The sequence below is a fragment of the Chanodichthys erythropterus genome, chromosome 8 (genome assembly GCF_024489055.1).
Source record: "Chanodichthys erythropterus isolate Z2021 chromosome 8, ASM2448905v1, whole genome shotgun sequence".
In the NCBI taxonomy this organism is placed as follows: Eukaryota; Metazoa; Chordata; class Actinopteri; order Cypriniformes; family Xenocyprididae; genus Chanodichthys; species Chanodichthys erythropterus.
The window spans coordinates 43,316,951-43,389,039 of record NC_090228.1 but is presented as its reverse complement, the minus strand read 5'-3'; the positions used below and the strand labels follow the sequence as shown (position 1 = coordinate 43,389,039).

At 40.3% G+C, this 72,089-nt stretch overlaps 2 pseudogenes; both read left to right on the top strand.

The window, feature by feature from the left end:
• The first annotated feature begins 28,187 nt into the window (after positions 1–28,187).
• On the top strand, positions 28,188–45,797 carry LOC137025284 (zinc finger protein 420-like; annotated as a pseudogene).
• A 22,618-nt stretch (positions 45,798–68,415) lies between these two features.
• LOC137025283 (piggyBac transposable element-derived protein 2-like) lies at positions 68,416–69,266 on the top strand (annotated as a pseudogene).
• Positions 69,267–72,089: the final 2,823 nt, after the last annotated feature.

The following is a 72,089-nucleotide window of genomic DNA, read 5'->3' as shown; positions in this document are numbered from 1 at the left end:
AACCGTTTTTTCTGCTTACATGGCAGATGCAAATGCACATATCCGATTGATATCAGATTCATTTCTACATACGAATGAGGTCTGAAACCAATCTGAAAGTATCAGAATCCATTTGCTTTTTTCCAGCTTACACATTCATGGGTCATATCTGATCTGTGGAAAGAAAGAAAAAAAGAAAAAAATCATAATTGGATCCCTTGAAGTGTAGTGTAAATGCGGCCTTATACTTTCACCTTGCTCCACAGTGTGAGTCTTTGCTGACTTCGCACGCACCCCCCAAAACGGATGAGGCGTTCATATTTGATGTGTTTGCTGTTGTATTTTTATTTGAAATGAAAGGGGGCGTCTCAGAGTAATTGTCCTCCAAACCATTAGATATCAGCGGTGAGGTAAGTAAGGTAAGGTACACATCAATGTTTGCTTTAATAGTTTGCAGTTTTGCTTTAAAGGTGCCCTAGAACGTTCTTTCACAAGATGTAATATAAGTCTAAGGTGTCCCCTGAATGTGTCTGTGAAGTTTCAGCTCAAAATACCCCATAGATTTTTTTAAATTAATTTTTTTAACTGCCTATTTTGGGGCATCATTAACTATACACCGATTCAGCGCGCGGCCCCTTTAAATCCTCGTGCTCCCCGCCCCCGTGCTCACGACTATAATACAGTGCATTAACAAAGTTCACACAGCTAATATAACCCTCAAATGGATCTTTACAAGATGTCCGTCATGCATACTGCATGCATGCATAGGATCATGTGAGTATAGTATTTGTTTGGATGTTTACATTTGATTCTGAATGAGTTTGATAGTGCGCCATGGCTAACGCTAACATTACACACTGTTGGAGAGATTTATAAAGAATGAAGTTGTGTTTATGAATTATACAGACTGCAAGTGTTTAAAAATGAAAATAGCGACGGCTCGTCTCCGTGAATACAGTAAGAAACGATGGAAACTTTAACCACATTTAACAGTACATTAGCAACATGCTAATGAAACATTTAGAAAGATAATTTACAAATATTACTAAAAATATCATGATATCATGGATCATGTCAGTTATTATTATTATCTGCCATTTTTTGCTATTGTCCTTGCTTGCTTACCTGGTCTGATGATTCAGCTGTGCACAGATCAAGACATTAATACTGGCTGCCCTTGTCTAATGCCTTTATCATGGGCTGGCATATACAAATATCGGGGGTGTACATATTAATGATCCCGACTGTTACGTAACAGTCAGTGTTATGTTGAGATTCGCCTGTTCTTCAGAGGTCTATTAAACAAATGAGATTTATAAAAGGAGGAAACAATGGAGTTTGAGACTCACTGTATGTCATTTCCATGTACTGACCTCTTGTTATTTAACTATGCCAAGGTAAATTAAATTTTCAGTTCTAGGGCACCTTTAATTTCAGAGCCATAAAAGAGAGTGAGTTGCGACAACAAACATTCAGGGTGCTTTATCGTCACGTGATCCATTTAAACTTCTGTGCTTTGGCGGGCAATTCAAACTGATAGATTTAGAGTGACAGAACTGTGATTTTTGGTAATTCAAAGTCAAAAAATGCATTGATTTTCAATAATTTTATAACACCAACATGTGTATGTAGCATGATTATGTAATTACAGTGATGTTGTTTTTAAAAGATAAAATCCGCTAATGTTTGAGGATTAGTGTATTCAATTACCATTACTCGCCTTGTTAACATATTTTAGGCTGATGTTATCTTGGATAAAGATGGGTTGTTGTTGTTTTTTTATGTTATGTTATGTCACGGCTAGTGAGGAGAGACAGGGACAGGTGACACTATCCAGCAGCAAGTCAGCCATCAGCAATTTAAAGAAAATGTTGTCAAAAGACCAAATTAAGGCATTAGGTTTACTAATCACAAAACAGATGAAGTGGAGCAATGACACAAGGCGGCATTATAAACTTGCTTTGCAGCTGGTCCAACAGGTTACAAGACCCTACAGGAACTGCAGATTCCCCTTAAAGCAATCAGAACCCATGCAAAGAAGGATGTGTTCAATTTGAGCCTGGTATGTTGACAGAGGTCTTTGATTTCTTAAAGCTGAAGGTAGGTGGATTGGCAGACCTTGAAAGGGAGTGTGTACTGTCCTTGGAGGAAATGGCAATCACTCCAAGTGTGGAGCTGCACATGCTCACAGGAAAACTCTATGGTGATGTCACTTTGCCAGGTCACACAGGAGTAGCAACACATGCTTGTGTGTTCATGTTGGCTGGAAACAAGTAGTGGCATATCATTACAGTGGCAATTCTACCAATGGAGCAGAGTACAGACCAATAATTACTGAAGTAATAAAAAGGGCAGCATCCATACAGCTACATGCGCTTGATGTTACCACCAATATGGGTAGCCATCTAAAATTGCTGGAGGTCTACATATTTGCTGTTACTTCCAGGAACTATTGAGAGGCTCCACAAGCCGCCATTGCTGTAAAAAATAAAATAAAAATGTTCTATTGGAGTGAATGGAGTTGTCTCTCTACATGGCTCTGAGTACACTTCACCAAAACGACACTACAGAAGAATTGTGTAAAACCAAAGACTTGAATGGGACTTTGATAAAACCCAGTCACCCTTGAGATTATTACTAGTGACAATAGAACAAAATAAATGGATATGAGAACATGTATACAACTACATTAAGCAATGATCTCTTAAATATTTTATAATTTCACTTAAGTTTTTCTTTTAATTTCATGAACAGTTTTTTATTAAACATGGACCTTTATTTTGATATTGGTGATGATGGCTTTTGATATCAAGTTTTGCTGGTTAGCTTAGTCCTTGACAGGGTACATACCTGCATTTCAAAAGAGGTGAAAAAAAGGTGACAAGTTAACAAGCAAAAATGTTGTAGGGGTGTCAGGGGGCATTGTCCCCCAGGATATTTTTTGTTGTTGTTGTGATTTTAACATGTAACAAACCATTCTGGTGCACTCTGGGCTGGACATTGACAAATTTCACAATTGAAGTTGATTTCGATTCAATATTGATTCATTTGGGGCCTATAAGGTACAGTACATAGCCAAGCGATATTTATAAGATACTTAAATATAATTTACACACAAAGAAATATTTATAATAATGTTATAATATATTTTTAATGACATAATTATATCTCTACTCGTTTATGTAAGCTTAAACATTTAAATGGTGGCTGTCATAAAATGGATTTATACATTCAATATTGAAGCACAAATACAATGAATACGCAATAGCCTAAAGTGCAAACTGCTTCTCTCTAAGTTCATTTTTGGACATTGAACGGTTTTTCTGAGGTAAATGTGACTATTTTACAAGCTGTTTTATTGACGCTTTTTTCCACGGTTGAAATGCTGATTGATCGATTACATGTGGCATGATACGAATTCAGTAAGTTGTACTGTATCTTTCAACATTCTTGTTTATTTCACGTTGTAACTAGTAAAGCAGAAGAGATGATCGGTTTACGTGTGCTCTGCTTGAACTGAAACACTACAGCCATCTGTCTCTCGAAACCTAGAGAGACGTCTATGGTCTCACCCAATGGGAAAGTAGCTCATTTTTGATTCTTGTGAGGTTTATTGTGCTTCAGCCCGACAATTCAATTTCAAAAGAAATTTTTATTTTTTTACACAGATTTACAAGTGGTTGAGAGATTGTGAATGGTAAATCATGTTCTGCAATGAACGTTGAAGGGGTGGATTCTGGAATCCACTGCCGCTTCAATATATATCTTTTAAGCTATTAATCAAAATTGATATGTCTGTTAAATTATTTGAATGACTTCTTCAATGTATGTTAAAGGATCTATTTTCCTCTGTACATCTCACTGAGAGAAAAGAACATGTTATCAGTATGTTTTGGGGAAAGTTTCCTGCTGAGAGCAGAGCTCAGATCAACTTCAGCCTTGAAGAAGCTGTGAATCATGTGTATCTGCGCTAAGTGTTTTGTGCAGGTCCCTTTGTACTGGACAACTGGCATTCTGCTTGAGACCAGCAGACGCCACATCATGACCCCAAAAGGACATCCGGTACCTAAATCTAGGGTCCCCCTCGTCATCACTGTGACGAAGGGAGATATTCTTCTTACTATCTGTTCACGTGTGGAAAATTTCTAATCTTGTCTATTTTCCTTAGCCAATCAGAATCATCCAACCTGAAGTAATTTTTTTTTTCCAAGTCACAAACACCGTCAGTCAATGTTGCTGGTAAGTCAGCTGTAGTTGTTGCTCTTGCTAATCATGGTAGTACTTTTTTTTACCGCTAGTTAGTTGCATACATTAGCTTTCTCAAGCACAACATGCAGAAGCAAGCACCTGCTGTTTTTAACTTCTTATGCCAGCAACCAAAAGGCTTGCTGTCTCTGCCTATTTCTTCTATCCACGCCCAGCGCCATTTATTTTTAAGCCCTTTATCAATAAGAACGTCTTCCCCTGGCTTCATAAACTTACTCTCCATCCTGCCGACTATGTTTGCTTGCTACTCTGCAACATGACATCTCCACTCTGTAACGTGACATCTCCGCTCCGGCATCTATGCTTAGTAGCACTCAGTTCCAGCTGGAAATCAACCACACATTTTCAAATACCCGCCCCATTCTACTTCTGATTGGCTTTGGTTGAGAGTGAAAGCTGTGTTGCTCTCATACCGTTGGTAGGCAAACTCATGAACTCAAGCTATGTTCAAAACCCATTCTGCACGCAGGGAAACCATTTTTTCCAAACACCCTCTTGACCTCCTGCTGCAATGTGGCAGATGTTCTATATTGTTTCTCAGCTGGCATTGAAGGGTTCAGGATGGGGATCACCAGGTAGGTGTGACGGGTATCCATTGTCACCTAGTAGGTGGCCCTGAAATGCATGGCTTTCAAGCTGATCAGAGGTGGCCATTATCAAAGATCCTGCTGTCATGTGTAGACCCTTGCCATCAAGCTACAATGTTTGGTGGATTTGGGCCTTCTCATCACACACAACGTGAACATTGATGAAACAGTATCCCTTCTTGTTGCAAAACAGCTCTCAATTTTCTCCACTTGGGTTTTGAATTGGAATGCAAGTTAGTGATGTGTCGTTCTTGAACGATTTGTTCATTTTGAACAAATCTTTAATGTGACTCGGGAAGAACGAGTCGTCTCGGGGGGTGATTCGTTCAGTCGCGCAGGTGCAATATTCTACAGGTTCTGTACTGCCAGTAGTAGTTCACCTGATGATTCAATTGATTAGTTCATTTCATGAGTCTTTCGGGTTTTGAGTCGTTCCTTAATCATGTGACAGACCCATACGCTATGCTGTGTGACCCAAGCACATTATATTTATTAGTAAATAACGTTAACTCTCCAGTTTTGTTTGAGTTTGTGTTACAACTGTTAAAGCTGTAGTTATCATAACCTTGATGTCTTAAACTAACATTAATAATTCAAATTCAAAATGTTATTTGCTTTTAATTTATGTCATTATGTCCTTTTTGAGCAATCTTCTTATACATATATTAGACCAATATGTCAAGTCTGCCTAGGAAAAGCAATTATCATAACACCAAACTCAAAATTGGAGTAAAAATGAACAAACTAGGCTATAAATACTTTGTATTGTAGGCTTGGATTATTATATTATTATATAGCCTAGTGTTTATTTACAGATAGACAGTCAAAAACATAAATTAATCTATATTTTATTTATAATAAAGATCCTCAAGAAACAGTAACAAAAACAGTGACAGAAATGTCAGAAATAGCGTATGTGTAACGATCACCGTCTGCTCCTGTCACTCCCCGGACTACACTTCCCACAATTCTCTCTGCCAATCACCTGCACTCACTCCACCAATCACTACACTAATCACCACACCCAGCTGCCATGCATTACCTGGACTATAAAAGACTCACACACTCATCACCTGATCGTGAAGTCTTGTTGTCACTTGTGTCACATTTCTGAGCATTTCCTTGTATCCTGTTTGCCTGTCTGTGATTGATTTTGCCTGATTCCTGTTTTACGACCCATTGCTGCCTGCCTCGATCCTTGCCTGTACCCTGACTACGACTCTGCCTGTTCCTTATTGCTCCTGTTTGTTCCTGTTTGACCCTGCCTGAACGACCACGCTCACTTCTAATTAAAACGCTGCACTTGGATCCCCTGCCTGAGTCTCCCATTCGTAACAGAAGACTTCGCCATACCCAGATCCAGCAGCTTCGGTGAGCATGTCCAGCCTCAGCATGGACCCAGCATGGTGTCTCGTCAGCCTGCGTCAAGGTAACAGTACCCTCGAGGTGCACATTCAGAACTTTTCGGATATAGCTTATTTATCTGATCTTCCGGACTGTGCCCTCATAGACTTCTTTGGTTACAGATTAAATGAACCATTGAGGACTTATCTACTTACCAATGGTCCCCGTGGATCGTTCATGGAATTCCTGGACTTTGCCCTGCTCGCAGTTGGTTCGACTTTCACTGTGGGTGTCGCGGAGGATTCCGACACCACGGTGAATCCCGTAATGGCTGCCATGCCCGAGAACACGCACAAAATGGCGGCCACAACCATAAGTCACGCATCCGCTGATCGCCCAGAGAAACGCCACGTCTCCGCTGATCGCCCAGAGTCACGTCTCGTCTCTAGATCAGCCAGGGAGCGGAGAGGATTGCGTTCCAGTGTGGCTGATCCGCCGCTGATTTCAGTCCGAGCAGCTGGCATCTCCAAGTCCTCGCCGGCCGCTTCGCTCTCAAGCCAGCCGGCCGCTTCGCTCTCAAGCCAGCCAGACGCTTCGCTCTCAAGCTAACCGGACGCTTCGCTCTCACGTTCGCCGGTTGCAACGCTCTCAAGTTCGCCGGTTGCAACGCTCTCAAGTGTCCCGGACGCAATGGACAAAGTGGCTGCCTTGCCAGTGCCCTCGGGCAAGATGGCCGCCCCTGCAATGAGTAAGGATGTAGGGGGCGTTTCAGCCAGTGAGTCCATTCCAGAGGCCGCTCCAGCCAGTGAGTCCACTCCAGAGCAGCCTGCTCTCCTGGTCAGTCCTGTCTTGGCCAAGAGGGCTGTTTTCACCTTTTATGTTTTGGCTGTCCTGCGTGCGTTGAGGATAAACTCGAGCTCTATGGACTTTGGAGCAGTCTGCCAGCCCGAGCAGCCCGCTGTCGTCCCAGAGCAGCCCGCTGTCGTCCCAGAGCAGCCCGAGCCTACTGCCGTCACAGAGCGGCTCGCTGCCGATCTAGAACAGCCTGTGCCCATCCCAGAGCTGCTAGCTCTCCCTGACACGGCCACGGAGGCCGTCACCGAGCTGCCCGCTCTCACTGACACGGCCACGGAGCACCCTTGGTCGGCCCTGCCACCACCGCTTAGGCCATCTGCCCTGCAGGCGCCACCCGAGCTCCTTGCCCATGAACCCGCCAATGACGATTTGATTTCCCCAAGAACTTTTTGGGGGGGGGGGGGCAGTAGACCTAGGGGTGGGGAGCTTGGCCGTTTATGGACCCTAACCTGCCGTGGTTACCCAAGCCACCTGACCTACTGTGGTTACCCAAACCATCTAACCTGCCATGGCTGCCTGACCCTCCTGACCTGCCGTGGTTGCCTGACCCATCTGACCGGCCGTGGTTGCCCGACCCATCTGACCGGCCGTGGTTGCCCGACCCATCTGACCGGCCGTGGTTGCCCGAGCCACCTGACCTGCCGTGGTTGCCCGAGCCACCTGACCCGCCGTGGTTGCCCGAGCCACCTGACCTGCCGTGGCTGCCCGAGCCACCTGACCCGCCGTGGTTGCCCGAGCCACCTGACCTGCCGTGGTTGCCCGAGCCACCTGACCCGCCGTGGAGTTATGGCACTCCTGACCTGCACTGGCTGCCGTAGCACCTGACCCGCCATGGTTACCCGTGGCGCCTGATCCACCATGGCTACCCTGGAGCCTGCATTGGAGACCATGGTCCCGCTATAGCTCCAATGTACCCACCCTCCCTCCTTATTTGTGCCTTTTACGTCGCGAGGACGCGCCTTCCGGAAGGGGGGCGTTATGTAACGATCACCGTCTGCTCCTGTCACTCCCCGGACTACACTTCCCACAATTCTATCTGCCAATCACCTGCACTCACTCCACCAATCACTACACTAATCACCACACCCAGCTGCCATGTATTACCTGGACTATAAAAGACTCACACACTCATCACCTGATCGCGAAGTCTTGTTGTCACTTGTGTCACATTTCTGAGCGTTTCCTTGTATCCTGTTTGCCTGTCTGTGATTGATTTTGCCTGATTCCTGTTTTACGACCCATTGCTGCCTGCCTCGATCCTTGCCTGTACCCTGACTACGACTCTGCCTGTTCCTTATTGCTCCTGTTTGTTCCTGTTTGACCCTGCCTGAACGACCACGCTCACTTCTAATTAAAACGCTGCACTTGGATCCCCTGCCTGAGTCTCCCATTCGTAACAGAATGGGTCTGTCACGTGTTTAAGGAACGACTCAAAAACCCGAAAGACTCATGAGATGAACTAATCAATTCTCTTACCAGCTCAGAATGCATTGGTTTAGCGTACAGGGCTGCCTGTCTCGTCATTAAGGAATGACTTAAACCCGAAGACTTGTCAGACAAGAGGTGAGGTGAGCTTAATTCAGCTTATCATAAACTGAAGACCCAGGTAATGAATTAATCATTTCTGAATCTTATAGCATTGTAGTTTTGTATTGTTTGTAGTGGGATCAACGTTTGCATAAGTAGTCGATGTGTTGGGGAAGTAACACGTAACATTTTAATTACATTTTGCTAAAATGAACGAAATGACTCAAAAAAAGATTTGTTCATTTTGTTGAACAAGACTCAAAAGTCTGAGTCGGTAAAATGATCCGAACTTCCCATCACTAATGCAAGTACAGTCAATTACTCCTATAACTCCAGCAAATCCAATAATGTTTCTTAGGATAAAAAATACTGTAATAATAACTGGCAGTTCTCTAGTAAAGCATGGGGCTAGCTGGAGCTATACTAAGCTAGTATACTTATTCTATGATATTTTCTAATATGAGCACTCATCCCAACACAAAACAGCAGGAGGCTGTACTGTTTTTTTCTCCTTTTTAATCTGAACATAGAATAAGAACTACACAGGAAAAGCCAGATCGCCAGTTCACTCCCATACACATCTCTCTCCATGACGGTGAGAGCGATACTTTTAATATAAGCAGGTGGTAAATGAACCTAACTAACTTGAACATAAACACACATAACTTTGCTAAAGCAAAAACCCAACCATCTTGCATATGCATAATGCGTTTGATCTTGAACTCAAACTCAAAATGAACTCAGACACAATTTCACAATCACTTTTCCTTTTTTATTTAATGATTTGTGTTCTTTTTTAATGGCATACATCATTATGAACTCATACACTGTTTTTTTTTTTATCACATTTGTCACTGTTTAATTTTAAAACAGGGATTTCTTAGTACATTTCTATGCAATTGTAATTTTAGACACCGGAGTGTGAAAGACTTGTATTTTACTGCGGTCAAGCCAGCCGCCACTCTGAAATGAGCGGTCAAACTAGCCGCCCCTATATTTCGCGGTCCGCGCATACATGTGATATTACGGTAATACTGTTTGTGTACCGATCTGAACGTGATTTCTTTTTTTACAGTCTATGGATTTCACATTCATTTATTTATTGTCAGTCAATCTGTATGAATAAATAAATATTGCTGAAAAAAAAAAATTCACAGCTCAATTTCACCTGAAAATGATAGTAAATCTCAAAGCCGGACATTGTGTGCTGCTGAATTCCAAAATTAAAGCCCCCCAACACTCATACGCTGTTTTGTTTCACCTCAGCTGGAGAGGGCAACTTCTCACAGTGTCACCTGCATTGTTTCAGGACATTCTGATGTTGTATTCCAAAATAAAAGCCCCCCAAAATTCATGTTTCTGCTGTTTTGCTCATATTTTCAGAAATTCATAAAAAATAAAATCCTAGTTTCCACAGACTCATTTCACCTCAGCTGGAGAGGACACCTTCTCCCAGTGTCAACTGTACAGTTTCAGGACATTATGATGTTGCATTCCAAAATAAGAGCCCCCCCCCAAAATTCATGTTTCTGCTGTTTTGCTCATATTTTCAGAAATTCATAAAAAATAAAATCCTAGTTTCCACAGACTCATTTCACCTCAGCTGGAGAGGACACCTTCTCCCAGTGTCAACTGTACAGTTTCAGGACATTATGATGTTGCATTCCAAAATAAGAGCCCCCCCCCCCAAAACTCATGTTTCTGCTGTTTTGCTCATATTTTCAGAAATTCATAAAAAATAAAATCCTAGTTTCCACAGACTCATTTCACCTCAGCTGGAGAGGACACCTTCTCCCAGTGTCAACTGCACCGTTTCAGGACATTCTGATGTTTCTGATGTTGTCTTCAAGTGTTTTCTGTTTGGTTGATGAATCATAAATGTTCCCTTTTTTTGTCATTACTTATAATAAACAAATACTTGCATCCTTGACCATGCCGCATGACTTTAAAGCCTCAAAACTACTCAATACAATTCTGTGACGCTGACCATGGTGCTGAAGTTGACAATGGATTTGCTATGTTAAGTTCTTTATTCTGCTTCTTGTGTTTCTCCCCGTCTGTTCAGTGTAGGTTAATAATGTCCAAGATTAATCAGCTTATGAAACACTGTTACGTCGTTGTATACATATATGCCAAATTAGACATGTGGCGACTGTTGTCCACAAGAGGGAGCCAAAGTAGGCTATAGTAAATCTTTCAGGACTTGAGGTCTAATGTCTGTTAAATTGGTTCAGTATTTTAGTTAGTAAAAAAATGTTAGAACTGTAACATTTCCCATAGGAAACTGTGAACTACAACAATAATGCAAAATTAATTAACTTAGATTACTGTTACATTACTTTTATATCATGAAAATAAGAGACTTGTATGTGTACTTGGACCTCGATGATCGCCGTTAGGCTATATTTAAAATTAATGGCTGTTATGTCTAAACTAACAAGTGTTTGGAATAAAATATTATTATGAAATATTCATGCGGAATACATTGTGCAACGTAGTGCAAAATTTTAAAATAACAAAGATTTTATACGTTTTAAACAGGCATTGTGCGAAGCCTTCACCGCCAAATGCAGTGAGATTAAAAGTACATGACAATTTGCTGATTCGTTGTAAACACCTAATCGTCACTTGCACCTACTGTGGACTGAAAAGATGTCGAAGAACGTGCAAGGGTGACTGCATGATCCCAATTTGCTTTTCACAGGTGGACTTTTTTGGACGTTTGAGTAACATTTCTTATAATGGCATTGACCTTGTTTGCCACACACATCATCCAAATTCATGTAAATCAATTAAGGCCCCGGTATAATTCAAACAATGTTCTTTTTCGTTCTTCGTTTATAAACGAAGTTCGACATGCGTGAGCTGCAATATAGCCTACTGTAAACGAACATCTGACGCCGCCTACACTGCCGAGAGCGACGGTTATATAAATATGTAAATATGTGCTGTGCACTTTCTTCTCAGTAACAAAATAAAAACGACCAAAATGAAAAAACAGCAAGTATTTTTGGTAGAAATCATAAGAAAAGCGTCTGATCAAAACCGCATGGGAATGTTTTGCTCTGCAAAGTAGCATTCCAGTCATGTCACGTCTTCATATAGCACTTTATTCAATAGATTGCTTAAAATCAAGCAGCTTTACAGTATCAAACATGAAAAACTGTGTAAGTGCAATGATATATAAACGAACTTCGTTTTGGCTTGTTTTTGTTCTAAATGACGTCACATCAGTTCGTTATTAAATTTTTTTAAATTATTTTTATTTTTTTATTCAAAGAACAATAAAATCGGCCTACAGTATGTCATGAAACAATATCAAAAGGAAGAAGAGAAAAAGGAAAAAGGAAAAGAACAAATTACAACAAATAAAACAGGGAGCCAGGGGGAAGTATAAAAGTTCAAAACAATACAAATCAAATAAATGTATTATAAAGTTCACAAGCTTTCAAAGTTCTTAACGTTTTCTTGTTTAAAGAGTCTCCAATAAAATCATAAAGTTTGGTTTCTTATTGGTAAATTTACACTTATGGATGTGAAATTTTGTTAACAATATAATTAGATTTATTAGGTAAAAGCACTGTTCTTCCTTATCAGAATAGTCAGTAAAGCCAAAGAGTACGTTTTCCCACAAAAGTGAAAGAGATTTTAAACATTTAATCTTTTCGTTAATAAATCTTTGAACCTTACTCCATAGTGTAACCGAGTATGTACAGTGCCATAATAAGTGCAAGGCAGTTTCCTCATGTTTGTTACAAAATATACAATTTACATTTATTCCTGTTTTAAATTTTTGTAAATAATGATTTGCTGGATAAAATTTGTGAATAAGCTTATAATAAACTTCTTTAATCTTATTTCTAAGATGATATTCCTGTGGTAATAACCACACTTTCCTCCAGCAAATCAATTTCCCATTTAATAAAGAAATCCAATGAGACAAAACATAAGGGACAGTAACAATTTCTCTTTGGAATTCGTTATTCAATTTCGTTTGAAGTATATAGGGGTTTTTATGTAACACCATAAAAACATTTAGGCATAGGCTATATGTTATTTCTGTGAGGTCTAATTTCATAAAAAAAATTTATTAAGTAGAGACAAAAGAGAACTGTAGTAGAACTGTAGAGAATGCAGTAGTTCACTATTATCTAATCAGTAACAACTTTTTTTTTTACGACTACTTAGAACCACAGGTTCATAATTCATGCGTGTAATGCTTAATTTATAATAATTATTAAGTGGTGCTAACCCACTAGTAATGACTGAAGTATTACCAAATTACTAATTATTTGGAACAGTATTTTAACCCTTAATCGGTCCTTGCTGACCCAGCTGACCCTGCTGCAAGTTTCCTTCGTTTTTCATCTCAAGGGCATGAAACTGTGTAACTTTTCCTAAATTATTTTAAAAATGCAAAAATAAAAAAAAATAAAAATAATAATAAAAAAAAAAATCGGCTTGATTTGGTTGTTCTAAAGATGTGTAAAAAAAAAAAAAAAAAAATTAGTTGCTTGGGGTCAGATTGAAAAACGAATGGGGAATTAAAAACTTTTTTTTTTTTTTTTTTATTTACTTCTTTTTTGTTAATAGTAGTTATTAGAATGTCAGAAGTGTGGTACTCATTTGCTCCTGTGTAAAGCATAAATGACGGAACAGTATTTTAAAGTGTTACTGCAATTTAAGTGCTGTCATCCTAATGTCTTCACCTTTTGATTTTATTCAGAGTGCACTTATTCAAGTTATTTGGGGTGAGTACTTTAACTATTAACTATCCATCTGTGATAGTACATTTAATGCAATAACAATGTACAACTATGTTATTTACATTAATGCAATATTTCCTCAATAGAACAAAATCAAAAGTATAGTAGACGAAGAAATTGTAGAGACAGTTGAACTCCTGAAAAAGAATCTCAAGAACTTTGATGATAATGTAACACATAAAGAGGGCTTCTGGGGACAAGTGTGCATTGCACTTGCCATTGCAAACACTAAAAACAATCGCTACAGACTGCAATCTGTATTTTACAAGGTGAGCAACACACACACACACACACACACACACACACACATAAGGTTGTTAGATTGTGTTTCTATGAATATATATATATATTAATATCATAGTCAAAACTAGGCCTATACATGTACATATTTATACTTTGTTACATGTTTACATTTTGAAATTAATTGGCAACATCATGATTATTTGTCAAAAAGAACCAGCCAAAATATTCCCCATCTCCTGTGCCTTCTGTGGTCAGTGAAAGTGCTCCTGAAGATGAAGGACACACGTCTCCAGAGCAGGTTTGTCTTCAGTGTTTTTCATATTCACACCATTTTTATGGATGGCCTTCTATCGTGTAATGCCAAACCTTGCTTGTCCTTCTATCAAAGATACAACCGCAATATTCCCCATCTCCTGTGCCTTCTGTGGTCAGTGAAAGTGCTCCTGAAGATGAAGGACACAAGTCTCCAGAGCAGGTTTGTCTTCACTATTTCACTGTTATATCTGTAACAATATTTATTTATTAGCTCAAAAGGGGAAATATTAATAATTAGTCATAATTCGTTATGATTAATTATAAATATTTGAATCAGTTAATCAAATTAATTTAAATGTAGCTGAATTAATTTTACAATTAATTCATTTGTTCAGTCGGCAAACACTCAGTATTAATTGTCTATCAATTCTTATAGAAAGGATATTATCTGTGGCCACAGAATATCACTTTCTTAGCATGTAGCTGTGATCGAATCATTATCAGGGACATTGGTTTTCAAAGCAGACCAGAATCAACTTGCAAGAGTGTGCACACAAGTTTTATTTAACTAAATCACAAACACATAACTAAACTAACAAACACAAACATACCATTCATGCAGTGAGAGAGTGGAAAATGAATTTGAACCGTATCATAACAGGGCAATGCAACATGGAAAGAGTAAATTAACATGCTGGATGAACCATCAGCTTCAATACTATAAAGCACCTTTGTTAAAAGGGGTTCACAATCTTAATACTAAATTGCCATGTAGTGTTCAAACGATACTTGCAAATGCCTTAGCTGTCTGGATCTGCAGGCTCATGATGGTTTGGTCCGCTGGCGTGGAAGTTATCAACATCTTAGGCGTTGATGAAAATAATTAAGACCAACTTTGCGCTGTTAATTTGAATCTTTTGTGGTCGCTGCAGTTTTGCATGGCTTGAAGTGAAATGGAGGCCGACCAGCCCGGCTTGGGCCGAGTGGCCCTCATGGTATCAGCAGGGACAGAGCGAAAAACTAGAAGTACATAAGCACTAAAACTCCACTGAGTGTGATTTTTGTGGTGGCTTTTGAACTAGACAGTCGACACCTTCAAATCTTGGCTTGACCAATGAGAAAGGTGCCATTCTCTGGCAGGGGATTTCATTTGTTTGAAAGTGATTTCATTTGCCTGGCTTTGTAGGTTTGTGTCCATTTATACTCTGATAAATATAACAAACATACAATGCATTCTTCTGATATTTCGATGTTCACCAACATGTAATTCAGTACACAAGGAGTAATTTGATAGTAAACATCACTTAGATGTGATACATTATCTCATAGTTCCAACTTTCAGGCATGCCTAACACTATACAACATACGAAAAAACAATCATACAAATAGTATTATACCTCTACAATATACCTCTACAATGTTCTGATGCAGAGATACAGGTCTTGCTAAAAAGTTGCTAGGGTACTTTGTTTGGCCTAGCAGCTGCAACTATGCAACCATCTACTACAGTATCTTATCAGTTCATTGAATTATACCTGAGGAAAAATGCCATTCATTCAGTGCTATAGGAGAGGAAGAAGTAGTGTCTAAACTCATTAAATCATTAAAATTGTAACATATGGAATGTGACAACGGAGTTGGAGATCCAAATGCGGGCTTTATTAAGTAGAAGTGCGTAGTCAAACAGGCAGTAGGTCAATCACCAGCAAACAGTAACAGGAAGGCAAGGCAAAAGAGTAATCTAAAAACACAGACAATGGTCAAGGCAGGCAGCAAATGATCATTAAACAAGGAAACAGTCCAGGGTCAAAACACAGGCAACGCAATGAACAAGGAACATGGAGACAAGGGTAAACAAGGGCTAAACAATACTCAGCAGGGGAAGGAAACACAGTGACTATTTATACACAGGCACAAACAAGCTTAAGAAGATAACAAGTTAACAAGGGGGCGTGGTCCAATGAGTGTCATTGGTAACAAACAAGGGGAGCAGCAGGGAAACATGAGGTGTACAAACATAGGTTATACAGGGGACACAGACAAGGATCATGACAAAAATCAACATGTATGTTTGACCCTATTGTGTGTGGGGTTCAATCTTACCTGGCCTGTGAACGTTCTTCATAGTTTTCTAAGTTGGAGTTTGCTGAAATATGTTCTGCTCTTAATCTGTTATTAAACTTTTTCACTTGTTTGTGAAATCATCATCCTTGAGTCATATTCTCTGACATGTACACAGTTTAACTGCACACATAACATGTAATAAGATTTGTGTAAAAAAAAAATTCTGTACAGGACATTCATGTTACAGTAACATTGTATTTTTTCATTAGGGGTCCATGAGTAATCCATCTGAAGATGGTGGATTTGTAAAAATAAGATTACCAAAGAATCCATCATTCTTCTTCATTGAAAGAAATGAGTGGGAAAAACTGAAGAAGCATAGAAACAACAGAAGCTTTAAAGGACTTCAGTGGACCAACATCATTTCTAAAGGACTGAGGACCATACACCCCTACTGTTCAATTGCTTTTAAAAGGCACAGACTGAAGGGTATGGGTTCGATTAAAGCAAGCCCTGATTTCTCCTGTCTTGGCTATTGTACTTTTGAGGATTGCCCTGTCACTGTTACAGTTACTGTGGACAGTGAAGAGGACCTCAAGGCAACAGTAGAATACCAAGGAGAACAGAGCATCCATAATTTCACTGAATTAAAAAGAAGACCTGTAAGAGCAGATGACAGAAAAAAACTGGGCAAAGACTTACAAAGACAGCTCCCACGAGCCATGTTTCTTGAAAACTTAGACAAAATACCAGAAGATGTAATGGAGTCTGGCTGTAGGGATGAGGCTCCAAGTCGCAATGTCCTCAAAACGTTATCGTGGGAAGCTCGTCAGAGAAGTCGGCAGCACAGCAACGAAATCATAAGTCTTCAAATAATGCTCAAAAATAAAAAAAAAACACTCCTGATGAGGTACTCCAAAAAGTGATGTTACAACCAAAAGGGGTCCAACTTTGGTCACAGAGGGGGATTGAAATATATCAGGAGCGATGCCAGGAGGACATTCTTTATTTAGATGCAACTGGCAGCATCATGCGGAAAGAAAAAGACTCTCCCCCTTTCTATGTATATGAGTTGGTGGTCAGGAATCCGCAAAAAAATTCATCCCCCTTGCCTGTTGCCACATACCTTACATGTGACCACGCCACAGCCTCAGTAACTTATTTTCTAGAGGCATTTCAGACAGATGTGGCAAGGTGCTTTTGGAGGAAAGGTATGCGGTCTCCAATCATGGTTATGTGTGATGGGTCAATGGTGTTGATGCAGGCAATATGCCTGTCATTTGCCAAAAAGAATCTAAACGACACCATTAACCACTACTACCGAATTGCCAGTGGAAAAGGCAGAAAAGAAGATTTTGAGGTACCCATTCTTCACCGTTGCCTTAGCCACGTAATGAAGAATGCAAAGGAAATGTGCAGAAAGTAGTAAGTAGTGTACATTAAGAATATAGTCTATGTGACAGTCCTTTTAGTATCAGCTGTGTGGTTTTTTTTCTCTGGCTTTGCCAACACAGAATTAAATTGCATTTTATTATAAACTATAATGCCTCTGCGTGATTGTGTCGTGAAGCACATGTGTAAACTGTCCAATAGCGTCATAGGCGGGTGATGTCACAGACCAGCAAACTATAAAGCATACCCAGAAACAAAGAACTTTTTTCACATTGTTTAACTGCTGCCGAACGCAATTACGAGATTGGTAACAGGGAGCTGCTGGCGGTCAAATTAGCTTTGGAAGAGTGGCATCACTGGTTGGAGGGTTCGGGGGTACCTTTCATCATCTGGACTGATCATAAGAACCTTGAATACATCAGATTCAAGCTAAACGACTAAACTCTAGGCAGGCTCAGTGGGCTCTGTTTTTCGATCGTTTGGATTCTTCTCTATCTTACCGTCCCGGGTCCAAAAACATCAAGCCCGATGCATTATCTCGTGTTTTTGATCATTCCGAGCGCCCGTCCACTCCCGAGCGTATTCTACCTGAGAGACTTATTGTCTCTTCACTCACATGGGAGGTCGAGTCGAAGGTCCGCACGGCCTTAGAAGGGGTAACGCCTCCGTCCAGGTGCCCACCGAGTCGGTTATTTGTGCCAGAGGGGTTACGTTCAGACGTTATCCGATGGGGCCACGATTCCAATCTGGCTTGTCATCCAGGGGTTAGTCGTACCAATTTTTTGGTCAAACAACAATTCTGGTGGCCCTGCATGGCTCGCGATGTTCGCAATTTTGTTTTGGCTTGCTCTGTCTGCGCTCGTGGTAAGACTTCCAATCGTTCCCCAGAGGGGCTCCTTCAACTGCTGTCTGTCCCTTCGAGACCCTGGTCCCACATAGCGCTAGATTTCATCACAGGCCTCCCTCCTTCACAGGGCAATACGGTGATTTTGACCGTAGTGGACTGGTTCTCGAAGGCGGCACATTTCATTCCCTTGCCCAAATTACCCACTGCCAAGGAGACAGCGGTTGCTGTCATTAATCACGTCTTCTGTATTCATGGCCTCCCGGTGGACGTGGTTTCTGACAGAGGATCCCAATTTACCTCCAAATTCTGGAAGGAGTTTTGTCGTTTACTGGGGGCAACTGTTAGTTTGTCATCTGGTTTCCATCCCCAGACGAACGGGCAAGCTGAGAGAGCCAACCAGGATTTAAAGAGAACTTTGCGATGTCGGGTAGCTCAGAATCCTTCCTCCTGGAGTCAGCAGCTTCCTTGGGTGGAGTACGCGCACAACTCGTTACCAGTGTCGGCTACGGGCCTGTTGCCTTTTCAGTGTAGTCTAGGTTACCAGCCACCTGTCTTTCCTAATCTGGAATCCGAAGTTGCGGTCCCCTCCGCTCATGCCTTCGTCCAGAGGTGTCGTCACATGTGGAGAAGAGCCCGAGAGACTCTTCTTCAGGTGGGAGCGCGCACCAAGGCCCAGGCCAATCGCCACCGGCTGAAGCCTCCCGTATACGTTGTTGGTCAAAAAGTGTGACTTTCGTCCAAGAACATTCCGCTCCGCTCCGCTCCGTGAGTAACAAGTTAGCACCCAAATTCATTGGCCCATTTACGGTCACCAAAATTCTTAGCCCGATGACTGTCCGCCTCAGATTTCCCCCAGCGTACCGCAGAATTCATCCCGTCTTTCACGTGTCTAAGATCAAACCTGTTTTTCATTCCAACATTAATCCGCCGGTTACGGTTCCTCCCCCGCCGCGACTCGTAGATGGGGAACCTACTTATTCGGTCCGTCGTATCTTGGACGCTAGGCAGAGGGGACTCGGATTACAGTACTTGGTGGACTGGGAGGGTTACGGTCCGGAGGAGAGGAGTTGGGTTCCTGCCAGGGACATCCTGGATCACTCTCTTATTGATGATTACAATCGACAGGTAGGCTCTCCTGGGAGCGCCAGGAGGCGCTCGTAGGAGAGGGGGTACTGTCACAGTTCATGGGTTCACTTACTCGCCCTCGTGTGGTTGTGGTGTGTGTTGCCTGTGAGTGAGTGATTGTGCGGGCGTCACCCACCTGTCTGATTGTGATGTGCTGCCAGCCGTGTCTTGTTCTGTGTTTGCTATTTAATGTGCGTGTCTACATGGTGTCTTTGTCAGTTCTTGCAGGCTGTCCCAGTGTCGTGTGTTCCGTGTTTCACTACCTGTTTCCTGGATTTCTGGACTATTGTCTTGTGCCCGCGTCTGGATGGATTATATGGACTGTCGTCTTGTGCCTGCATCTGGGTTGGATTCTCCTTGGTTTCTGATACCCGTTGCAGCCCTGCGCCACCCTGTTCATCTGCCTCTGCACACCACCTATTCAGCACGTCTCAGTCTCTGCAATAAACATTTTTTTACTTGCACTTGGATCCTCTCTCTGTGTTCATTTCCTGACATGTCCAGAGAGCTGGCCTTTGGCATAAATCAAACCAACTGTTTGTTAGTCATGGGTCACCTAGAACAGGGTACCCTGCATCTAAGCAGAGAATGAGCAAGTGAGTGGTTGAGGCCTTCTCACTTGCCTATGAGTCTGCAGGGCAGCCTTCTCCTTTGGCTGTCCAGGCTTATTCTACTAGGAGTATGGCTGCTTCTAAAGTTTGATTTCAGGAGTCTCCTTGCAGGATATTTGCAATGCAGCAGGGTGGTCTTCTCCTCATACTTTTGTTAGATTCTATAACCTAGATTTTGACTCCACTCCCGGGTCCTCTGTTCTATCATCCTGATACACTCATGGATTTGAGACTATGGTGTAGTTGGTATAGTGTTCCCACTGCATTATGACGCAGCGGGAGTTCCCATGAAAGGAAATTTCTTGGGTTACGTATGTAACCATGGTTCCCCGAATAGAGAACAAGATGCTGCGTCTCCCTGCTATATACTCCCACAATGCCTAAGAGCACCTTGCTTCAGCCAATCAGAAGTTAGCATCCTTTTTTTCTGGGTATGCTTTATAGTTTCCTGTTCTCGCCTGGGACTTTCCGTCATGCTATTGGACAGTTTACACATGTGCTTCATGACACAATCACGCAGAGGCATTACCACTGCGTTATGACAATATTAAGTGAACTAGGGTTACATACGTAACCCGAGATGTTTTATTCTTGAACCTAATTATTCTGTTACTTTCCACAGTGCTCCAAAACACTACCATCTGGCCATGCATGTGTTTGGTTCCCTCACCACAGCAAGCACTTTAAAAGAACTTGATGACATGGTTCAAAGTACTGCTGTTGTGTTCTCAAGTCCATTCTGTGGGCCCAGTGTTGAGAAACACTATAAAAACCTGCAGTCGTGGTTGCAGAGAACTGGGAGTACAGTGGATGTGACTACCGAGTCCAAAAGTGATGCTGAGGGCTTGAAGGTAATTGTCAAAATTGTTTTTACACTGTAACGTTTATGGACTTATTTTCACAAAGATGCAAAGGAATACTGTCATTATCAAATAATGTACTGTAAGGAAATGAAATATCTTGAGTCAGAATGTACTAAATGCCTTAGAGCCTAAATGCCTTAGAGAGTAGGTAATTTAAAATGTACATGTACTATGTTACTGTCAGGTGCCATTGTGGATAAACACTCAAGATTATGAGGAATGTAGAAAGCAAGACTCTAATAATAATCCTGGAAACAATAGTAACACCATTAAACACAAATGAAAAATACAGACACATAATATTAACGAGAACCGGCAGAGACTGGGGGAGAACACAGGGTATATATATATATATATATATATATATATATATATATATATATATATATATATATATATATATAGAGTTGATATGGATCACAGGTGAGTAAATGGCAAAGGAAGTTGCGATGGTAGAATGAATGGAGTTTGATACGGTCCTTTGTTTTGCAGGAAGGTCGCTGGAGAACACTGGAGCAGAAGCTGACTTGAAGACACTCACACACAGACTTGGAATACAGGAGGAAACACGGAGACACGGGAGACAGGTAGGTATCAACAGGAGTCCTTGAGGTAAGCATAGAGGTAAGTTTCTCTTGATGCGAATGAGACCGGACAATGTGACTGAGTGTGTGAGTGTCTTAAGTAGTGGTGATGATGAGCGTGATAATGAGCTGCAGGTGACGGTGATTAATATTCAGGGGAAGGTGCTCATTGTGATTGGAGGGTGCTGGAGCCTGGCGTGTCTGTTACAGTATATCATATAATTTTCCTATATCAAAAGTATTTACCACCAGTATGCTTGATGGTAAAATTAATTAACGATCAAAATTTATTGAGATATTACAATATTGTAAAGACTGTATTACATTAAAGTAGTGCATTTATTTACATTCCATACCATGTAGGTCATAGCAGAGTGCTTGTGACTGTTGTATTGGGAAAGGAGATGCAAATCATTTGTTTTGTTATGGACTTAGAAATGAAATTAAGAGTTCACGATACTTACTTGTATTTACACTTTTCACTCTTATAAAAAGAGTTATACGTTTAGAATATATTATTCTTGGAAAGAATACTCTACTTAATACATATTACTGTTATTGTCACAGTTCCCTTGTCTCCTGGACTCCATTACCCATTATCCTCCTGTTCTCCACACCTGCACTCACTTCCCTCGTCTTCTCCCCATCACCACGGATTACCTGCTCCTGATCATCTGCACTCCCTTTATAATGGACTCACTCCCTTCACTCCTTGTCTGTTCTCTGTTTATGTTAAGTTGTGTGTTGCTGTGTCTATATAGTTTATCTCCTTTGTCATTAAAATCCATCATTGTGGATCTCTGTGTACGCTTCATCTCTCCTGCATACACCAGCTGTAACAGAAGAACGGACCTTAACCGCTGGAAATCCACAAGGAAAAGATGGGTATATTCCTCAATCCTGTGCCCCCAAAGAGCCATCAGCGGAAGCCCCATGTCTCAGCAGAGGACCGTCTTCGGACACTCAGGCAGGGTGGTCGCCTGCTGGAGAGGTACGTGGAGGAATTCACTGAGCTTTCCTATTTGTTGAACAGGCCAGATGCTCCTCTTAACGCGTGCTTCTTGATGGGCCTGGACAAGGACATGATTCGCTATAGTGAACCTGCCTCTTCCTTCTCCTAGTCGAGTCTCTTAATCTGATTCTCCTTTTAAATGATTCCGAGTTCCAAATTGAAGAGGTTCAAAAAATAGCGAATCATCCTCGTCTAGTCCCCTCAGTGAAGCCCGCGGCCTGGCCAGTTCGATAACCGCCGGTTTCCTCCAACTACTCCTCCAGTGGGTATACCCCTGCTGTCCTGCCTGATCCTAGATCTGAGCCGTACAAGGAGAGGCCCGCTCCAGTCTTCGCTGAGCCCTCTCCAGCCGCCGAGCCAGCCGCTCCAGCCCTCGCCGAGCAAGCAGCTCCAGTCTCCGCCGAGCCCTCTGCTCCAATTACTACCGCTGCCACCGCCCACGAGCCCACTCCAGCCCATGCATCCACGCTATGCCACGGACTTATGAAGCCTTCCCTAAACCTCCCCATGTATTTATTTTGGGGGGGCCCAGTGCCTGTGGGTGGGGAACTCCTAGGCGGGGTTTTGGGGCCGCCAGAGCCCACCAGGCATCCAGATCCGTCGCCTGACCCACCATGGCCTGCCGCAGCTCCTGACCCTCCGTGGCCGCCCTTGGCCCCTGACCATCCATGGCCTGCCAAGACCCCTGACCCGCCGTGGCCACCCACGGCCTCTGACCCACCATGGCTGCCTTCGTCCCTGACCCGCCATGGCCGCCTTCGGCCCCTGACCCGCCATGGTCTGCCACAACCTCTGATCCGCCCCGGAGACCTCAGTGTCCGTCCGCTCCTCTCCCTGCACCTGTGTGAGGTTTCCAGGGCGCCCACCCCCCCTCCCGGTTCTTCTATTTACAGCACGAGGACACGCCTACCAGGAGGGGGAGGTACTGTCACAGTTCCCTTGTCTCCTGGACTCCATTACCCATGATCCTCCTGTTCTCCACACCTGCACTCACTTCCCTCGTCTTCTCCCCATCACAACGGATTACCTGCACCTGCTCCTGATCATCTGCACTCCCTTTATAATGGACTCACTCCCTTCACTCCCTGTCCGTTCTCTGTTTATGTTAAGTTGTGTGTTGCTGTGTCTATATAGTTTATCTCCTTTGTCATTAAAATCCATCATTGTGGATCTCCGTGTATGCTTCATCTCTCCTGCATATACCAGCTGTAACAGTTATGCATCACATTTCCTTTTACATTTCCTTTCACGCAGTGAGTACCTACAGATGAGGAAAGCATGCCATGGAAAAACGGACTGGGTGGGCATAAAATGGAAAGCAGGTGTTCTGACACATCCAGTCCAACAGGATACCAGTAGCTGCGGGGTCATTGTCATCTTGGTTAGTGAAGTTCTGTAATTCCTATCTATGTTTTCTTTATTAAAATATGTTAATGTTTTGTTTCAACATTTTACACAACTTGACAGTACGAAAATACAAAATAATTTGGGTATTATAGTTAGAAAATGCTGCCCTATGCTGGAGTCTGACGCAGTCCACATAATCTTTTAACATTATTGTTTGTTTAGATGGCAAGGGCAATAATGAGGGCATTTCCAGCTGTCCCAAATTTTCATTTTGGAACCTCAAAAAAGGAAATGGCACAAGAGCGAAAATTGATGGCTCTGCAGATACTGCAAGAATCAGGTCTGTAAAGCAATGGTTTGTATGTTGTGTGGAGGGATACAATTAAAATGCAGCTTTACAGATTAGATAGTCAGGATTTAAATACACAATGCAGAAGTCAAGTATAAATTAAAAAACGTTGTATAAAAATATTTAATTAAATGAAACTTTAGTGAAGTTGTACTTTGAATAAAACAATATGTAATGCAGCTTCAGAGGAAAATAGATGGTGTAACAAAGGTTCTTGTGTAATGGGAAGGAAGAGGACAGGAATCGGCTTTGGGCTGCTGACAGTCTTTATTCTCACCAGAGAAAAATATCAAACACATAAACAAAAAGACGGTGCAACGCACACTCAATAATTCCACATCCAAGGAAGGGCTTCACTGCACGAACCGAGCACAGCTCACTCAGTCTGACTGTCAGCAGTCCCTCTCTCTCTCACACGCTCCTGCTTCTCCTGGCGTTTTATCCTGTCTCCACGCCAATTACTGGAACGAGAAACAGTTGTTCGTGATTTACATTCAACCCGTTCAATCACCGCACATCCCCAGACACTCCCTCCTGTTGCAGACCCCGCTAAACCACGCACCCCTCGCCACAGATGGTTATAAAAAGAATTTCACAGTGAATCGAAGAAAGAGTTGTCTTTTAACAGCCTATTACATTAAAGCTAGCATAAAATGTAGGGTTGTCAGAGGAGTATCCCAGTTTAAAAGAGCTCAGAAAATACAATTTAATTAAAGCTGCAGGCAGCAATGAAAGGGCCCTCGCACCCGGGCTAACTGCCACCTGCTGGCCTTTGAAAAACAGTGGGTGACATGCATGTAAGTGAGTAAATTAATTTCAAAGTTTCACACTTTTGCCAAGAGGTGGCGCTTTGACTAACTGAATATTGCCATGAAGATTTCCTTCAGGCCAGGACTATTAACAAACATGTGAAGTTAGGAGCAGATCTCTCATTGTATATCACAGAGTGACCACAACTTCCTGGATAATGGTGAAACATGGAACTTCGGCAGGCCTCCACAAACAAGCCCATTAGCGAAAAGTCTATATCTTCACAATTTTGATGTCGCAAAGGCCTTTAGATTAGATTGATGAAATACAATGCAATGATGACATATTCGGAAGAGGCATAAGGAATATCAATAATTATTAATACATGGTATAATACATTAATACATACATTGGCAAGTAAACAAGCCTGGCCAAGAACAACAACATATTCCAGAAAAGTACGTAGAGGCCTGAAGGCATGGAAGTATTGCTCGCAATGACACATAAACAGCAACCCATATATATACTGTGACATAAAGGGGTTCACAAAAGTTAAAGGTGTAAAATGAATGTCTTGACACAAGTTACACACTTTTTATTTTATTTTTACACATTGTTATTGTCACTGCAGGTACTATAGTACTTTAAAACTTTGTTAAAAGTTGCATTTAGTAATTACCTGAAGATCTCGTGGTTGTTGTTCAGTACAGGATGACATAAATGATAATGCAGACTTTGCTGTGTGTATTGTTTATTTTGTGAAGTGGATTAATTTAAAAGGTAATGCAAATTGAAGAGTAAATTTTTGTGTTACTAATGTGTTTATTTCTTATACTTTAGTGTTTGATGAGACCAATAACTGTTCTTTGTGCTCACTGAAAGAGCCAACTGGAAGTGCGCAACCTGTGACAAATTGGGTGAGTTTTTTGGTTCACTTGTAAATGGAGAATTGGAAAGTGAAAAGCAGTAGCAATTTAAACCATGGATGTGTGTATGTAGCAGTTGAAAAATTTCAAAATTCTTTTAGATCCAGTGTGACAGCTGCGAGAGATGGTACCACGAAAAGGCATGACTAAAAAGAAGCTGAAACAGGCCAGGGTCAACAATTGGGACTGCATTTTGTGCTCTTAAACTTGTAAACAGTAAACAGTTTTTTGTTTTGTTTTTTATTAATGCTATTTTTATTTTATGTAAAATATTAATGTTAAATACATTTACATTATCCAATTATATTGTGTTAAATAAGTAGTGTGATATTTACTATCCAAAAAGTGTGGCTAATTTTGAAAATAATTTGTAAATAACAATTACATTAAAATGTGCATGTGAAATTTTACATCAGAATGTCTTGTAATTTTGTAGTTGACTCTGTAAAGGCCTGGGAATACTTAACTATACTTCACCATGTCCAGATGAGTTCCGCTCGCAGTCCTGTCCGCGTATCATTCGAAGTACATTCAACGGCGGATGACCGAGTTCTAAACAAGTGCAGTACAATAATTATATATACTTTAATAGACATCAAAGGGCAGTACTGGGTCATTTCAAAATGGAACATTTGCTAGGAAGAATTGAGAAATAGGAACTTATATTTCTTGAATTTTTGAAAATATGCGCAAAACAGCAGAAACATGAGATTTGGGGGGCTTTTATTTTGTAATGCAACATCAGAATGTCCTGAAACTGTACAGTTGACACTGGGAGAAGGTGTCCTGTCCAGCTGAGGTGAAATTAGTCTGTGGAAACTAGGATTTTATTTTTTATGAATTTCTGAAAATATGAGCAAAACAGAGGAAACATGAGTTTTGGGGGGCTCTTATTTTGGAATACAACATCAGAATGTCCTGAAACTGTACAGTTGACACTGGGAGAAGGTGTCCTCTCCAGCTGAGGTGAAATGAGTCTGTGGAAACTAGGATTTTATTTTTTATGAATTTCTGAAAATATGAGCAAAACAGCAGAAACATGAGTTTTGGGGGGCTCTTATTTTGGAATTCAACATCAGAATGTCCTGAAACAGTGCAGTTGACACTGGGAGAAGGTGTCCTCTCCAGCTGAGGTGAAATGAGTCTGTGGAAACTAGGATTTTATTTTTTATGAATTTCTGAAAATATGCGCAAAACAGCAGAAACATGAGATTTGGGGGGCTTTTATTTTGTAATGCAACATCAGAATGTCCTGAAACTGTACAGTTGACACTGGGAGAAGGTGTCCTCTCCAGCTGAGGTGAAATGAGTCTGTGGAAACTAGGATTTTATTTTTTATGAATTTCTGAAAATATGAGCAAAACACCACATACATGAGTTTTGGGGGGCTTTTATTTTGTAATGCAACATCAGAATGTCCTGAAACTGTACAGTTGACACTGGGAGAAGGTGTCCTCTCCAGCTGAGGTGAAATGAGTCTGTGGAAACTAGGATTTTATTTTTTATGAATTTCTGAAAATATGAGCAAAACAGCAGAAACATGAGATTTGGAGGGCTCTTATTTTGTAATGCAACATCAGAATGTCCTGAAACTGTACAGTTGACACTGGGAGTAGGTGTCCTCTCCAGCTGAGGTGAAATGAGTCTGTGGAAACTAGGATTTTATTTTTTATGAATTTCTGAAAATATGCGCAAAACAGCAGAAACATGAGATTTGAGGGGCTTTTATTTTGTAATGCAACATCAGAATGTCCTGAAACTGTACAGTTGACACTGGGAGAAGGTGTCCTCTCCAGCTGAGGTGAAATGAGTCTGTGGAAACTAGGATTTTATTTTTTATGAATTTCTGAAAATATGAGCAAAACAGCAGAAACATGAGTTTTGGGGGGCTTTTATTTTGGAATACAACATCAGAATGTCCTGAAACTGTACAGTTGACACTGGGAGAAGGTGTCCTCTCCAGCTGAGGTGAAATGAGTCTGTGGAAACTAGGATTTTATTTTTTATGAATTTCTGAAAATATGAGCAAAACAGCAGAAACATGAGTTTTGGGGGGCTTTTATTTTGGAATGCAACATCAGAATGTCCTGAAACAATGCAGGTGACACTGTGAGAAGTTGCCCTCTCCAGCTGAGGTGAAACAAAACAGCGTATGAGTGTTGGGGGGCTTTAATTTTGGAATTCAGCAGCACACAATGTCCGGCTTTGAGGTTTACTATCATTTTCAGGTGAAATTGAGCTGTGAATTTTTTTTTTTCAGCAATATTTATTTATTCATACAGATTGACTGACAATAAATAAATGAATGTGAAATCCATAGACTGTAAAAAAAGAAATCACGTTCAGATCGGTACACAAACAGTATTACCGTAATATCACGTGTATGCGCGGACCGCGAAATATAGGGGCGGCTAGTTTGACCGCTCATTTCAGAGTGGCGGCTGGCTTGACCGCAGTTTTATTTTGGTCTGGCGATATGACGTCATAAGGATGCGCCGAGCTCCTGCATTTGTGTGATTCGGCTTCAGAAAGGTTTGTTTATCTGTTTAAATCCACTGAGACCGCTCAGTGTTTTATAGTTTTTACACGATGCGAAATTAGTTATTTACTGTTGAATGTAATTGTAATGCTGTACCTAACTTTAATGAAGGATATTTTGTTCGAGTAAAGCATATCCACTGATGAGAAACAGTAAAACTGCGTCTCATTTCGCTCCCTGTATATCATAAACAGGAGTAGTAATAGAGAAACTGAACTCATCAAAACTCTGAGTCAATTGAATCAAATACTTTCCAAAATGATTCAGTGATTCGAAGCGCTCGAATCATTGCACGCGGACGTCATCTACTGGTTAAAATAGTAAATGAACGAGAGCAACAAACAAAAACATGTGTAATGACCATTTTTACAAACCGACTGCTAATATTTTTATTAAATTATAATTTAATTATAATATATGAATCATTAAATATCAAATGTAGATTATATGCCTACATATGAAGTGTCTGTATATTTTGTGTTCTTTTATGACTTTGCAGAGCTAGTTTTTTTATTGTCTAATAATGCTATTAACTTCTACTCGATTGACTCCCTTGTGTGTTGAACTACTGAACTAGGGAGCTGATTGAGAGGCACCCAGATATTATTATCATTATTATTATTTAATTTTTAGGTTAATTATTCTCATCTTAATCATGACACATTGTTCAAACACACAGGAAAAACTAATGAAACGACTGAGATCGATGTGACACACTATTATAAAGATGGCATTTATTAAAGAGGAGAGTGAAGAAATTAAGATTGAAGAAACATTTGGAGTGAAAAATGAAGATGTGAAGATTGAAGAAACATTCAGAGTGAAACAAGAAGATGCCGAGGAACAAACAGGTTGGTTTCTTTCTCAAAGCTGAACTCCTTATTTCACCTCTAGCAGTAAATGTACATGAAATCAAGCAATAAATAAGTCAGAATTTAGTGGATCAAGCCTTCAGAGATGTTTAAAGCTGTTGGTAGACCATCATATCCACCTTTTGATTTCACGTTGTTTACAAAAGCAACACAAAATCAGAGTTTAGCTCATATGTTGCCATACATAGTGTACATAATCCCCATTTTGATCACCCATAAACACCACTGACATTGTGGAATATGAGTGTAATACTTGAAATAGAGTCCTCAGCATTTGATAAAACTGGTGAAAATGTTTTGCCTCGTCATTTGTGATACAAGTGTAGGTTGGAAATCAGTAAGCACTGGCAGATTGCAGGTAGAGATGAAACAATGTGAAAATTTCATATTGTTACTATTGACAAAATTATCATGGTTCATCACTTATACATTTTTGTTAATGTGCTGTAAATGTACAGATAGCACTGACACAAACTGAAATAATTTCACCAAGTTTAGCATTAAACCAACAAAGGAAATTTACAGCGCTGTGTAGTTTTTGTGTGAATAAACAAAGGTTTAATTTACTCACCATTATGTTGTTCCAAACCTGAGTTTCTTCCTTTTGTCTAACACAGAGGAAGATATTTTGAAGAATGTTGGTAACCTGGTATTAAGATGCGTATAAGTTGATTGGATCAAAGGTGGAAAACGTTCAGTACAGGTGTAAACAAGGTCTGTAATGTTTTGAGCTTGTCCACTTTCGACCACTTCCAGAGGTAGTCGAAAACGCATCAGACCTGATTGTTTTTGTTTTGGAAATGGTCATGTGGTTGACACAGCCACAAAAGAACGTGTAAGGTAAGCATGCGCTAGCCAGCTGGGATTTAAACTTTAAACGAAAAGCGATGTTCTTCACCATTCTTGATTTATAACATGCACTCAAAGCGTTCGGCCGGTCTTGCGGCAGTCAGGGCAGAAATGAAAGCTGCTGCTCTCTGTATAATTTTCCGTTATTTCTGGACACGTCCATAAATTCTGCAAGCTTTTTTTGTTCGTTAGATTGAAAGATCTGAAAAAACCCTTACTTTACCCGTCCATAGACCCTCCCCTCGAAGAAATCAGGACAGAAGTTGTTGAAAGTGGATAAAAGATACGGATTAAAATACCAGGTGGAAACGGGGCACAATGAGAAAGATACCACCACCCAAAATAGAGCCAGTCATCTGCCCTGATGCTCAGGTCCTGCCAAGACACAGAAAATGCACATCAAATAAATAAATGGTTACTAGGCGCAGGTTTGAAATCCACTGGTGTATTGAGTATATGATCTACAGAAGAGATGAGCAACTCTGGTCCTGGATGGCCACTGTCCTACAGAGCTTAGCTTCATCCTTGATCAAACACACCAGCAAAATTTAACCCAACCCCAATATTTAACCTCAAGTCTTCAGGAAGACTCTTGTTTGAGTAGGGATTAAACTTAACTCTAAAAGACAGTGGCTCTCCAAAGCTGCCCATCCCTAGTCCATCGTTGGTTTTGATGCTTTACATGTCTAAATTCTTTTATGTCTGTTTTTGCCCTAGACCTGATGGCACTGAGAGAGGCGACTCATGAACTTAATGAAAAGGAAGAAAAAGACCATTATGATAAACATGATTTCATGACTGGAGAAAGATCGACAAAGGCTAAAAAGACTTCCTCGCAAAAAAGAGCTCAAAAGACAAGAACGAAAAGTTTTTTCATCTGCCAACATTGTGGAAAGTCTTTTGATAATCGTAGAAACCTTCATGTCCACATAAGAGTTCACACTGGAGAGAAGCCTTTCACCTGCCAACAGTGTGGAAATAGTTTCACTCAACAAGGAAGCCTTAAAATCCACATGAGAATTCACACTGGAGAGAAGCCTTACACCTGCCAACAGTGTGGAAAGAGTTTCAATCGCAAAGGAAGCTTTAAATTTCACATGAGAATTCACACTGGAGAAAAGCCTTACACCTGCAAACAGTGTGGAAGGAGTTTCAGTCGTAAAAATGGCTTTAAGATACACATGCGAACACACACAATTGAGAGCTCTTACACCTGCCAACAGTGTGGAAAGAGTTTCACTCATAAAGGAAGACTTAAAATACACATGGGAGCTCACACTAGAGAGAAGCTTTATACATACTCTCAGTGTCATAAGACTGTTGTTCACACTGGAGAGAGCCCTTTCACCTGCCAACAGTGTGGAAAAGGATTCACTCTAAAAGGAAGCCTTAACAGGCACATGAGAATTCACACTGGAGAGAAGCCTTTCACCTGCAAACAATGTGGAAAAAGTTTCAATCAAATAGGAAACCTTAAAGTCCACACAATGATTCACACTGGAGAGAAGCCTCACAACTGCCCTCAGTGTGGAAAAAGTTTCAACCGAGAAGGATACCTAAAAGTCCACATGAGAGTTCACACTGGAGAAAAGCCTTAGACGTGTAAACAGTGTGGGAAAAAGTTTCAAACAAAAAGGAATCCTTAATTACCACATGAGAATTCCAGACCTGCCAACCTTGGAAAATTTTTTCGAGTACCAGTTTGACTGGACGGCGCATGTTTTTTTTTTTTTTTGTGGGGGGGAATAACCCATCTTTGTTAATCTAATTTTGACTGTTAAAGTTTTTTTAATTTGACACAATTAAAAATTTTACTACACCTGCTCAAAAGAATTTTTTTTATTCATGATTAATCTTGCATTGCATAATGTGTTCTGATACAAACTGACAACCACAAGTGAATCGCATTCATATATTTAATATGGACTAAATTTTGTGTTAACTAAAGCGTACGTCATTTACCGAATCTTAAAAATTAAAAATCTTTTCTGACAAAAAAATAACACAAGCAAGAACAAATTTTAAACCAAACACGGCAATTTTCATTTTACCTCTCTGTGTGAGCACGCGCGTTTTTGTTTATGAGAGAGGGCTCGCGCAGCATTGAGACAACGGTCATTTTAAATGCATAAGTAGGCTAACTAATGTGCTAGTTTTCATACAAAATAAGTAGGCTATGTAACATAATTTTAGTTAGTATTAACACAATAACGCAACACATGTAGGCTATACGTTTCTGAACACTGAGAATAAATAAATAAACGCCTGTTTCTCCAGACTCGCGCTTGTCAGTCAGTCACACATCACAACATTTTCATAATCAGCGATTTCAATTTTATTCAGATTTGTTGTTCAACATTACTTGTGCATTTTATACCCGTTTAAGAGTTAAAAGTGCGTGAGTGTGCTGTCCTCACTTGAGAATTCAGTCACAGACGGCGGGAGTGGAAGGAGGGATCGAGCGGGATTTTGTGTTGCTGTCGATTTGCAGTCTCTTTTTATTGATAGGCCGTACGCATTTGTCAGTCATCCCCGCTTGCTATTTGGGGAAATGAACCCAGCGCTGATCGGTCGAACTCTTTTGCTGGATTTGAGTACTATGCGTACACAGAGGAGTCACCGGGTCTTTGCGTAGTATAGAGTGACAAATCGTACCAGCATACTTTGAGGTCAAAATGCGTACCTGGTACGCAAAATGCGTACATGTTGGCAGATCTGGAATTCACACTGGAGAGAAGCCCTATAAATACCCTTAGTGTGGAAAGACTCGTTCAAGACCTTAACCTTAACTTCAGTTGTTATCAGCGCTCAGTTCAGAAGCCTGCATATCTGATGGTATGGGGTTGCATGAGTGCGTGTGGCATGGGCAGCTTACACATCTGGAAAGGCACCATCAATGCTGAAAGGTATATGCAACTTCTAGAAGAACATATGCTCCCATCCAGACGTCCTCTCTTTCAGGGAAGACCTTGCATTTTCCAACATGACAATGCCAGACCACATACTGCATCAATTACAACAACATGGCTGCGTAGAAGGAAGATCTGGGTACTTCACCCATAGAAAACATTTGGTGCATCATAAAGAGGAAGATGCGACAAAGAAGACCTAAGACAGTTGACCAACTAGAAGCCTGTATCAGACAAGAATGGGACAACGTTCCTTTTCCTAAACTTGATCAACTTGTCTCCTCAGTCCCCAGACGTTTGCAGACTGTTATAAAAAGAAGAGGGGATGCCACACAGTGGTAAACATGGCCTTATGCCAACTTTTTTGAGATGTGTTGATGCCATCAAATTTAAAATCAACTTATTTTTCCCTTAAAATTATACATTTTCTCAGTTTAAAGGGATAGTTCACCCAAAAATGAAAATTTGATGTTTATCAGCTTACCCCCAGTGCATCCAAGATTTAGGTGACATTTTTTCTTCAGTCGATCACAAATGATGTTTTTTAACTGCAACCGCTGCCCTCTGTCATTCAAATAATTGCAGTAGATGGGAATTTCATCTATAAGAGTGAATAAACATTGCTTAGACAAATCCAACTGAAACCCTGCGGCTCGTGACAACACATTAATGTCCTAAGACACGAAACGATCGGTTTGTGAGAGAAACCGAAAAGTATTTATATCATTTTTTACCTCTAATACACCACTATGTCCAACTCCGTTCAGCTTCCTGCTAGTGAGGTCAAAAAACGCGTTCTGGTGACGGAAGTGATGTCTCGCCCATATACTTCAATGAGTGCGAGACATCACTTCCGTTGTCAGAGCGCGATCTGACCTCACTCACCGGAAGCTGAACGGAGTTGGTCATAGTGGTGTATTAGAGGTAAAAAATGATATAGATACTGTTCGGTTTCTCGCACAAACCGATCGTTTCGTGTCTTAAGACATTAATGTGTTGTCACGAGCCGCAGGGTTTCAGTTGGATTTGTCTAAGCAAGGTTTATTCATTCTTATAGATGAAATTCCCATCTACTGCGATTATTTGAATGACAGAGGGCAGCGGTTGCAGTTAAAAAACATCATTTGTGATCGACTGAAAAAAAATGTCACCTAAATCTTGGATGCACTGGGGGTAAGCAGATAAACATCAAATTTTCATTTTTGGGTGAACTATCCCTTTAACTCCCTCGGGTCGGCGGTCACGCCGGCGTGATCACCACGTTTTTTTTTCTAACTAGTGTGAAAGAGACTCAAAATACTCTGTCAATGTTGCACATACAATTAAGAGCTATACACCATTTTAATCTGTGGAATATCTTCTTTTATTTGTGTACACTTTTACACTGTAAAAACAAAATGTTGTGCTTTTTGTAAAATAAAGAAAACTAAACATGATGTGTGATCTCTCGTCTCCCTCTGAACGAAGTCCAATCTGATAGTTCTCAGAAAATTAACTGTAACTTATGAATACTAATGACAAAAAAATGACACATATGTCTAAAGAAACGTTGAAATGTCAGGTTTTAAATCGTACAAGTCAAATCGAAAACAAACTAGGGCTGGGCGATATGGACAAAAAATTCATATCCCGATATATTTAGGCTGAATATCGATATACGATATATATCCCGATATTTTTCCGCAAAGTGAGAGCAAATGTTCAGACAAAGTCAAAGCCAAATATGACGTCACAAGTAGTTTTATTGAAACCAGCCATTTCAGTGAACAGTTGCAAAATCAAATGAATAAATAGTAAACAGGTTTCTTCACCTGGTTCATAATTAAATGCTCAGCTGTTCAAATAACAATAAAAAAATACTGTATAACAATAGGACAGGAGTACCTTTTTTGATATCAAAGCTCCATAAAGTGCACATTTAAATAAAAAAAAATCTTAAAAATAGCTTATAAAATAAAATAGGCCAATCGTTTTCCGAGATAAATATATTTATATGAGAAAAGTACAATATCAAAAATTTTTAGTTTTACAACTATAAATGGCTTATTAAAATCCAATAACAGATTTTATTCTCCTTTCTAACAAATCCACAGATGCAAATAACGAACATTACAAAAGAATATGACAAACCCTAGTTACTTAAGGGCAGCATTTACATATAAAGAAAGAACAAAATAAAGTGCTCAGTTTAAGAAAACAATTTTTAAACATCAGCTTGAGATTACCTTTTCCTTTTTGTTAACTCAATTTCTTATCTGAACAGTCTCAACCAGTTGCACAAGAAACAGATTATGAACTCAAACATTTTCCCCTTCTTTTTTTACTTTGATAAACAGTAATGCTGTCTTGAGGTAGACATTAGAAGACAGACAAGCGTATCCTCCTTCGTTTAAAGATTTTGTGCGAGAAACACCAGCCTGTCAACAGCATCCGGCTTCAGAGATGCTCTGTGGCAGGTCACGATATTGCCACTACAGCTGAAAACCCTTTCGGAGGGTGAACTGGTAGCTGGTACCAAGAGATACTTTTTTGCCAGGTGGCTCAGAGATGGAAAGAAAACTTCATGATCCTTCCACCACTTGAGAGGATCAGTGTCACTCTCCACACTTGCGGACTGCAAGTAACTTGACAGTTCATTTTCAATAGCCCCCCTCTTGGTTGGTGCAGTGGTGGTGGCTGTGCGCTTCTTGAAGAAGCTTGCCAGTCTCTTAGCTTTTGGTGCTACTGCTGCTTCTCCATCTGCAGGCTCAGGCACAGTGGACACACATAGGCAAGGCGGTTGACAGCTGCTCTGATCAGCCAGTAGCGTCTCCACCTCCAAGACAGCTCTGTGCTTCAATGCATCGACTTTTTCACTTGGGATGTAGGTGGCCCTGAACCGAGGATCCACAAATGAAGTCATCTCCAAAAGGTCAGTAGTGGCTGGGTCAGAATATTTGCTGTTGAGGTACTCAACAATGCTGGTCTTGATCGATTTACAAAGCTTGCTATCACCCTCTTCACTTGCCAGGAGACTTTTGTTAAAAAGGTGCAGCACAGGTTTCACATATGATAGAGTGACGCACTCCTCACCTGATAAGGCATCAGTAAAGTCCTGGAGAGGTTTCAGGACCTTTAGGACTGCTTCTAGGACCTCTAAGTCCTGCCAGGTAGGAACAAGGTGCCTGGTCTTTTTGTCATTAGACAGGACTTTGGCCAGTGCTCCTTCCTGCTCCAGGACTCTCTCTATCATCTGCTGCCTGGATCCCCAGCGTGTGGCAGACTCGGTTATGAGTTGGTGACTTGGCAGACCCAGCTGAATCTGGACTTCAGCAAGATGTCTCCTTTTATTCCAGCTGTACGAAAAACAGCTTACAATTCTTTTGCACAAAGAAATGGCCCGGGTCGGGTGACACGCTTGTCATTCATGCCATGTCCTGTCAGAATCATAAAAAACTATTAAACAAATGTGCTTATGCGAGAAATTTGACTCTGGTTTCACTTTAACACATTCATACAACTAATCCAAAATCAAGCTTTAGAAATATTGTACATTAATATTATTTTCTCGTTTCATAGTTTGTTTTTAATCAACACCAGTACTAATCATAAATATCAAAAAAAAAAAAATTTTAATCATGTAAGTGATTTTTATGTATTATTATTTTTGTATAATTTATAAATGATGACTATACTGTATGTACATTTACTCGTATTCCTTTCTTGTTGTTGTTCTTAGTATTTAATATTTATGCTATTTTTTTAATGCTACTTCATATTTCTACTCCACTAAAAACTCCACAATGTTTAGGCATATGTGTCAACATTAGTTTCTAGTTACTTTGCAGTTTGCTATTTTCAATCCAGAGAAAAAACTATAGTCTATCATAATAGCTAAATATATGTTACCTTGATGATAACAACAGGCTAACCAGCATTTTAAAGTCATAATTACCTCACCTTTACCAGCTGTAACATTAAAGTGGTAAATACATCAATGCATCACTAATTCTTATCCAATAACGGAAACCTAATAAATATGGTTCTGAAATCTACCATTCTGTATTGTAAACGATTTTACATTTAGCACTTTTAAGTTTTGTGTTTTATTAATCTATTTAACCTATATTTAACAATACATACTGCATTTCAACGGACACCTGGCCAAGACAGCAGCATAAAACACAAAGTTGCAGACAGACACACAAAGGAAAAACTTAACATTTTAATATTTTTTTGATTAAAGTAAAATATCTGAATACTCCTTACAACACTGCACTCACCAATAGCCAAGTGCAGTCTGTGACCGAAGCACTGCATCCTCAGCCACTCGTTCAGCTCAACCGCTTTGACGATGTTGCTCCCGTTGTCGGTTGTTATAGCAACCAGATACTTTTCTTGGAGTTTACAGCTTGCAATTGCGTCCTGCAGGGCCTCAGCTATGTGCTCACCGGTGTGATCCTGGGGGAAATAACTTGTTTGCAGACATGCTGTTTTCATCTCCCAGTCTTGAATGAAGTGAACTGTCACGCTCATGTAAGGCTCACACGTCCTGTTCGACCACATATCGCTGGTCTACGCAAAATGGGTCACGTTAGCGAGCCGGTCAGCAAGGCTCTGTCTGATTTCAGTTTACATTTGTGGCAGCGCTTCTCGTGCAACGTAGTTGCGACTGGGAAGCTCATATCTCGGGTCCATAGTTTTCAGTAGCTTTTGGAATCCGCCTTGTTCCACAGTTGCAACGGGGACCATATCTTTAGCAATGGGATAGGACACCGCTTTAGTTATAGTACACCACTTGACACTTTTCTTTTCATAAGGCACATTGCGGGAAAATTAAGTTTGCAGTGAGCTTTGTTTCGGGGCTGGAGCTTTTTCGGGTTGTCGATGGCTTGCGGCTGTGGCTTCTGCAGCGCGCAGTTTCAAAGACTCTTCGTACTGCAGTTTGTGCCACTGTTTTAGGTGGTGAAAAAGATTTGTAGTGCTTCCACCCCTGGCTGTAACTTGTTTATTGCACTCCCTACAAATAACGTGATGTTGTTGCTCATCTGATACTTTGAATCCGAACCATCTCCAAATTACTGAGCCACTGCTTTTTCTTTTACTAACCAATTCCTCCGCGCGCTCCGAAGACGTAGTTGCTTCCTCCATGTTTGTTGAAGAGTGGCTCTGTGCTCCTCTTCGAGGGGGGCGGTGGCACGGGGAGCCGCGCAAATTTGAACTATATCGATATATGCGATATGGTCTAATTCCATATCGCGTCTAAAAATATATCGATATATTTTTTTAGATCGATATATCGCCCAGCCCTATAACAAAAATTATGTTTTTATGTAATCTGTATGAAAAGAGAGCCATGTCAGAAGTCCGTGATTCAGCTCATTATCTGCTAATGCGGCCAGGGCCACGGAGCCAGTGCTATTTAGATGCAAATTCACTCAATACATGCATACATCATCTCAATCGTGTATTTATTGTCTTGAAAAGTGTTTTGAATAGCCATAGTTAGCGATCTCTGGCCTCTGTTAGTTCAGTTATTTCCTGGATTGCCTATTCTTCTTTAGCATTGGCATTTGTGGACTAAAAGTGCACAGAGCGCCCTCTGGCTGCAAGTATGAATTGTAAACACAGTATCCTGCGTTCACAGTGACGACAATGAATAAATACTCCTCTGTATAGAAAATTGACATAAACATGAGAATCCATCAATATTTCTCCAAATGTGCATGCTTTTAAGCTAAAAGCCTATATGAAATGCCATAGAGGTAACATAACTGTTCAGACACTTTGTATCATAGAAATGCATTATATTTCAATAATAGAATACCATTATTTTAAATTGTAATAATATTTCACAGTATTGCTGTTTTTTCTGTATGTTTGATTTACATTATGATGAGCTGAGACATGATCACAGAGGGTTTTTTTCACAGCTTACCTGTCTGAAAGAGCTCATTATTTATGCAGCTCATTAGAGCTCTTTATGCAATTCTTTTGTCTTCTCAGGTGAGAATCACCCATTATTCATGATTATTCACGCCTCCATGCACACTGTGTTTCTTGACCAAAAATGTTTTAGGACATTTAAATCTCTCTATTGTTTTATATGAAGGAGTTCGAATGATAATTTTTACATAATTTTGAAGCAAAAACTTTAGTCTACAACCTCCAATACCCAGAAGTCTTGTGAACACAGATTTAATATATATTTTTTGGCTTTATTTCAGTGACTTAAGTTTTTTGTTTTTTTCAATAACCACGCATAAACGTTATTCCTTCAAAAATACAAACATGTACATACATGTTCATCACATATTATGGTAGCCTAGTTTATGCTGAATACAGTGTAATGACACTTTTGTCATTTATATGTTTATGAACAACTGAAAAAAGCACAAATGTCAGGGCATGTCAAAACTTCTCCAGGCCCCAAATCAGCCTCAGACCCCTGAGGGTTAAACATTTGATATGTCATCTATGTTGAATTCTGAATAAAATATTGAAATTTGAAACTTCCACATCATTGCATTCTGTTTTTATTCACAATTTGTATAGTGTCCCAACTTTTTTGGAATCGGGTTTGTAAATGCAATGGAGATCATTTCACTTTTAGAACCCAGGCTTTCATCTCTGACTCAAAGAGGACAGCCTGTTCCAGTTTTTCTGCAGGTGCTCATAACTTTAAGGTTTTTGGCATGTGGCACCTTTCACCAAGAAACTCGGGATTTATGTGGTGTCAGTGAATCAACAGTATGTAAAGTCATTCACAGAGTATGCAGGGCCATTTGTGAATTAAGAACACATTACGTAAACTTCCCTGAAGCTTCAACACAGGTGGTTAACAAGGTACAATTCTATGATAATTACAATTACAATTATAAGTACAATTATATGACAATTCTATGACATTACAATAAAATGTCCCTCTACTCCAGATGCTGAGGAATACAGGAACCGAAAGAATTGATTTTCCATAAATGTCCAAGGTGTATGCAGTTTTCAAACATTGTTGCATGTTGGAAAGGTGCAACTTATGATTCCTGGATTTTCCTTAACTCATCTCTGTACACTCAGTTTGAAAGAGGAGATCATCATGTAATTTTGCTGGGTGACAGTGGGTATGCTCAGAATCATTTTTTGCTTACACCATACTTACCCAACCACAGTTAAACAATGGTGCTACAACCAGGCTCATATGCGAACTAGGGGTCTAGTGGAGCGCATGTTTGGTGTTTGGAAGAGTCGCTTTCAGTGCCTTCAGAAAACAGCCTTTACATCCAACTTGACTTAATAAAACAATCTTTATTACACAAATGTATGTACTGATGTGACATTTGAGACTTGGAGTATCTTCATCTTCATGGAATTCAATAGCCAACCTTTCATGGACAGTGAGTCTTTTCTTAGGGTGACCAGTACTGGCAGACTTTGCCGCCCTTGCTTCTGAGGATGTGGAGGGTAAACTGCCTTGCAGCTCTTCATTTCTGTACATACAACTTTCTCCTTGAAAGAAGAAAAGTTCATATATATATATATTATATATATAAAAAATTATTATTATTTTTTTTCACCATCACAGGACTGTTTTCACCCAAAGGCCATGTAATTTGTTCAAAGCATGCATGTGTAAATAGTCTGCTAAATGTCTTCTTCATGACCAAACTTTGACTTGAAAAAGAAAAATTCACACAGAATGGTTCTGGTTCCTGAATGTTTTAGTATATTTAGTAGTTTTGGTCTATAAAAAAGTAAAGCAAAATGAACTCAAACACAATTTCACAATCATTTTCCTTTTTTATTTAATGACTTCTATTTGTGTTCTTTTTGATGGCATACATCTTTATGAACTCATACACTGTTTTTTTATCATGTTTGTTTTTTTCTATCACATTTGTCACTGTTTAATTTTAAAACAGGGATTTCTTAGTACATTTCTATGCACTTGTAATTTTAGAACACCAGAGTGTGAAAGACTTTTATTTTGGTCTGGCGATATGACGTAATAAGGATGCGCCGAGCTCCTGCATCTGTGTGTATCGGCTTCAGAAAGGTTTGTTTGACCTCTTTTATCTGTTTAAATTCACAGAAACCGCCTCGGTGTTTTATAGTTTAACACTATGCGAAATTAGTTATGTTGAATGTAATTGTAATGCTGTATCTAACTTTAATGAAGGATATTTTGTTCGAGTAAAGCATATCCACTGATGAGAAACAGTAAAATTGCGTCTCATTTCGCTCCCTGTATATCATAAACACGAGTAGTGATACAGAAAATTAGCTATTCAAAACTCTGAGTCAATTGAATCAAATACTTTCCAAAATGATTCAGTGATTCGAAGCGCTCGAATCATTGCACGCGGACGTCATCTAACTGGTTAAAATAGTATAAATGAACGAGAGCAACAAACAAAAACATGTGTAATGACCATTTTTACAAACCGACTGCTAATAGTTTTATTAAATTATAATTTAATTATAATCTATGAATCATTAAATATCAAATGTAGATTATATGCCTACATATGAAGTGTCTGTATATTTTGTGTTCTTTTATGACTTTGTAGAGCTAGTTTTTTGAGTGTATTATGTCTAATAATGTCATTTAAGGCCATTAACTTTCACTCAATTGACTCCCTTACCAGTGCACTGAACTAGGGTTTGATTGAGAGGCACCCAAATATTATTTTATTTTTATTTTTTGGTTAATTATTCTCATCTTAATCATGACACATTGTTCAAACACACAGGAAAAACTAATGAAACGACTGAGATCGATGTGACACACTATTATAAAGATGGCGTTTATTAAAGAGGAGAGTAAAGAAATTAAGATTGAAGAAACATTTGGAGTGAAAAATGAAGATGTGAAGATTGAAGAAACATTCAGAGTGAAACAAGAAGATGCCGAGGAACAAACAGGTTGGTTTCTTTCTCAAAGCTGAACTCCTTATTTCACCTCTAGCAGTAAATGTACATGAAATCAAGCAATAAATAAGTCAGAATTTAGTGGATCAAGCCTTCAGAGATGTTTAAAGCTGCTGATCCTCTCTGGTAGACCATTATATCCACCTTTTGATTTCAAGTTGTTTACAAAAGCAACACAAAATCAGAGTTTAGCTCATATGTTGCCATACAGAACATTGTGTACATAATCCCCATTTTGTTCACCCATAAACACCACTGACATTGTGGAATATGCATGTACATAATAGTGAGTAAATGATTGTGCCAAACAAATGCAATTAAAGTCAGATGTGGGTCATTTCATGTGCTCAAATATAAATGTCTTTAATTCAAACGAAATGAGATATTTTCACCAAATTTGACACATTCATGTATGGGCTCACTCTGAGAACCCAGATGTAGTTACAATGTAATATTAACTAAATTTACTTACAACAGAGTTTGATTAAGGTTTGTTACTTTTAATTATGCATAATTAACTGTTATTGCTATAGAAAGTAAATGCAGTAACATGTAACTACTTACTGTAAAGGATTAGTCCACTTTTAAATAAACTATTCCTGATAAGTGTTTTGAAGAATGTGGAAACGGGAAGTATGTTCAATTATTATGTGTATTCTGACACCACCTGGAAATGGTAATTTTAAAAAGTTTTGATTTGCATGCTGATTAGTGTTTGATTTTGTTAGTTTGCATGTGCTTGTTTCTGCTGCATTTTTGTCTGTTTTGATCCTGAGGTTCTGTTCTGATTCAGAAGTGGCCTCTAACATATACCAGCAAAAACACGGATTGTCAAAAAAAAAGCAATGCCAGAAAGTAGAGATGCACCGATTGCAATTTTCTTGGCCAATTCCGATTTCCGATTTTTTTGTTACTGTGATCGGCCGATACCGATTTTTGCCGATTCCGATTGTCTTTTCAAGAACTATAATTGACAACATATTCAAACAAAAATCTACTTTTCTTCAGTGCAAATTTTTATTTTCATTAAAAAAACACGTAAAAGTCAGTAATAAAATATAATCAGCTCAAATAAATGCAATAGAATAAAGAGAACTATGAAACTAAGAAATACTACAGATATTAAAGTAATCAAATGTAAAATGATGCACAGTTGACATAATTGCCTGTGCTGCTGGTAACAAAACGGATCAGCTCGGAATCAGTAAGAAGTGAGATTGATCGGCCGATCACCGATCTGGGCCGATCATGAGGAAAATCCAATCCCTGGCCGATCAATCGGTGCATCTCTACCGGAAAGCAATGTCATTGTGGCAGGGGTACGAGGGCAAAAGGGATTTACTTTAAGGAATGATGGTGAAAAATGATTGTTACCATTCACCCTGCCGACTACACCACTATACAATAATGTTATACAATTAATAACACAAAGGCCCTGTTTCCACCTGGTATTAAGATTGGTCGATTGGATCAAAGGTGGAAAACGTTAAATACAGGTGTAAACGAGGTCTATAACATTTTGAGCTTGTCCACTTTCGTACTTTACCTTAACGTCTAAAGTAAGCATGCGTTAGCCAGACGGGATTTAAACTTTGTGAGTTGAATACCAGGTTTAAGGACGAAAAACGATGTTCTTCACCATTCTTTATTTATAACATGCGTTCGGCCGGTCTTGCGGCTGTCAGGGCAGAAATTAAAGCTGCGGTTATCTCCGGTCACGTCCATAAATTGTGCAAGCTTTTTTTGTTCATTAGTTTAAGGTTTGGTTAAGGATTGAAAGATCTGAAAAAAACCCTTACATTTACCCATCCATAGACCCTCCCCTCGGAGAAATCAGGACAGAAGTTGTTGAAAGTGGACAAAAGATACGGATTAAAATACTAGGTGGAAACGGGGCCACAATGAGAAAGATACCACCACCCAAAATAGAGCCAGTCATCTGCCCTGATGCTCAGGTCCTGCCAAGACACAGAAAATGGACATCAAATAAATAAATGGTTACTAGGCGCAGGTTTCTGGTGTATTGGTGTATTGAATATATGATCTATAGAAGAGATGAGCAACTCCGGTCCTGGATGGCCACTGTCCTACAGAGCTTAGCTTCATCCTTGATCAAACACACCAGCAAAATTTAACCCAACCCCAATATTTAACCTCAAGTCTTCAGGAAGACTCTTGTTTGAGTAGGGATTAAACTTAACTCTAAAAGACAGTGGCTCTCCAAAGCTGCCCATCCCTAGTCCATCGTTGGTTTTGATGCTTTACATGTCTAAATTCTTTTATGTCTGTTTTTGCCCTAGACCTGATGGCACTGAGAGAGGCGAGTCATGAACTTAATGAAAAGGAAGAAAAAGACCATTATAATAAACATGATTTCATGACTGGAGAAAGATCGACAAAGGCTAAAAAGACTTCCTCACAAAAAGGGGCTCAAAAGACAAGAACGAAAAGTTTTTTCATCTGCCAACATTGTGGGAAGTCTTTTGATAATCGTAAAGACCTTAATGTCCACATGAGAGTTCACACTGGAGAGAAGCCTTTCACCTGCCAACAGTGTGGAAATAGTTTCACTCAACAAGGAAGCCTTAAAATCCACATGAGAATTCACACTGGAGAGAAGCCTTACACCTGCCAACAGTGTGGAAAGAGTTTCAGACGCAAAGGAAGCTATAAATTTCACATGAGAATTCACACTGGAGAAAAGCCTTACACCTGCAAACAGTGTGGAAGGAGTTTCAGTCGTAAAGATAGCTTTAAAATACACATGCGAACACACACCACGGAGAGCTCTTACACCTGCCAACAGTGTGGAAAGAGTTTCACTCATAAAGAAAGACTTAAAATACACATGGGAGTTCACACTGGAGAGAAGCCTTATACATACTCTAAGTGTTGTAAGACTGTTGTTCAAGACAGGAACCTTAAAGCTCAAATGATAATTCACACTGGAGAGAACGCTTTCACCTGCCAACAGTGTGGAAAAGGATTCACTCTAAAAGGAAGCCTTAACAGGCACATGAAAGTTCACAATGGAGAGAAGCCGTACAATTGCCAACAGTGTGGAAAGAGTTTTACTCAACAAGGAAGCTTTAACAGGCACATTAGAATTCACAATGGAGAGAAACCTTTCACCTGCAAACAATGTGGAAAAAGTTTCAATCAAAAAGGACACCTTAAAGGTCATATGATGATTCACACAGGAGAAAAGCCTTATACCTGCAAACAATGTGGAAAAAGTTTCATCCGAAAAGAACACCTTCAAGTCCACATGAGAATTCATACTGGAAAGAAGCCTGTATCTGCCAACAGTGTGGAAAAAGTTTCAAACAAAAAGGAAACCTTAATTACCACATGACAATTCACACTGGAGAGAAGCCTTATAAATACCCTTAGTGTGGAAAGACTATTGTTCAAGACCTTAACCTCAGGAACCTTAAAGTCCACAGGAGAGTTTATATACAGAGAGTCCTTTCAATTGCCAGCAGTGTGGAAACAGATTTACTCAAAAAGGATGCCTTAACAGGCACATGAGAATTCACAATAAACATTTAGAGAATTAATTTAAATGAAATCACTGTGAAAAGACTTCCAAATATAAAGTATTATTAGCTGCATTTCCACTGTCGGGCCAAAGGCAAGTGTGCTAGTGCATGCCAGGGCCAGTCGTGTTTCCACTGTCACTTCCGGGGCTTGCTCGGGCCTAGCCGGGGCTTTTTTGGGGCCAGTCGGCAGGGTTTGTTGGCTCGCCAAATACCTTGGTCCAAAGCGGGCCAACTGGGGCTTAAAGGAGTGGTCATGAACAGAGGTGGAGTTTACCCGAGTCAGGAGACGGTCAACACTGCTGCTCATTTCCCAGGCTTCCAGCTTACTTCAACATTTAAGATATTTCATTTGCAATAATAAATACACACATTTATGAAAAAAAAAACTTGAGACTGCTTGAGGAACGTAGACAATTAATCTAATATAATCCAATATAAATGAGTATATTTGGTTTAATGTTTTATCTGTCTCTTCCAGTGGTGTAATGTAACGAAGTAATAATATTTCATTAAAGATCTTAAGTATTTTTTGGAGAATCTGTACTTTACTTGAGTCTTTATATTTCTGATAACTTTTACTTTTACTCCACTACATTTCCTAAATAAGTGTATACTTTTATTCCAATACAATTTCCCAAAGTATTTTCTTTACTTACTACAAAATAAAGTCGGAAGAACACAGACTGCAAGCAAGCATGTGCAAACAATGCTTGCCCAACCACGGTTGGTTTCATTTTCTGGGTTGCGTACGTTGCTGGAGCAGCTGAGAAGAGTGTGCTTTCATTATACAGCACGAGAGTGACCTCTAGAGGCTAAATTAAAACTAACACTGATGCCTCGTGGAGTTTGTTTTGACACGTGACGTGAGGTTGCACACTGCACAGATCGGGACACTTTAAAACGGACAACAAAATGGTATGTTATACGGTGTACACTACAGTACATGTTTTCATATCATTATAAAGTAATTAGTTTGTTGACTAGATGCTGCAACAGTAGTATGTTTGACGTCGAGGCTGAGAGGATGCTAACATTAGTACCTCAAGCGGTTAAAACAATGTGACAAAAACACCAACTGTTTAATGTCACGATTGTTACCACTGATTTGCATTAGTTTATATTTGTTCGCTGTTATGCATTTGTTATTCAGCGAAGTTACATATTTAACTGTATCCTCATCATGTAGCGACAGAAACATAAATCAGAAATTTATCCAATTTAATTATTTTTTTAATCAGCACTGTAACACATATTTTGATTAGATAATCAAGTTTTCTAAAATAGGACAAATCATGTGTGAAAGTATATATATATATATTTATATATATATATATATATATATATTTATATATATATATATATATATATATATATATAATAGACCCTGCTATGCCTTTTTGTGTAAAGATAAGTTTTAAGCATGACTGTTATGAAATGGGAACACTTTGCAATAAGAGTCCATTTGTAACATTAAATAAGGTTAATAAAAGTATTTTTCATTGTTAATTTCAACATTTACATTTTTACATTTTAAACTTGATTCTTACATTAGTTATAATGCACTATGAATTAACATGAGCGATCAATGTATAACTAATATATTAGCCTACTATTTTTTATATTTAAAAATTACAATAAACATTTAGCTATTTTTTAATTAATACAATCTTGATCGCTCAAACAGAGCAACTGAATTGTCCAGCATTCATTTGCACTGGCTGTAACTATAAGCTTTGTAGCAAATATGAATATCCAACTATCGTGAAAACACTATTTATTAGCAAAATAACATAGATCGGCAGTTTAAGACATTACATTTGTAAGCACATAACACAAGACACTTATCTTTAAAAATCTACAGGAGACTTTAATTATTCTAACATAAAAAAATATCTAACATAAAAAAAAAAAATCTAACACAAACACACACACACATTCAAATAGTTGCAGAAAAAAAGGTGAGAAAAAGGAGTTTCAAGAGAATGAAATGAGATCCCAATTAATTTTCTAGCAATATTACGCACTTCATAAGACCTGATCTGAGCAAACCTTCAATCATTAATTTAACCCTTTTATCACTGCTTAGGCAGGATTATTATACTTTCACATCAATGCACCAGTTCAGCAATAGATTCTGGAGGTATTGTGCTTATCTTTCATGTCTTTGAATGCGGATTCCCTTGTCAGCATCCTTGGCTTGGAGGACGGGGTTTTTCGTGTCCGGATTGGTGTCATAGGGAGGCCAATCACATTCTGGTGTGCTGGCAAATGAAAGAAGTCTCCCTCGTTGCTGAAGTCTAGACTCTCAACAGAAAAGAAAGAAAATTAAAGAAAAAGAAAAAGTGAGACGAGAATAAGTTGGATGGCTTGAATGAAACTGCTTGTCTGCTCTTCATCGTTTTATCATCATTACATAACATATTCTATTCTGATCTATTTAACCTTGGTGTTTGGTCCAACCTCTTTGAGGAGTTCTGACCAATCAGGCATCATCTTTGTTTCAGAGGTGGCTTTCTCCTCCCTTGATCATAAATTAAATGTTATCTCCTGGTCTCTTAACTTTCCCGCTCTCGGCAGAGAATATCGAGAGTACAGTTTAGACATGATTTCTCTCAAAATAATACAATACATTTTACAAGACACACTTTTAATCAACCATTCAAATTGTGAGTGATCTAAGCATGACTGGTCACATGTATAATGTGTAGACATGATATAGAACTATGCAGTTGAATGATGTTCAGTAATAAGATTCCGCGACTCTCAATAGCCCTAGTGTCGGAATCAACTCCAGGACAGGAATTGACTCCCAGTATCGACGTGCTGATGTGGCAAAGAGTATAGAACCCAAGAGGTGACACTGATACTTTTTTGGGAAACAGTCAGGTAGCGCGGCTGCCATTATGGGGTGAAAATACTAACTGGACCATAGAATCCTTCACATCTTGCGCACCCAAAATCAGCGAATTTCTCTGCCAAATCAGAAGCGCAAAAGAACAGTTTTTTTAAATTAAGTCACCAGTAAATTGTATGGCTCCTACAGTAAATGTTGTATTGTCTTATATGTTTTATTTTACCAGTTGTGGAATCCAACCATTCATCCATCTGAGGTAACGTAGTTAGCCTACTTTATTGAGTATTTCCATTTTATTCAACTTTACACATTTATTAATAGTAAATTATTAATTAATACATTTAAGATAATCATGTTTGCAGCAAACAATATATTCCAGACCTAGAGGAGCAATAGCAATAGTAGTATCACTCCACTATCTGAGTTGAAATTATATATATATATATATATATATATATATATATATATATATATATATATATTATACTGTACGTTTTAATGGATCACGCTACAAACATAACAATCTTATAATACATGATGCATTGCTTTGTCCGTTATCGCATAATTCCCACTTTTGGACACTTTTGCTTTAATGGACATTAGACAACACTGCAAAATCAAGCTGTTATATTCATATATTTGAAGAGTTCAGATGCAAAAGCCTCTAAGTGCCATCTGAAATTTTGTTCTAAAATGAGCATTTTTATCAAGCTTGTATGTTTATGTTCAGTTAATTCAGTTTAATGGCAATGAAAATTACCTATTAACTGACATTTAAGTAAAATTATTTAACCTAAACATACAAGCTTAATAAAAATGCTCATTTTATAACAAAATTTCAGATGGCACTTAGAGGCTTTTGTATCTGAACTCTTCATTTATTGTCCAACATTCCCAATTTTTCTGATGCATGTACTTAATTTCATATGTTGGTAATAATTCAGTGTTTATAAGCCTTTTAAAGAATTTTAACCCAAACTGACTGGGTTTCTAGAGAGCAAAAAAGTTTTTGAGATAAAAAAAGTGGAAGGCTTACACAAAGTGTGTAAAATAAACTCTTTTGATTATCACTAGTGATGGTGTTGTCATCATTCATGTTTGATTTCAACTTTAATGTACTTTTTTTGTTTTGTTTTGTTTTTTTACAATTGCAAACTTATCAAAAATATGTTGTAGAACATCCCATCTTTCAGTTGGGTCCAGCTCAACTGTACAATGTTATATTGTATAATGAGATGTTCATTGTATCTTCATGCAAATATTTATTTCAAGACTCTACACATTGTGTATTTCCATATGGTGTTTGAATGCCTTATCAAATTAAATAAGATAAAATGTTTTTAAGTTAATGAAATGTGCAGTAGAATGTAAATGAAAATCTGTGATCTTAAGATTAATAATAAAATGTACATATTTGCCATTTTAGACATAGGTGAGGAGTTCATCTCTTTTTGGTAGTGATGTGACATTGTTTATTTCTAAAGTTTCTTTGATGCTGTTATATTTTAACAGGCTTTTGGAGCAGCAGCGTTTCTAAATTTATTAATTAAATAACATAAATAAATAATGCAATTCGATGTATTTCCGAAACACAACAATTGTGTTGGTAAAACTGGTGCAATTAACATCAGCTTGAAATTCAGTATGAACACATGGCAGTCAGTCCAATGGTACACAGCTTATAAAGGATCATGTTTTAATTATTATTATTATTTTTTTTTATGTATTTGATGTTTTAGTTCCATCCATAATTGGTACAACAGCATGTCAGCCGATCCTTGAGTTACTGTGGTGTCTTTCAAAGAGATGAGGAAAGAAACTGTCTGTGCTCTAATGATGGATGAAATGTACATTGTTACGGCCAAAGCCTTTGTATGTGTTATTTAGTGTGGTGTGTATTCTTTCTTTATATTAACTTGTGTCTTTCTCTTCCCCCGAGGGTGAGCTCCGCCCCGTGCACCTGCGCCTCATTCATTTACGACGTGCTGGGTTCAATATAAGACGGGAGCGTGTAGACACGGGGTTGTGCTGTTGAGTGTCGAACTTGTGCTGCCTCCATCATAACTCCAGTCGCCAGGTCACCACTGCCGCTGTCTTTAGCTCTATGTGAGCGTGGTGTACACTTGAGATTCTAACGACCACATCTCCAGACGCCAGGCCGCCACCGCCACTGTCTTTGGCTTTATGTGAGCGTGGTGCGCACTTGGGAATTCCCCATGACTGCAACATCTGTCGTGTAGCTGCCACTGCCACTGTCTTTAGCTCTACGTGAGCGTGGCGCACACTTGAGAGAGGGCTCGTGTGGTAAGCTGACGCGGACGGCCAGTTGTGCCTGACGCGCTCTGTGTGCGTCCTTATGGCCCGCCGATGTTATGAAGCTGTTTGTTTTGTTTTATTTTGTTGATCTGTGTGTTTGTTTGTTTTATGTTCATTGCTTCAGAGAGCTGTCTTTATACCACCTGAACAGTTGCCTGTGATACGCTAGTGCTGCGGCATCAATAAACAGATAAATTGTTTCTTTTGTCTCGCGTGTCCTTTTATGTTGCTTACCCCCTTCCCTAGCGAGCTCTTTAGAGGTGGGGTTCGTAACATAAATGGGGGCTCGTCCGGGATACTTTGTAAGTATGGTTTCCCGAGAGTTCAGCTGTTAGTAATTAACGTGATTTGTTTGGTGTGGAGCGGATCAGGTTTGTCCTACACATTCTCCGGTTAGTCAGAGTAAGCCAACAGGGCTGTGCTTAGCGCCAGTTCTGGCTACGGTTTACTGTTTGTTGTTTTCTTTATTATTTTAGTTTATTTTGTTTGGAGGTATTCCGGGGGAGAGAGCAATCTCTTAATCGGTACCCTCCGAAGACTAGCTATAGGAGGTAGTTAGACTTCTGGTTAGGTAGGTAGGTCCGGAGTGTGTGTGGATTTTCCTTATTTGTTTCCACACCGGTTTTGTAAAAATGGCAACTTTTGATTTGAACAAATTCATAGATCAGCCTAGTGTTGAGGGGTTAGGGGCGTGTCGAAAAAATGATCTATTTCTGATCGCTCAGCGCTATGAGATTTCTGTTTTTAAAACACAGCGTAAAGCGGAAATAAAAGCCTGTATTGTGTCTGCTTTGGTTGACAAAGGGGTGTTTCCTTCGTTGGAAGCAGTTTCTGGGGAAGCATTTGGTCCCGCGATAACTGCTGCAGGAAGTCCTTCACGAGTGCCGGTTGGTGATCAGTCCACTCCAGTGACTACTGGTGCAGGGGTGAGTGCACCATTTTCAATGCCTAAATTCGAACCGATTTCTCTTTCTACTGAGGCATCGCCTGAAATTCGTTCGGATTTGCGTTTAAAAGTTCGTTTAGCTCGTCTACAATTAGAGACTCAGGATCGAGCTCAGGCGAGACAAGATGATTTAAAACGCCAGATTGAGATGTATCGCATTGATGCTGATACAAAAGTGCGACTTCGGCAGGTGGAGTTGCAGGCTGCTCAAGATCTCTCTAAACAAACGATTCCTAAAACATCTAGTTTGAATGATTGCTCTGAGGCAGCTGCTGGTCCATCAAATTCGAATATTGTCTCTAGTAATTCTGTTCCGTCAGGTAATGTATCCGAGTCTGTAGTTGTATCGTCTCCTCATTTCGACGTGGCTAAAAATATCTCGATAGTTCCACCTTTTCGGGAGAAAGAAGTGGAAGCTTACTTTCAAGCGTTTGAACGAATCGCGAGTGCTCTGAAGTGGCCAACTGAAGTTTGGGCTTTGATGTTACAGTGTAAACTAACAGGTAAGGCACAAGACGTGTGTGCATCTCTTTCGTTAGAAGAGAGCGTTCAATACGAAGCCGTGAAAAATGCGATTCTGAGAGCGTATGAGTTGGTCCCCGAGCATTACCGACAACGTTTCCGTACCACGAAGAAATCCGCGTCTCAAACTTATGTCGAGTTTGTTCGGGAGAAAGGAATGTTGTTTGACCGCTGGATTAAAGCGTGTAAGGTCGCGGACTACATTTCTCTGCGAGAGTTAATGTTGATTGAGGAATTTAAGAACTGCGTTCCAGAGCGCACTGCTTTGTATTTAAACGAACAAAAAGTTAGTACGGTGCAGCAGGCTGCTGTATTAGCAGATGAATATGCTCTGATGCACAAAACGGTGTTTGTTAAGCGTTCAAGTGATTCTGGAGGTTCAGTACCAAAGGAGAATGAGATGGTCTCTGATGGTAAAAGTAAATGGGTTCCTAATGCTCCGAAGTCCCGTAAAGAGTGTAGCTATTGTCACAAACTTGGACATGTAATGGCTGATTGTCACAGCCTAAAAAACGAAAGCATGAGCGACAAGAGTCTTTCTCTGTTCAACCTCGAGGTACCGTTTTGGTTAAAACTGTCTCTTCCTCCGGAACTACTTCTATTCTGGATCCCTGTTTCCAGCCTTTCGTGTTTGACGGTTTTGTATCTTTGAATGGTGTCGAAAGTCGTAAACCAGTGCGAATTTTGCGTGACACTGGAGGATCTCAGTCTTTTATATTGTCGGACGTTTTAGAATTTTCTGCGGGCTCCGCGTGTGAAACCAGCACGATTGTGCAGGGTATTGAAATGGGGTTCGTAACTGTTCCTCTTCATCGCATATGGGTAACTTCTGAATTGGCATCTGGGTGCTTTGAAGTCGCAGTTCGCCCATCTTTGCCTGTGAAAGGTATTGATTTTATAATGGGGAATGATATCGCTGGTGGCCAGGTTATGCCGGTCGTAAAAGTGACTGATGCTCCGTGCAGAGATACGCAGTCTGATGTACTTGCTGAAACTTTGCCTGATGTGTTTTCCATAAGTGCTGTTACAACACGAGCACAAGCAAAACGTGACGTTCAAGATACTAACCTTAGTGACTCTATTTTTTCAGAGCTTCTAGGAGATGATGTATCTCCAGAATCTTTGCATGAGGCTAAAGTAATGCAGAATTCACACGCTTACTTCGATTTGGCTGCTGATGCGTCAATCTCACGTGAAGCCTTGATTGAGGCGCAGAAAGACGATCCGACTTTACAAAAGTGTCGTGCCAGTGCTGAGAACGGTTCGTTGTCGCCACGTAATCAAAGTTTTTTCTGGAGTGACGCAGTGCTGATGCGCAAATGGAGTAGTACGTTGTGTGCTGAGCAGGCAGATGATTGGAACGTGGTGCATCAAATTGTGGTTCCCTCGCAATTTCGACAGCAGGTATTGAGGTTAGCTCACGATCATCCTTGGTCTGGACATCTAGGAATTAATAAAACCTATAATCGAGTGCTCCAACATTTCTTCTGGCCAGGATTAAAAACTGATGTCTCCAAGTATTGTAAAACATGCCATATTTGCCAGGTTGGGGGAAAACCTAACCAGGTGGTGCCACCCGCTCCCCTCTGTCCTATTCCTGCCGTAGGAGAGCCGTTTGAGCGTTTTGGTAGACTGTGTGGGTCCACTTCCCCGCGCCAAGTCTGGTTGTCAATATTTATTGACGATAATGTGCGTGGCTACTCGGTTCCCAGAAGCGATTCCTTTGAGAAGCATAACTGCTAAATCTGTGACGAAGGCCTTAACAAAATTTTTCACGACTTTTGGGCTTCCAAAAATTGTCCAAACGGATCAAGGATCCAATTTTTTATCTCGCATATTCCGTAATGTGTTAAAAGCTCTAGGAGTGTCTCACGTGGTTTCGAGTGCCTACCATCCTGAATCTCAGGGAGCTCTGGAACGTTGGCATCAAACGTTAAAATCAGGTCTGCGTAAGTATTGCCTAGAGACTGGGAACGATTGGGAAGAGGGAGTCCCGTTTGTTTTTTTTTCGGTGCGCGAGGCGCGACAAGATTCGTTGGGTTTTAGCCCTTCTGAACTAGTGTTTGGACATAACGTGCGTGGGCCTTTGAAAATGCTGAAGGAAGAACTTCTTTGTTTAGGTCCTTCTGAGAAGACTAATGTAATCGATCTGGTCTCTCGTATTCGTGAACGTTTACGCACAGCTTGTACTGTGGCTAAAGAAACTCTTGCTCTGTCGCAGAAGAAAATGAAGCGCTGTTTTGATCGGAAGGCAGTTACGCGTAAGTTTCTACCAGGAGAGAAGGTTTTAGTGTTAATTCCTACTCCTGGATCTGCTTTTGCGGCGCGGTTCTCAGGTCCTTATGTAATTAAAAGCAAGGTAAGTGAGACGGATTATGTAATCCATACTCCTGAGCGAAGGCGAAAAACTCGCTTATGCCATGTAAATATGTTAAAGCCATATTTGTGCCGTGCTGCTAAGGACGAGACCGCTGACGTTTCTCCTGAGACCGCTGATGTTTCTTTATTTGAGACGGTGACCGAGTCAAGAGAGCGCGTTTCGTTGCTCACCCGTACTCTGCCTACGGATGATGGGTTGGAGGCTTCCATGGAGGTCGTAAGGGGTAGTAGTTTGAAAAACTCGGAGGTTTTGTCAAATCTTCAGTCCCAGCTTTCTTATTTGTCCAGTGAACAGCAGCAGGACATAAAGAAATTGTTGGATAGTTTTCCAAGCTTGTTTAACGATGTCCCTCCGGGTACTAATATCATTGCGCATGATATAAATGTTAGTAGTGCATTACCCATTAAGCAACATGCATACCGCTGTCCGGTAAGTAAACGGGAAGAAATTAAACGCGAGGTAACGTATCTTTTGCAAAATGGTTTTGCTGTTCCGAGTACCAGCCCTTGGAGCTCGCCATGCATTTTAGTGCCAAAATCTGATGGGACCGTCCGTTTTTGCACTGACTTTAGGAAGGTTAATTCTGTCACTGTGCCTGATGCTTTTCCATTGCCGCGCATCGATGACTGTATTGATAATCTTGGAGTAGCGAAATATATCACAAAATTAGATCTATTAAAAGGTTATTGGCAGGTGCCTCTAACCGAACGCGCTTCTGAGATCTCCGCGTTCGTTACTCCAGATTCGTTCCTTCAATACACACGGATGGCTTTCGGCCTGCGAAACGCACCGGCGGCGTTTCAACGTTTGATGTCCATGGTTTTGGGCGAAGTGCCCAAGTGTAACGTCTATCTGGATGATGTAGTCATCTATTCATCCACCTGGGCTGAACACTTGTTGACTTTGCACGATGTATTTCATCGCTTATCCGTTGCATCTCTTACGTTGAATTTGAAAAAGTGCGAATTCGCTAAAGCTTCGGTCACATACCTAGGAAAACAGGTAGGAAACGGGCAGGTTCGGCCTTTAGATGTAAAAGTGACTGCTGTTCTTGAGTACCCGGTACCTACTACGAGGCGAGAGCTGCGTAGATTCCTTGGAATGGTAGGATACTACCGGTGTTTCTGCAAGAACTTTTCGAGTGCTGTTGCTCCTTTAACTCATTTGTGTAGCCCTAAAGTGGATTTTAGTCGGACTAGTGATTGCCAACAGGCATTTTTGTCTGCAAAATCTCTTCTGTGCAGTGCTCCTGTTCTCTCGGCTCTGGATGTGACTCGGGCGTTCCAGCTGGAGGTAGATGCCAGTGCTGTCGGAGCGGGAGCTGTTCTTCTACAAGAGGGTGCTGACGGAATAGCTCATCCAGTATCCTACTTTTCGGCTAAGTTTAACTGTCATCAGCTTAACTACTCGACAATCGAGAAGGAGACCTTAGCACTCTTACTGGCATTGCAGCATTTTTATGTTTACGTTGGAGCCAGTATTTTCCCTGTTATAGTTTATACGGATCATAATCCACTAGTCTTCCTCAGTAAGATGTACAATCACAATCAGCGCTTAATGAGATGGGCACTAATGGTGCAGCCGTATAACCTAGAGATCCGTCATAAAAAGGGATCTGAGAATGTGGTCGCCGATGTCTTGTCACGGGGCTAGGCTTTATCTTTTATACTCAGAAGCAGTTTTTTTTTCCCCTTGTCTCTCCAACAGGATATAAGGAGAAAATAGGAAATCTGTTTCTGTTTTTAGGGGGGGAAGTGTTACGGCCAAAGCCTTTGTATGTGTTATTTAGTGTGGTGTGTATTCTTTCTTTATATTAACTTGTGTCTTTCTCTTCCCCCGAGGGTGAGCTCCGCCCCGTGCACCTGCGCCTCATTCATTTACGACGTGCTGGGTTCAATATAAGACGGGAGCGTGTAGACACGGGGTTGTGCTGTTGAGTGTCGAACTTGTGCTGCCTCCATCATAACTCCAGTCGCCAGGTCACCACTGCCGCTGTCTTTAGCTCTATGTGAGCGTGGTGTACACTTGAGATTCCAACGACCACATCTCCAGACGCCAGGCCGCCACCGCCACTGTCTTTGGCTTTATGTGAGCGTGGTGCGCACTTGGGAATTCCCCATGACTGCAACATCTGTCGTGTAGCTGCCACTGTCTTTAGCTCTACGTGAGCGTGGCGCACACTTGAGAGAGGGCTCGTGTGGTAAGCTGACGCGGACGGCCAGTTGTGCCTGACGCGCTCTGTGTGCGTCCTTATGGCCCGCCGATGTTATGAAGCTGTTTGTTTTGTTTTATTTTGTTGATCTGTGTGTTTGTTTGTTTTATGTTCATTGCTTCAGAGAGCTGTCTTTATACCACCTGAACAGTTGCCTGTGATACGCTAGTGCTGCGGCATCAATAAACAGATAAATTGTTTCTTTTGTCTCGCGTGTCCTTTTATGTTGCTTACCCCCTTCCCTAGCGAGCTCTTTAGAGGTGGGGTTCGTAACAACATTCACAAGATGACTGAATTTGCAGGGGACGGGTTTCATGGGTATGCAGAGATTTGGATTGGAGAAATTGACAACACACCGGCTACCCAGGCCTTGGTCCTCATGGTTGTAGCTGTCAATGAGTCATGGAAAATTGCCTTTGCATCTTCACTTGAATTTAAGACAGAAGATGGAAGGAAGATTGAGTGGAAGTACTTTGAAGCCCTCAATGGACTTAAGGAGAAAGAAGGTCTGTGACTTGAAAACAGGCTAAATACAGGTTTGGTAAGGGGAGAGGATTTGCTCTCAGTTCCTACAATTTATACTTGGTTATGTTCACAAATAAAAGTAATACCTTATATAACATGAGGTTTTAATACAAAAATAAAAAGGGCTTGCATAAAAGTTTAAAATATATACAGCATTTATTCATACAAAAATAACAAACAACCACATATAAACTCCTGTCTTCATCCAGGTGGAAAAGCTGGGGTAAAGAAAGGGGTTTAGAGAACAGGAAGGGAGCCAGATGAGCTAGAAGCGCCACATTCTGTCAAGTTCCTTGTACATTTGAAGGACTCGGCTGTCTGCTCTGTGGGCCAGGATGTTGCAGTCCAGTCCCATATGTGTGACACGAGCAGCCTCTTGACGTTCTCTTTGAGCGCTCCTCTTCATGTCCTCGATGGTTTGTTGCTGCCAGAGGGGGACGAGAGTCGACACTTGATCAATGCCTTCTCTGTTGAACCTGTTCTTGGATGAATCCTCCAGAGAAGGAGTGAATCCATAGTGTCCCATCACAGGATGATTCACTGTCTTGATGGACTCATCTCGTCTGAAGGGGGTGAAAGTTGACACCTGAAAGATTGTATATTATTAATTGTCTTTAGTCAGATGTGACTTTATCTCAGATACAATCAACTCTTTGTTTGTAAAGATGAATGGTCCAAACAAAAGAAATGTAATACATTGACAAACAATCCAGTGACTGCTCATACCCTAGTGTTGTGAGATGAGGATGCTACCGGAGGAATCTGCGGGCCGCTCTGGTGTCCATCACAGTACTGAGGCTTGATGAATGTTGACCCAAAGTCATGCCCATGTTTAAACTTCTTCCTGGATGGACCCTCAGAAGCAGAATCGTCCACGGAGCATTCAGGTTTCTTCCTGACAGGACGTTTCTTGATTATGTGCTCTTTTCCCTCCAGCAGTGCCTGACACTCAGTTACAGCAGAACGAAGAGTAAACTTCTGCTTCTCTGTCTTGCAGCCAGCTGCTTTCTGGTGTCCACCACTAGGGCTTCTGGGACGTTTCCTCTTGAGTCTCCTCTCACTGTCCAGGTCCCGTGGTCTTACAGGGACACTCAGTCCAGGGGCGTTCGTCCCAAGCTTGAAGCAGTCTTGGGTGGCGGCTGAGAGCCTCTGGCGCAGTAAAGCTCTTTGAGATTTCTCATACGACTCGACGTGAGACTCTGCTCTTGATAGAGCATCGTTCTTCACAGTACTGAGAGCCATATTTTGAATCATCAGAGAGCCACTGAAAACAGCAGACACACTCAGGACTTTCTTCACAGCTCTGATTTATCCTGTACAGCAGTTAATCTCGGAACCCCTGACCTCTGTGATGTCATAGAGCTGCTGCTGCTCAGTGTTTGATGGACAGACGACCTCAACGCAAGAAATAACTAATACACTAATGAACTCCTCAAACCATCAATGAATCAGTGTGTTGTTGTCAACAATAATGTAGGAAGTCTTTGTCTAATCTTACATTGATTCAGTGATTGACACTGTGTATAAATACTGAATCCTGTGAAGTCTGAAATAAAATCCCTCTTAAATAATTACATTTTGCAGATTCTGCAAGGAGTATATAAACTATAAGCATGACTATATATATATATATATATATATATATATATATATTAGGGCTGGGCAAGTTAACACGTTTTTATCGCGTTAATGCATTAATTAATTAACGCCGACCATTAGTTTATCGTGCGTTAACGTACTTTTTATTTTGAAAGTCCGTTGCTCACTGCGTTTGAATACACATAGATAGACTACAACCTATTTTTTACAGTCTATGACTACAACCGAATACAACACAAACCATGGGTCACAGGAGGGGTGGGATGTTTATCAGTAGGCTACTGGCTGCTTGGGATGAGCGTCATCATGCGTCTCAACCAATGAAAGCATTTGTTGTGTGCCTAAGACAGCTACAGCGCGAAAAAGAAAATATCTGGTGCGGACAGAAAAATGGAAAAAGGTACCTACTGCTTATCACTCAATTAAAGAATCACATTGCTAAGTGTTTTTGAATGTTTTGATTTCGTTTGGTTTAATAATTAACATTACCTTTGCGAGTCTGACTCTCACTGCGCTCGTGAATTAGCAGAACTTGACGGGGACATTCAAATGCTTAACAAACGCTTCATGTGACCAACAATTCTGTACATGTTTATTAAAGCATACTGTGTGGAGATACACAAATGAGCCCAAAATATGAATGCAACACATTTATATCTTAAACGGTTTCCTCTCATGTCATCTCAAGAAAACGCTTAATGCACTTAGACTGATATTAAAGATACCAAATTCTATTTACAAATAAAGCACATGCAGAAAAACGGATGACACCAAAATATAAACTTTCAGTATCACTTAAAATGTAACCATTTTATACATTTTCTTCATAACGGTTTTATAAAGGTAGTGTGGTTGTCATTTGTTAAAATAAATATAAAAATACAGTGTGTTCGTGTCCGTCTGTCTGCTGAATTTGACCCATAATCTCTGATTCTCCTCATCTATGATCATGGAAAAGGGGAATTACAATGACAACAGTTGTAGGCCTACTCAATATGCTCGTTTAAGCATCATTTAAACGTTTCCAACAAATAAATGAATCGACTTTTCTCAGTGTGTTAATTACATAGATTTATTTGGATATTCATACAATGATATTCATACGATGACTGAAGCAGCAGTGAGCGTCCAGCGTGCGACACAGTAAACAGATCAACACTGTAAACGAAATCCTACAAAACTTCAGTGAAAAAATAAATAAAATGATCATGCGATGCGATAAAATAGCTTCTATTCCATGCAAACGATACCATTAAAAATGTTAACGTTCCACTTAATGGCAGAAACAAAACAAAAGGTAAGCAAGAATCCGTATTAATTTCAGTACGAGTAATAGAGGGCGATCCTGTCAAAATGGCGGCGCCCCGGCATGCAACGAGGTGTGACGTCGGTTCATATTCTCTATTGCACTTTTGTTCATACAGCAGTACGTTGAAAGAATAAAATTACGCAATACACTACTTTTGATTTCATTATTGAATTTTGCGCATGCTGCGATTAATCGCAGAAAAATCATGTGATTAATCGCGATTAAAATATTTAATCGTTGCCCAGCACTATATATATATGAGAGAGAGAGACTTACCTTAGCATTACATTTACCTGAGTGAAAGTTGTAGAAAACTGTGTGAACATAGCCTGTATTTTTGACAGAAGCTTTTATGTCTATGGTTTTGCCCAATGCTTTTACATCTGAGACCATAGGCGCCGATTTATGTTTCTGCCGGTAGGCGCGCACATGTATCTGATCGAGAGCAGAGCCATTTCTGCTCATGTGCATCACTTGGATGCGCTCTCGACGTTTGCCATTAAAATATCGCCATAGAAACGGCCTTAAATAAACTATAAAAAAGGGTGAAGATCATGTCTGAAAGCTAAAATTGATTTTCTATTGGTTAAAATCAATGGAGAATATCTCATATTTTTATATATTGAATATCTCACGGGATCGGCGCCTATGTCTGACACTATATCGTACAATTACATCTGAGGTGGTTTCGATCAATGCCTTTATGCCTGAGACAGTTTCCCTTGATATCTTTCATTTATTATAGTTTCACTTCAATGCTTTTACATCTGAGAAGGTTTCTAAAAAAAAGAAATGAAAGGGGGTTGAATGTAGTAAAAATACTGACTTTTGAGACCAGTGGAGATGACAGTGCAGAATAAAGCCTCACATACCAGCCTTCTGGAAAAAGAAAGTACACCATGAGACACACAAATCGGATCTGAACGATTGCCATACACAGTGTGGACAGTCAATAATTTAGATCTGATTCCAATCAGATGCAGAAATAATTTGATTTAGATTGACAGTGTCAACTGCCACATTTTCAATTTTTCCTTCAACCCAAAGATGATTATGTCTCTGTATGTCCTCTAAAAGGTTCTCTACTACAATCTTTTGGTTAACAGAGAACGCCCTTTCTACTGATGGCACACTTTCTAGAATCCCTTTTCTTTGGACATATACAGCTATGAAAAAAAATTAAGAGACCACTCCAAGTTCAGAAATCAATGTTAAGTGGTCTCTTAATTTTTTCCATAGCTGTAGCTATGCAGAAGAGTGTCTACATGGTCGAAAAGTGGGTTGAAGTCAGCAACTGCAAAATAGTTCTTCTACAAATCATCATCATTTGAACTGCAGAATAATTTCGTCACAGTCCTGCTCACTGACCCCCTCTTGATCTACCATATAGGTAAGGGTTCTTCTTAGCATGTCTTTCAGCTGGTCTGTTTTTCTTTCATCTGCCATCTTCACAGGTTCTAAGAAGCCCAGATATTCACCAAGATGTAGTTCAGGAAAGACTTTGCCTTGCCATAACTTCCTTTAGGATTCTGTAGGTGACATACCCAAGGTTGACAACTGAACAGTCCATGTATTTTGTTGCCAATTTAATGTCAACATCCAGGAGATTGTTCATCGACTTGTCTTTCTGCATGACCTCTGTGTGATGCAGTAGACCTTTGGCAAGCCCTTTCAGGTCACCTCACGTCTACTACGGGAGGTGCTAATGGCCAAGTTGAAGCACTTTTCTTCTTTCCAGAGATTTGTAGATGTACACTTTTGAAATGGAAAAGCAAAACAAAAATAGTGCACACACTAAACAGCCATGATTTCCTTATTCTTAGAGGCATTTTACACAACTTTTTATGTGTTTTAAAAGACAATGGCGATATGGGGGCCTGAAACGGGTTTTTGAAAATGACACCACTATAGGTTCAGCATAAACAAAAATGTGAATTTGTGAAAACAGTGATTTCATGCGCATGTGCATTATATGTTTAGGTACAGTGTTTCTTTACAAAGTGAAATTGCCAATTACTGGCCAGACATGACAATACAGCACTTTTATAGTAATTTTTGTGGATCCGTGTGAACTGGATTGTTTTGACAATGTTGTCATCTGTACACACACACAAAAAAAAGGAAAAAATCTTTTCCGTTTTTAGCACTCCGTTGTCATGTGTACAAAACCCAAGGCTGTGTATTAGACTATTTAAGTGCAATTAGCAGTGAATAAGAACTCAATTTAGCACTGAGAAGCTTTATGTGTGTGCATTGTAATAGGCTCCAGCATCCTTGTGACCTTAATATGATCAAACAGGAGAATTAATGAATGAATGTTTTTTAAGGATTTTAAAGCTGCAGTCTGTAATTTTTTTTGGTTAAAAATGATCCAAAATCAATTTTTGAGCAAGTACATAACCAGCCAGTGTTCAGAACTATCACATTATCTTAACTCGATTCACAATGGTAAGCTTGTAATAATGTTTTATAATAAGAGCGACATGGTGGATTTCCAAGGGAAATTCAGGCATGCAGCAGTTCATCTGTGCGTCATCATGTCACGTCCGTAAACAGAAAGGAAGGAGTCCAGGCTAGTCGGTTTTATCACGTGAGGACGCAGCTGGTAGCGGCACATTTATAGTCTTTTCTCACAGCAGCTGCAATAATTAAACTTATAATTTTGATGGTGGATTGTAATCCAGAAAGGTCCAAATAACAATCATCAGTGACAACTGGAGATTCACTCCAAGATTCACACAGATGTCAAAAGGCAAGATGGCTGCTCGTAATGAGACAAGGTAAGAATATTTTCCCAAGGTAACTTTTTGAAATTGAAGTGTATAAATCATTTTAATACAGTAGTAAGGCATATTGGTATTGTTTCTGAAGTTGAATATCTATCAAAGTTTAACCTTTCTCTCTTATTGTTGTTAAGTAAGCAATTTACTTTAGTTTCTGGCGGGTTAACAACTATTGGCGGGCATAAATAAGCTAGCTAGCCTGCTGAAAATCATAACGTTGCTTGTAGATTAAATTAGTTTAGCATTAGCTGTGCGTTAATTAAATAATATTAGTGGTTGGTTGAACTGAGGTTTACAATGTGCTGTATTAATTAACATTAGGGTAAGCCCTATCTGTAACATTCTATTTGTATGTATTTTTTCCTTTAGAGAACATGACTCTTTTGGAAAATGTTATTATTATTATTATAGTTTTTTTTTTTTTATATTTGAGGAAAAAATAAAATGTAATGTTAATTTATTTGCTTCCAGCTTCATCCAACAGTTTGTAGGGAAGGTATATTAAAAAATCCAATTTCTGAAGGCCCATACTACAAATGACAGTTCTGCAGCAAAATGGGAGTATGCATATGTTGTGGCACATATGCAAACCCACGAGAAGACAGCTGTTAAACACAGAGGTATTTATGTTTCAATAAATGTTCCAGATCTTGTAAAATTTACTAATTGTCCACTAGTAATGATAAGCTTTTTATTCCAACGTTCATTTGTGTACACGTTTAATTTTGAACATTACCATAAGAATAAAGTAGGCATGTATGAGTAAATTGTAAAACTGAATTTATCTTTGTTTTTAGGGTATAAAATGTACAGATGCCATGGTGGATGTTTAAAAAGCCATCATTATCACTGCTGCTATTGTGCAAGGATTATAACTCGGCAAAATTTATTTTTGAGCCATGTGCAGAAATGTGGGTTTGCTGACGCCTCAACAGGTCCCTGTGTCTCTGCAAACACCAGCATCTGTGCACCCTCCAGTGCCTGTGCACTATCCAGTACACCCTCCAGCGCCTGTGCACCCTCCAGTACACCCTCCAGCGCCTGTGCACCCTCCAGTACACCCTCCAGCGCCTGTGCACCCTCCAGTACACCCTCCAGCGCCTGTGCACCCTCCAGCACACCCGCCAGCGCCTGTGCACCCTCCAGTACACCCTCCAGCGTCTGTGCACCCTCCAGTACACCCTCCAGCGTCTGTGCACCCTCCAGTACACCCTCCAGCGTCTGTGCACCCTCCAGTACACCCTCCAGCGTCTGTGCACCCTCCAGTACACCCTCCAGTGTCTGTGCACCCTCCAGTACACCCTCCAGCGTCTGTGCACCCCACCCTCCAGCGTCTGTGCACCCTCCAGCACACCCTCCAGCGCCTGTGCACCCTCCAGTACACCCTCCAGCGTCTGTGCACCCTCCAGTACACCCTCCAGCGTCTGTGCACCCTCCAGTACACCCTCCAGCATCTGTGCACCCTCAAGTACACCCTCCAGCGTCTGTGCACCCTCCAGCGCCTGTGCACCCTCCAGTACACCCTCCAGCGTCTGTGCACCCTCCAGCGCCTGTGCACCCTCCAGTACACCCTCCAGCGTCTGTGCACCCTCCAGCGCCTGTGCACTATCCAGTGCACCCTCCAGTACACCCTCCAGCGCCTGTGCACCCTCCAGTACACCCTCCAGCGCCTGTGCACCCTCCAGTACACCCTCCAGCGCCTGTGCACCCTCCAGTACACCCTCCAGCGCCTGTGCACCCTCCAGTACACCCTCCAGCGCCTGTGCACTATCCAGTGCACCCTCCAGTACACCCTCCAGCACCTGTGCACTATCCAGTGCACCCTCCAGTACACCCTCCAGCACCTGTGCACTATCCAGTGAACCCTCCAGCGCCTGTGCACCCTCCAGTACACCCTCCAGTGCCTGTGCACCCTCCAGCGCCTGTGCACCCTCCAGTACACCCTCCAGCGCCTGTGCACCCTCCAGTGAACCCTCCAGCGCCTGTGCACTCTCCAGTACGTGTGCACCCTCCAGCGCCTGTGCACCCTCCAGTACACCCTCCAGCGTCTGTGCACCCTCCAGTACACCCTCCAGCGCCTGTGCACCCTCCAGTACACCCTCCAGCGCCTGTGCACCCTCCAGTACACCCTCCAGCGCCTGTGCACTATCCAGTGCACCCTCCAGTACACCCTCCAGCACCTGTGCACTATCCAGTGCACCCTCCAGTACACCCTCCAGCACCTGTGCACTATCCAGTGAACCCTCCAGCGCCTGTGCACCCTCCAGTACACCCTCCAGTGCCTGTGCACCCTCCAGCGCCTGTGCACCCTCCAGTACACCCTTCAGCGCCTGTGCACCCTCCAGTGAACCCTCCAGCGCCTGTGCACTCTCCAGTACGTGTGCACCCTCCAGCGCCTGTGCACTCTCCAGTACGTGTGCACCCTCCAGCGCCTGTGCACCCTCCAGTACACCCTCCAACACCTGTGCACCCTCCAGTGAACCCTCCAGCGCCTGTGCACCCTCCAGTACACCCTCCAGCGCCTGTGCAGCCTCCACCACCAGCGTTTGTGCACCTTCAAATGTCCAGTGCGCTATCCATCAGTCACTACACTGTCTGACACACCTGCCTCATCAAGTCTAGGCCAAATGAATTTTATCAGTAATGCAAAAATTCTTAAGTTGAGGCCAAAAAGAACAACATGCACTTTTTGTAATTTGGTTGTGAACAAAAAAAAAAAAAACATAAAAATACACATTCAAAGACGTCATGCATCAGAAAATAAGGATATTACGGCAAATCATCATCTTCCATCCGAGTGCATTGACCGTAAAAAGGGCATATTTGCTGTTGGAAGAACTTTTTCAGGTTTTGGAAACCCCATTCATGTACAGAAGTGCACCTGGGGGAATCTGAACCAGACATCACACTTAAGGAAGAAGTTCTGTCAGATATGGTAAGAAGTGGATTTCTGAAAACACAAAGAGAATGTGTCTCGCTAGAAAGCAAAAAGCAGAGTCTGAGAGCTGCCCACTAGGTAAAGAGGTTTCATTAGGAAATGGAACATCGAAAATATGTGTGTCAGTCTTGGAAACATGCACTTCATATTATTCTCGGTTAGGGAGAGTGACTGTTTGTTTTGACAAAAAAAGAAATACTTGGCACTACCCATGCTCTAAGCCAAAGAATTCATGTCCTCACAAGTCCATTGCAAAATGGCACTTGAACCAGACTCGACCTGAACTTTTCTTAAAAGTCAGAAGTACAGACAGTGATGTGTTTGACACCTTTGCAGAATCTGGTCCTCAAGATGTGCCCAGTACTGAGGAAATTCTTCTATATCCACCTGACGGAAATGCTTTGACTGCAATTGTCCTTTACTTGCTGAACAACAAGAAACTGCCAGCTGTTCTGCCAAAAGATGTTTGTTCACCACATAACATGGAGACACTGCCCAAACACCTCATTCCACTGGAAACCTTTTGCACTGTATGTCCAGGAAAGGTTCCTCTTTCAGAACCAATCTTAATTACACAAAAAGCAAAGATTGTTACATTCACAGGTATACTGGAAGGTGTGTATAAATTAGGAATACATTATTTTTTCTTGAAATTTACATGCCCTAGTCTAATTAAAGTTTTACATTTTAAGATATCAGGTTTATTTCATAAGTACGGGCCATATATCTAGTTACATTTGTTAATTCAAATCACAACCTACAGTGATCACATGAATAATACAGTATTATTTTCCGTCTTTATAGATGTGACTACACACTGTAAAAGGTGTAGGGTATGTGGACATTTTTACCGATACCAGGAATGGGCCGAGGGGCTGCACAATTTTGATGACAACACAATATTAACATCTTTGCTTGTTCTTGAGACTGTACAGGTACAGTAATCTTCACTTACGCATTCATGCATCTTTAATGCACCCATCATATTTTAATAAACACATGACTTGTTTGTTATTATCGTGTACAGTCTTAATCATTTTAAAGAGAGAAAATCCTGTTTCGTAAACACTCACGTATGCCAACATAAAAGCAAACATGACTTATAATCTTTCTGGATCTAATTTCAAATGTTTTTACAGAATCACACTGCAGTTGGCAGGGCCTTGGACATCTTGGAACAGACAAACCAAAAAAGTATCCAAATCATGACTCCCTTCTTCACGGTTATCTCCACTTCGAGGCATTGACAGCACATGATTACAATTTTTCATGTGTGCACTGTGGGGTCCATCCACCTGTCGTGATAATGGACTTGCACAAGAAGAGAGTTTTTAGCATGCCAGGTAAATAGTGGTCTGTCTTCTTTCAACACGACTAGTCCTACCAAATAACACTGATTTTGAGCAAAATGTCTTACAGTGAGTGATATTGAGCTACTAATTATTTATAGACATTCAGTACATTGTTGTACTGGATGTCTACTCTTCTGGATGTTTTTGAAACAGTTTCTAGATTTGGCTATTAACTAAATACCAAAAAGCAAGGACAATTATGGTAATCATTTATTTAATTACATAAGAATATGTTTAATTGTTGTAAACCTTTCACTATGACTCTGTACGTGTACCTTAAGACAGCTGGGTTAATGGTTATGGTAAATGTGTGTAATTCATTTCAAGGTGGTTGGGCAGTGATCATGTGTCCTTGTGGCATTGTGAACTCGGTCAAATTCAACATAAGAGCTGAAAGCCCATGCAATTATGCAGATATGTTGCTGTCATTCCAACATTTCCCAAACGTTGTCGTCTATGATTTTGCACGCGGGTTAGTAAGTCATACCAACCTACGGGAACCAGAGAGACTGCCCTTTAGTCCATATGAAGGAAGAATGGTTGCACCTACCCCAGAGAATATTGCTTCTGCCAAGAGAGGGGAACTGAAAATAAATTTACCATGGTTGCAGCTGAAAAAAGACCCGCCTGATCTTAATGGCCATCCTGCAACTGGCTCTGCAAGCACTATGCATTGTATGACAGTACTTTCATCAGTACAACACAAAAGATAAGGATGCTCTGGTGGCTCAATTCCCAGACAGCAGAGCAGCTGTTCGCTGGAATGCGAAAGAACAACTATTTCATGAACTCTCTCTCCCCAGCAAGCCACATCTTCCTTATGAGTAATATTTTACATCACCACAATGAGAGAGTTAATCAGAAGACACTTGGGGACTTTAACCCTCTCAAGGCAGGCGCTGCTGATTTGCAACAGTTAAAAACGAACTACCTTATTACTCCAGATACATATTTTATGAGTTTTTTTTACTCAGAAGTACCACTGCAGGACTTGGTTGTCCATTAGCAACAAACAGTTTCCCACTTGCTCACCAGATGGCAGTGTAGTCTCCCTTCCAACATGTCTGTTTCCATGGGTTCCCTGAAACTGATTTTCTTGGCATCAATTTCGTGCAAGTATCACTATCAACCTCCATTAATTTGAAACTAAAACTGCATAAGAAGAATCATAAGTGTATATAGACACAGTAAATGCCAATTAGTAGATTTTATCTCTTCTGGATTTTTCCCCTGGTGCAGCTCTATTTCAACGTAGCAGATTTGCAACGTTTGGCCAGATAGGTACCACTGGATATCACATGCTTTATCTACTAGTTTGCCTATATTTTGAGCAACAGTTTATACTAGGGTAATTTTCCTATCACCAGTGTTTATGTATTACTTTGAGGTGTCACTGAGCTGGTTCACTTCCCCTGAACTCATTGTGGAACTGAAGAAAATGGGAATTCTAACAGTTGCTACCATCAATCATAACGGTCTCCATGGATGTACCCTCAAAAGTGACAAGGAACTCCCAAAGGCCGGGCGTGGTGCATATGAAGTGAAATACGAAAAGACAAGTGGGATGTCCATCGTGAAGTGGTATGATAACAAGGCAGTGTTGCTGGCATCATCCTTCATTGGCCCTGAACCTGTTGAGAGATGCAGAAGGTGGTCGAAAGAGAAGAAGGAATATGTGGAAGTGGACAGACCCCACATTGTCAAGGTGTACAACCACAACATGGGAGGAGTAGACTTAGCAGACATGTTTGCAGCTCTCTATTGCATTGACATCCGCCCACGTCGTTGGTATCTGCGCATCTTGTACTACTTGATTGACCTATCACTGGTCAATGGTTGGCTCCTCTATCAACGTCATCTCACCCAGAAGCAGGAGAAGAAGTATATGCCACTTCTTGACTTCTGTGTTCAAGTTGCAGATGCCCTCATCAAGGTTGGCAAACAGGCTGACTTGATCAGTAGGAAAAGAGGACGACCGTCATTGGAAGATGATCCAACGTCCCATCAAGCTGCCCCACCTCCACCTCCACTTCAGAGGATCTCTGCACATCAGTTGATGTCAGATTAGACCGATGCGATCATTTCCCCATCCATGCTGAGAAACGTGGACGATGCAGACTGTGCAAGAATGGCTACACGCAAATGGCCTGCCTGAAGTGCAAAGTACTTCTGTGCTTTACAAAAGACAAAAACTGTTTCTTGGAGTACCACATGACAAAGTGACTTTGGAAACATGCACTCAATGAGGATTTGAGATATTGGATTTGGATCCCATATTGTTTTTGTTGTTGTTCTGCCACTGAAAAGCACTTTGTTACATTGTTTGAAAAGTTGTATATAAAAAGTTATTGTTCATATCATATTCAGTCGTCAGTGTCTAATTACCACACTGGGCCAATGTTGCAAATCTGCAACATCCCAGAAGGCCTTGCATGTGAAGGTTTCTCTAAAAAAAAAAGTCAGGATTCTATTGTACTACCCCATATGATAATTTTCCCCAAATAGGTAGAGTGGGGGAAAACGCCCCCCTTAAGGAAAATGTGACATTACAGTGAAACAAAACATAAATGTGACTAGAATTGCCATCCTGGTTTTGAGTGACTATGGCAGGAGTTATTCACCAAATATTAAAATTGCTCAGCCTTCATAATTAATTAGTATTTTGACTGAAAATATTTTTGTACAAAGGGGGCGTTTTGCCCCAGCGGTGGGGTAAAACGCCCCCCAGGGTGTGGTAAAATGCCCCCTTTTCTTTACCAACCAGTTTGCTTCATAGATCAACAGCAAAATGAACAGACTAGTTTTTAATCTCTAAAAGTAAAAGGCAAGTAATGTATCAACATGTATAGGCCTATATATTTAATATTTTTAATATTTATTTGAGGAATATCCAACATATCCAAATTTTTAACATTTGATAATTGATTTATTTGTTCACCACTATCACCAAGACAAACAGAAAACCCTAAATAAATATTAAACTTATAAATTTGTATATTTATGTAGTAAAATATATCCAATAAATGCATTAAAAGCCACCCAATTTCATTTGGTCACCTAACCACCTTCCATTAGTGAGCCAACTATGCTATCAAGCTAGCCTAATGCTCACTTGAGGTAATTTTTATTTTATTTTCTTTAATTTTGTTTAAATATTTTGATTTTACCACCTAGTTATACTGCATTAAGTGTAAAACAAAGGATTTGATAGACAGAAATATGTTATTATAGTAATTATGATGGAGAGAAACTATGCCCTCTGGGGGGCGTTTTACCCCACAAGCTACGACTTTAAAAAAAATATATATTTAATTTTTAAAATATAATTATATTCCTTATAAATAACATATGCTCTCAAACTACAGACTTCACTATTCATCTATCACACATCACTGTGATATCCTACAGAACAATATTCTCTTAAACACTTGTTTAGTAATATCTGAAAATTATAGCGCTTGCCATGTAATCCTCTTCTCTTCAAATACGTCGCTGGTGTCAGCTTCTCCAAGAAGATTTGTTTATCCCCGTTGTCAAACGTAGTGCATAGCAACAGTGAAAATGTATATTGACTACCTCTAGTGCTTATTTTGAGAGAAACAGGTGGGGGGGGTTTTCCCCCACTCTACCAACTTAATTTGAGCCTGAGAGGGTTAAACCAGTTTCTTGTGGAGATATCACCCTTGATGCACATGGAAAAGCCATTTTGGGTATTTATACTTTCATTTCCTAATTTTAATACATTTGCATTTACAAAATCTGTTTAAGTTTAACTACTTTAAGTAACAAAGATACATAAAATGTGCATCTAGGCTACTGTTCAACAAACAATGATAAAATGATAACATTGTTTAAATGTTTGCCTACATAATCCAAAAAAAACATTAAAACTTTTTAATATGCTGATGTGACTGTTGCTACATACCAGTGTGGTGAACATTGTGAAGCTCTAACAATGATATTTAACCTCAGATCCTGTCGAACCTCATGGAAACTCAAACATGATCATCCCCTTCAAGAACAGTTGGTATGTATTTGTGTAACTTGTTTGTCACAGTTTGGTCTTTTAAGCCATGTTTTAAGCAATGATGTGTAATATTTTTTTCACAGGTTAAAGGTACAGTATGTAATAAGTTTGTCCGCTAGAGGTCGCTAGAGGCCTTTTCAAAACAAAGGCGTAGCTTGATGACGCCAGTTTGAGAGCGGATTCTTGGGACATGTGGTCTCCATCTCAAAGGACGGTGCAAAAGAATAGGGATAGGACTTGGGAAGAAATCATGTTCATGGATGCGATTATTAACATTACTGTAGTATGAAGCAGAGCAGGACAGAGAGTTGTTGGAGCCGAACGAGGCCGCTGGAGCGACTGAGCAACACACACACCTCAGGAGCAGAAGAACTTTTATGACACAGTCACCAGCGCCACTTCCGCTTTTCCGGTCATGAGTATGAGGTAATGCAGCTCTGTTTATCATATTAGATACATCAAAATGATTTTATAACGTTACTCTGTGCGTTTGCTCGGCGGCTGCTGTGAGACACTGTTACACACTGCAGTAAGATAGATCGATTTTAGAATATCATATTAAATGCTGGATGTCTTGTATTGATAAATGGCATGCAATTAATTTTAAAACGTATTATGGAGAAAATTCTGTATTACTGTTACTAAAAATAAAGCTGCTTCTGATTATGCTATGTTAGCTATTGGACAAAAAAGTGTTTTTCTCTGAGGCATGGTAAAGCATGGTACTCGCAAAAAATCAAGAAAATTAGATTTAAGCAATAAGACTAAACGTGTTGAGCTATATAACAGTTGTTCCTTTGTCTATTAAAACATAATATATTAAAGTGTCTTTGGTGTTTCCATGGTTTCTACAAAATAAAACCGGAAACCGAGGGTAATGCGGGTATGATGCAGTTGACAGCGACTCCTCACACGTCCCGGAGCCTTGGTTAAAATTGCAATTTTCTCATGATTTACAAATAGTTAGAAACATTTGGGATATTGTAATTACTCAAGTGAACAAAATATATAACACTGGC